The 72,089-nt window shown below is 42.6% G+C and overlaps 1 protein-coding gene across 2 annotated transcripts; it reads right to left on the bottom strand.

Annotated features, from left to right (window-relative positions):
- Positions 1-25,083: 25,083 nt before the first annotated feature.
- LOC147456766 (uncharacterized) lies at positions 25,084-41,864 on the bottom strand. Of its 2 annotated transcripts, XM_086511905.1 has the most exons (8): positions 41,601-41,864; positions 41,246-41,356; positions 38,912-39,935; positions 38,669-38,761; positions 37,624-37,724; positions 37,417-37,463; positions 26,051-26,127; positions 25,084-25,973 (listed from the first exon to the last, which is right to left on the bottom strand). In XM_086511905.1, the coding sequence occupies exons 3-8, from the start codon at positions 39,932-39,934 to the stop codon at positions 25,656-25,658; spliced, it is 1,659 nt and encodes a 552-aa protein (XP_086368031.1). In that variant the 5' UTR covers position 39,935; positions 41,246-41,356; positions 41,601-41,864; the 3' UTR covers positions 25,084-25,655. The 2 variants fall into 2 exon arrangements, with proteins under 2 accessions (XP_086368031.1, XP_086368032.1); XM_086511906.1 differs by lacking the exons at positions 41,246-41,356; positions 41,601-41,864 and having other exon boundaries at positions 38,912-40,430.
- Between the last annotated feature and the right edge of the window lie 30,225 nt (positions 41,865-72,089).

The following is a 72,089-nucleotide window of genomic DNA, read 5'->3' as shown; positions in this document are numbered from 1 at the left end:
ACTGCAACATGCTCTGCCTCAATGGTGGAAGACAAAGCGCAATTCTGGAGACATGATCTAAAAGAAACTGCCACTCCAACGAACAAGAAAACGTAACCGGATGTGGATCGCCTACTGTCCTCACAACCCGCATAATCCGAATCAGTGTATCCAACTATGATGCACTATTCGCAAAGCATAAGCACTTGCTAGTTGAGCCCTTGATGTATCTCAAGATGTGCTTCACTGCTTCCCAATGCTTTTTGCCTGGATTTTCCATATACCTACTGACCACTCCCACTGCATATGCAAAGTCTGGCCGTGTGCTAACCATAGCGAACATGAGATTGCCAACTGCCAAAGAATACGACACCTTTGTCATCTTTGTCTTTTCAGCATCCAATTTAGGACAATCATGCTTGCTAAGTTTTTTGTATGCAACCATTGGGGTACTCAATGCTCTCCCCCCTTGCATATTAAAACGTTGCAAGACCTTATGAACATACTCTTTCCACAAAAGTTCAAGTATACCACATTTGCAATCTCTCTTGATATGCATACCAAGAAAGTGATGTGCATCGCCCAAATCTTTCTCAGAAAACTGCTTGCTTAAGGCATCCTTGAGAAGCGCAATCTCATCTTTTGACTTCTCGGCTATGAGCATATCATCCACGTACAAAAATAGAATGATGAGGGAACCATCGTTCAACCTACTTGTGTACAAGCAGTGATCCTCTTGGCTCTGTACGTAACCCAAGGACTGAATCTACTTATCGAACTTGATATACCATTGCCTTAAGCCTTGCTTTAACCCATACAAAGCTTTCTTGAGTCTACACACCAGTTCTGCCCGTGTTGGATTCTCAGGTTTTATCGCAAAACTTTCTTGCTGTTTTGTGTAGACATCCTCATCAAGATCCCCATGAGAAAATGTTGTCTTCACATCTAGACCAATTCCATGTCCTCGATGGCTACTAGACCAAGCACAAGATGCAATGTAGTCATCTTGACCATGGGAGAAAATATTTCATCAAAATCCATGCCTTTTGTTTTCTTGAACCCTTTAACAACCAATCTAGCCTTATACTTAGGCTCAAGATCATATGCCATGTACTTCTTCTTGTACACCCATTTGCATGGCAATGCCTGCTTATCCGCCGGTAACTATGTCGATTCCCAAATTTCATTTGTTGGGATCGAGTTATACTCAGATTGCATAGCCTCTTCCCACTTCACGCTATCGTCCATTTGAATGGCCTCTTTGTAGCAAGTGGGTTCATTGCACTCAGTGACTAGCAAGTAGTCCAATCCTAGCTCAAAACGCTCAAGTGCATGAGATGTACGAGTAGATCTCCAAAGTGCCTGACCACTGGATTCCGCTCTCTCTGGAGCAACATGTGTGTGTGTATACTAGTGGGAGGTGCATCGTTAGCACTTCCAACATTCTGTGTAACTGATGGTGAGACAACATCCTCAAACCTTCTTAGATTCTGGGTGCCAGAGACAATATCCCATCTCTATGTCCGCACCATATCCAATGAAGATGTACTTGTGTGATTTGGGTCCAGCTTTTTTCTAAACTCTTTTGGCACATGTGAGAATGCCTCACATCCAAACACACATAGTCTGTCATAATTGGGCTCTTTGCCCATCCACATTTCCTGCGGAACCTTGTATTTTAGTAGTGTACTAGGTGACCGATTGATCAAATACGCAGCCGTTATAACAGCTTCTTCCCAAAATTCTTGAGGTAAGTTGGCCATAGACAACATAGAAGTGACTTGTTATTGAATGGTTCTATTCATCCTTTCAGCCACACCGTTATGTGCGGGTGTGTGAGGCGTGGTAAAGTGTCTTCTAATGTCTTGTTTTCTACAAAAGTCCTTGAACTTACTCGCCTCCATTGTCACTTTGCAAAGCTTTAGGCTTTCTACCCGATTGGTTCTCGACCAAGGCTAAGAACTTCTGAAAGACACTAAAGACATCGCTCTTTTGCTCCAAAAGTTAAACCTACACCTTTCTAGTAGAGTCTATGAATGTCAGGAAGTATAACGCTCCCCCTAGAGACTTGACTGGCATGGGTCCACACAAGTCGCTATGAACGAGATCTAGAGGACTCCCTAACTCCTTGTCCAAAGGTGTTGATCTCAATGTAGTCTGTTTGCCATAGATACAATGCTCACATAAAGAGAAGTTAGAGTAATCTAACATAGGGATATAACCAAAACATTGCAAAGAATTCCATTCCCTTCTGACTCATGTGACCTAGCCGATGCCACAACTCTGTGGATAGCATGTCGCCTACACAAATAGAATTCTGTTTCACAGAAGAGACATAAAGTGAGTACAATGAACCAGACTTCTAGCCTTTAGGCATGATCTGATTTTCCTTCTTGATAATCCAAGAACCATAAGCAAATATGGTAGTGTAACCCAAATCATCAAGCTGTCCACAAACTCTTTGTCAATTTGGGTACATGTCTGACATTGTGCAACATAAACTCAGTGCCATTATGCATAGAAAACTTGATGCTGCCCACACCACATATATCAAACTCATAAGAATTGCCTAGCTTCATTGTGCCATGTGTGGGAGTGTATGTAGAAAACCACTCCTTGTGAGGAGTCACATGAAAGCTAGCACCTGAGTCCACAATCCAATTCTGCGTATGACACTCATCAAGAGCTAACAATGCATCAGGACTCAAATCCGATGTGAAAATCAACACATCATTTTGCATGTAAAAAACTGTCTTAATGGTTAAAGACTCAACCACATTAATATCTTCAATTTTCACCCTGCTTTTAGGTTTGTCAGACTTCAGTTTCTCTTTGCCCTTGTCACGTTGCAATGTGCGACAAACTTTCTTTACATGTCCCTTTTTATGGCAGTAGTAACGCTCAACATTTCGCATGTCTTTGCTGCGACTCTTGCTACAACCTTGCCTGCGATCCTGAGAACAACCGCAACTACGACCACGCTGTCTTTGCTTGTCATGATTGCCACTAGCCACATACGCATCACCATGCCCACTCACATGAAGAGATTGACTAGCAATATCGCTGAAAACTAGCTTGCCATTAGGTGCAGAATTGCTTATGGCTGTGTTGAAGGTATCCCATGACAATGGTAGCGAACATAGCAAGAAAATGGCCTTTATTTCATCAACGAAATTGAGACCTTTTGAAGTAATTTGGGAAAATATGTTGTTGAACTCGTTCAAGTGAGAACTAACATTAGTGCCCTCTTTTATGTTCATGCACATGAGCTTCTTCACCAAGAAAACCTTGTTTGAGACATTGTTACCATCCCATGCTGCACATAGAGCATCCCATAAATATTTGGCATTGGTCTTATCCATTATGATAAAGTAAATGGATTCACCAAGGTGCAGGCAAATGGTCACCATGGCATGCTCATTTAAGTATAACACTCCCTTAATTGGTCCACTATCTTCAAGTACCTTTGTTAAAGAGGAGGGAAAAATTGTGGCAACTTTGTATCTTTCATTGGTAAAGCATACAATAGAGTAGGTGAATCAAACACAAAGTCAATATAATTCATAGCAATCTGGTTCTCCTGTAGCAGTATTTTAAGGAAAATTTAAATCAGATGAAAAAGACTCTTAAAAGCCATTTCCTATTCTCCCAGGTTCACTTGGTTTTGGAACCTCTGCTACTAGTAGCATTGTTTTCCAGGAGTAATTTGACCTTCTGATCCAAAACATTTCTAGCAATCTAGAACTTAACTAGCATAGCCTTCATCTCAATTTGAATGTCTTTCATACAGCTATATGATGGTTGATTTTCCAATAGGAATCCAAGTTGTAGTGCTAAAATTTGTAAATTCATTGCAAAAACTTGTTCCAATTGTGGATTGACCACCATATCATCAGCAAAAATCATGCATTCTAGAACTCTCTCTAGGGAGCTCTCTCTAGCAACTAAATAGTACTTCGATGAGGAGGCAATCTGCAAGTATTTTTTTTGGGATAATTGATCACCTGGCATTGCTCAACCATCCTCCTGGGTCCAACATGTAGCATCTTAAAATGTTATAATGCAAAGTAGCAGTTTTATCATGCAAATAATCCTAGGTTTCAGTCGCCTTCTACTTCCTCATATGCTTGTTCGATCTTAGCAATCATGGATTTCATTCATGTCTTACGTGAAGTGCGAAGTGGTAATAAATCATGTTATTAACACTCCATGAGAGTGTTAATAACATCAAATTTATAAGCACCTGCTAGAACCGGCCCTTCCTGTTAGCCCAGTGGGCATTTTGTCTAGCCCGACGGGCCCGATGGGCAAGCTGTCATGCCCGGCGAGCTCGGCTATATCCTCCTCTTGCTCCCTATTTCTGGAGGTGGCTATATAAACGATGTCCCATCCTTGCATCCGTCAATTTTGGCACACTTGTTGGCTTAATTGAGGTGTTGGTTTTCATTCAGGTAGCTTTGATTCCTATATTTTTTAACATCACGACCAATTACAACTTACTTCCCCTTGGGTGTCTATCTGGATGGAAATAGGTTTGGGTAGAGAGCATCCTTGCGGAGGGTTTAGGTGGTGTAAGTGCTTGGGGCTCATTTCTATGGCTGGAATGGAGCGCTCCTTATCACCACTGCACCTACGTATTGTTTTGTTACGTATAGTTACCTCCCTTGGATATCTATCCGTCTAGAAATAGGTTAGGATAGGAAGCATCCTCGTGAAGGGGTTAGGTGGTGCTAGTGCTTGGAGCTCATTTCTATAGCTGGAATGGAGTGCTCCTTATCACTACACCAACGTACTTGTCTGTCACGTTCAGTTACCTCCCTTGGGTGTCTGTCCGCTTGAAAATAGGTTTGGGTAGTGAGCATCCTCGTGAAGGGTTTAGATGGTGCAAGTGCTTGGAGCTCATTTCTATGTTTGGAATGGAGCGCTTCTTATCACTGCATTGACGTAGTTTTTTGTTACGTTTAGTTACCTTCCCCGGGTGTCTATCCGTCTGGACCAGGTTTGGATAGGGAGCATCCTTGTGAAGGGTTAGATGGTGCAAGTGCCCGGGGCTCATTCCTATGGTTGGAATGGAGTGCTCCTGATCACTACACCGCCATACTTGTCTACCCATTTCTATTGTTGAAATCAAATTTTCACTTCTTTTTGCTTTAGGTTTATATGTATATTATTTTACTTTATTATACAATTGTTCAATTAAATACTATTTTTCAAAAACCTAATATTTTTACGATTGTATGAATGTATAGGTGGCTTGTGAACTTGTCATGGATGCCAATGCTTGCTCTCAAAACATCAATGCAACTAGTCACCCATCGACTGGTGGTGAAGTAGATCAAACAATGGAGCTTCCAATAAAGGGAAGTGCAAGGCCATTGGTGATAAGGTGCCATGGCATGAGTGGCAATTTGTTGAGAACGTAAGATCATTTATAGATTGGCATTGCAAATTATGTGGCAAAGAAAAATCAACAGGTGCACCTCGTATTAGGGAACACTTCCTTGGATGAGGGAATGGAACAACTAATAGGTCTAATAGAGACATATGTAATGGTGGTAATGAGAGTGCTACAAAATGCTTGAGAGAGTTGTTAGGAGGTGTAGCTAATGCAAGGCGACCTAGAATACCAACTCCAAGCCGTTATGCTTCGGAGCACCAAGACAATGTTGCCTCAACACAAGGTGGACAAAAAAGTGGTGCACCCTCTATGCCGGCACACACACACACACACACATACATAAAGAGCTAGCACTCAAGATGGATCGCCCGAGTTTGAAATGCATAGAATAAGTTTAGAGCAAAGCTTTCAATCAATTGCTCTTGAAGAGGCACAATCTGCTCTTGCACAAGCTATCCATTTTACAGGTGATTCTATGTTGATGGTCACAAGAGAGTCATGGAAGAATGTATGGAAGAAGATCGGTGAGTATGGGGCTGATTTTTCCCCTCCATCATATCATCAAATGCGCACAACATTCTTGGATAAATACTTTGTATATACCCAAAAAGAAGTTGATAGATTGATCTTGAAATCAATTGATCAAATAGGATGCACTATAGTCATTGGTGATATATGGTCAAATGTCCAACGTAGGCCGCTGATTAATGTGATGCTATACAGTCCTCGAGGGGAGTGCTTTATTAAATTGGTTGACAGCTCGGGTGAGATAAAGTTAGGGAGCTATATAGCCGATATAATCACAGAAACAATTCATCAAGTTGGTGTCCAAAATGTAGTACAAGTGATAATAGACAGTGTCAAAAATTGCAGATCGAGCAACGGGTTGTCTCTTGGAGGAGCGCTTTCCTAGCTTGCACATGTTTGGTTGCAATGCACATAGCTTGAATCTTGTGTTGCAGGATTGGTATACGAAAGATGACATTGATTGGTTCAAAATCATTATAGATAAAGCAAGGAAGGTGGTGAAGTTTATTTTGAAGAGACAACGTGTGCTAGACATGTATCGACAACATATGTCCACAATATTGAAGCTTCCATGTGAAATCGGATTTTGCACTAACTTCTACACTGTGGAGAATCTTTTGCAAAATAAAAATGTTGTTTTGGAGACATTTGTTTGTGCTGGCTTCTATGACTGGGAAGCACAGCAACCAGAAGGAGTAAAAACAAAGGTTCCATCCATGAAAGTGCTTATTGATGATAGACACTTTTGGTCTGATGTTGGGGACACATCTTGGTGATGAGGCCTGTAATGATATCTTTGCGTCAGCTTGATCTTAAGTTACCCAATATAGGGAAGGTGTACATGGGATGGTATAATGTTTAGGAGAGCTTGAACTCTCCTTCAGAGCCAAAACATTGTTTGATCAAGCCATGGAGAGCACCTTTTAATAACGCTAAAAGAGATATCTTAAGAAAGTATGTACATGCTCGATGGGTTAGTGCGCATAGCCCACTACACAATGTTGATTTTCTGCTTGATCCAAAGTACTGGAACATAGATTATGATGAATTAGATGAGCAGGCGATTGAAGACTCTTATGATGTGGTAAGTAATTTCTACAGTAATCCAGATGATCAAGCCCAAGCAGTCACCAACCTGACAAGGTACAGGTTAAAGGATGGCCTTTTCAATTCGGAGTTTGTGCAAAACCTTGCATCGAAACAACCAACATGGAGATGGTGGCTCATGAACGGTGCTTTGGCGCCTACATTGCACCGATTGGCCGTTAGGGTTCTTGAATAATGTGCTGTCAATTCAAGTTTCGAGAGAAAATGGAGTACGTACAACTATATCCCTTGGTCATCCGAAGATGATTCGAAGTGGTTCGTATATCTCGTTCGTACTCTTGAGTCAACAAGAAGAAATAAAGAGTGAAAAACACTTTGATCCCTTACCCTACCCCACGCATAACAAATTGAACCCTATGGGACAAGAAACATTGGTAACTTGAAGAGAGTCCTTGGCACTCTTTGTGAGACATGCACAATAATGTGCTGCCAATTCAAGTTCCGAGAGAAACTGGAGTACGTACAACTATATCCCTTGGTCATCCGAAGATGATTCGAAGTGGTTCGTATATCTCGTTCGTACTCTTGAGTCAACAAGAAGAAATAAAGAGTGAAAAACACTTTGATCCCTTACCCTACCCCACGCATAACAAATTGAACCCTATGGGACATGAAACATTGGTAGCTTGAAGAGAGTCCTTGGCACTCTTTGTGAGACATGCACAATAAATGTGTCCTTGGTCTCCACACTTATAACACCGATTCTCTTTCTTATTTTCCACGTTCTCCGAGTTTGAGCTTGTTTTTCTCCTTATATATAACCTTCTCTTTCTTCTTTTTGTTGCCCTTACAATCTTGAATTTTGTGCTCATTGTAGGAATCCTTCTCACTCTTCTCATATGCCTTATATGTATAAAATATCTTGTTGTTGGGAGAGAATATCATGGTAGCAACTATGGAGTGATGAATGATTTATGAGATTGTCTTAAGGTTTCACACATTAATATATGTGTGCATATCCTCAACACACCCTACACAATATTATTGTTTTTGCTTTGGGAAGTTGATTCTTTTAAAGACAATGGCTTTGAAATGGAGATCCCAAACCTTGTCCATACTTTTGAATTGAACTCCCCCTTCTCGAGCTTAAGATTGTGTCAAACCGTAAGCACACAATTTTTGGCTTCATCCGTCAAGAACTTCTTCATAATACCAATTCTCCTTAAATTAACAAGCAGACTTTTGAAGATACATAACTACATGGTGCAGCTTGGATTGCTCAATGAAGCTCTCCATATGTGTCATCAAAGGAAAGGAAGGTGATACTCTTGTCCTCTTCCTTATTTATGTGCCATCAACACAAAAATAGGTGATTCCCTTGTTGCCTTTCTTAAACTTTGGAAGTTTCTTCACTCGCTTTCACACATGATATAATCCTCTTATATCATCATGAAGAACGTTTCATTGCACTTGACATAGCTTCATGAGAGTTAGAGGAGTAGGAAGGAAGAGGGCTTATTGATGACGAATCTTTCTCCTCCTCTAATGGAAGTGACCTTTCACTTCCTTCACTCTTGAAAAAAGAATCATCGCTTTAGAGAGATATTTGCCTCTTTGTGGTGCAATTAGGAGAGGGTTTAAAATTTTGTTTTTAAAAAGGTGGTTTCTCTCGTTTGACAAGCCTCTCAACTCAGTCCCTCATATAGAATCTTGTTCTCGAGGAGAAATCCTTGTGGTAAAAACCATGTCATGTGTAAACATCAACTCTTGCACCATAGGTCATTAAAAGAGGTTATTTTGTGCTTCATGCAACTTTTGTGTCAAAGCTTCATCTCCTCAAAAGTGATTTCATGACAATTAATCTTGTTAAGTGGATTATTCTCCAGGGTTATCTTTAAGTACCTTATGTTTTCCCTTTAATCAACTTTTATAAAAGATTAAAAAAAGGCTACTCTCTCTAGGAGTTTCAATCCAACTTTGTTTGAGCGAGTTATGACTAATGTAGTGAAGATCACTCTCCTCCCCTTCAAAAGTAATAAATTCGAATTTTAAAAAAAGGTGGAAACGTTAAGATTTTGAGTGTATGAACGTAAATTATTGAAGAGACGCAAACTTTCTAGGCTCTCATGCCCATCCATGCCTTTCTACCCACCCTTCGTAAGCCATATGTGATTGTTTTGAACTTCATGAAAGTCTTTTGTGAGATCTCACAAAAAAATTTAATGCACTTATTAAGTGGCATTCATCTTTTGAGACTTTCTTAACCATAAGTGGACTTCCTTGCATACATCATTGTCCTTCACCGTGTGCTTTCTTATGCTTGCTCTCTATAGTATAGTCATTTTCATGGAGAAAAAGACCATGATATAAGCCCAAAATACTACATCAAGATTCTATCTTGATAACACATTAGCCCTTCAACAAGTTCATAATGGTGAGCACAATGTGTAGGTGCAATCAAAGTCGCAACCAAAGCTTATATAGAGGCTAAGTAGCCAAGCATTGTAAAGCAATCTCATGGAATCATCACCCTCACAAGAAGTCCAATCAAGTGAATAACCAATCCCACTATGAAGAGAAACATGTGCAAACATTGTACTAATGGGAAAACACTGGCCCAACAAGTTTCCAACACCCTTTAGAATAACTTTAAGACTCTACAAGGTAAGGAAATGATAACACATGCCAATGAACTCATTTATGAGCTCAATGCCACAAGTGACGAGGCCATGGCACTTGAGTGTAAGGACATGGGTCCTGCGGGCAAGTCCATGGGTACGGTCGGATAGTGTGTACGTTAGGGGGAGGCTATAAGATAGCACGGTTGGGTGGAGACTAGCACAAACATTACCACCGGCCTTTCACTGGAATGTAAGGACATGGGTCCTACGAGCAAGGCCATCGGCATGGCCGGATAGTGTGTACGCTAGAGGGAGGCTATAAGATAGCACGGTTGGGTGGAGACTATCACACACATTACCACCGCCCTTTCATTGAGAGAGAAATGAAATGAAATGAAGTGAAATGTTATATTAACATCTTAACAAGGTCAAAGTGACCTATGAGACCAGAGAGTTACAATGTGGTGGATCTGATACAAAGTTTGAGTAATAAAATAGAAGTACTATAGAATCCTAAGCTTCTAGATGTGAGCTAACCCGCTAGTTGGGCTTGTGCAGGATATGAGTAGGGGGTAGGGGGTGAAGTGAATGGGGAGATAAGACAACACATTATGGGTGTATCCTTCAAAAGAGCGAAATCTTTGGAGATCAAGCATCGATCGCTCTCAGATCTCATCAATATCCTCCAAGGTCAGTAGTCTAATTGAGTGTCGTGCATGTCAGGCCAAAGTTATTTGAATCCTCTGATGCAACCTCTATCAATGCTATGTAGTCCTCTACAATTGTGGATGTCTGGATCTCCCTAGCTCGGTTGATTAGCGTGTCTCTGGTGTGAGGAGAATGTGGGCTCTGATGTGGTAGTAGATCCTCTGGATGTCCATTGTCTGCTCTAAAGAAGTCTGTGATCCGTCTCTAAGACTGGCTAGCCTCTCCTCTCATCAGGCTCTCTCTGTGTCTACATAGCTCGAGCAAAAACAATCCCAGGTAACTATGGTCCTCATACCCCATGACTCTAGAGAGTGGTCCAAAGCCCTCTTTGAACAGGTAGTGAAAGCGGCCTCGTATCTCATAATAGATTGGGCAATGGCATGTGTAGTGCAAATCTATCTCAGGCTCCATGTGACACAAGGGGCATGTCCTAGCCTCTATTGGTACTCCGTTGTATCTCCCAGTCTCAACCCAAAGATGGTGTGAAGATGTGCATATCTAGCCAATAGCACATCGTATCCCATGAGACAAGTGGGTGCCCATGTATATGGGCCTCATCACAAAGTCGTCCTCCATAAGCTAGAGAAGATGCTCTCTATAGAAATCCATCTTCATGCCCAGCTCCTGTGCTGACTATATCCATGTCCTCCTAGTGCCTAGCTGAGTCAGGTCCTGGTGGATGAGCATGGTGATCTCAAACTATGTAATAGTCAAAGAGGGTGCATCCTACTATAAGGGGGGAAATCTATCCATGTTGAACCCACATGCCTAAAACCATGACGTCATCCCCCCATACTAGCATGTTGTATCTCCCTGCTCGGATAACATCACGTGATACTGAAGCCTTGGCTCTAATTAGCTCCGAGATCATAGAGACCAGAGGCTTCTCCATGTCCTCCCATCCATCAGTGCAACCCGGCCTCCCATGATGGTCCAATGAAGGTCCCCATATCTTAGCTCCATAGAGCAATGTGAAAGCCACCAAAGTGAGCCATGCTTTGTCCAAGGCTCGTGAAACTGAACTTGTGAACACATCCTCTCCAATCTACCCAATGTTGCATAGGCTCTAGTCATTCTAGTCTCTGTTGCTCTCCTCAATGAAAATGTTGGTCCACTAAAGACCACCCCAAGGTAAGTGTAAGCATCTATATACTCCACTGTCTCTTGGCCGTATGTGAATGTGGGTGCTAACCTCTTCATCCATTGTGGGGTGGTATTAAAAACCATAATCGTTTTATCAAAGTTGACAGACAAACTACTTTCATGGGTAACCCTATGCAAAGCATTCAAGTGATGTTGCATCCCCTTCAGAGAGTCAAAGATCAACACAATATCATCAACATATAACAATAGTGGAATCCATGTCCCTAACAGTTGTGCACCTCTATCACCATCTCTCTCAATATAGTCAAAAACCTCATCCACATACATACCAAATAGAGTAGAAGAGAGCAGGCAACCTTGCTTCACTCCGATAGTGGAGTAAAATAATGTAGATAGCCCCTCTAAATTGTGTACATGCCCCACTCCTAACTTGTATAATGCCATGATCCCCCAAATTGGCTATGTGGGTACTCCCATTTCCTGTAATCTGCACATCAATCTAGATTTGGGTATCGTGTCAAATGCTTTGTGGAAGTCGACAAAGCTACCATAGATCATACTCCCATGTGGTATGCCCTCCTTAATAATGGATCTGAGTGTCAAGATGTGGTCAAGATTAGAAAAACCTCTCATGAACCCTACCTGCCCGGCTGTGCGAATACCCTCCCACTCTGCCCCATCTACTCAACTGCTGCTCAAGAATGGATGCATACAATCGTGCAAATGTGTGTCCAATCATGATAGTGAAATAATTCCCAAGCTCCATAGGGTCTCCTAACTTGAAGATAGGTAAAATAGTAGATAAGATCCAAGTATCAGGCAAGCCCTCACACATGGCATAGATGAACATAACTGCTAGCAATGGGTAGAGAGTTCTCATGAAAGAGTTGCCATGCATCACGTGAGTCTTGACTCAAGAATAGTTGGTATGGATCCCGCTCTAGTCGAGCCAAAAATTCCCTCTTCTTCCATCGCACTAGTCCTCATAAGTCAATTTGTAACTGTGTGTGACTGATGTCCCCAAAAGCACCTCCCTCTGAAGTCTGGCTCATTTACCAACTATTCTGGGACATGCTCCCAGAACGTTGTCTCTACTCAGATTGGTTGTGTGGGTATGCCTCTATTGTTGCATCATGCAATGTCTTTTCTAGTATAGTAGTAAGCTCCTCCAAAGGTCACCCTAGCTCCTCAGTGCACATGCGTCGGTAGATCCCATCTATGTATACAGAGTCCATGTCTCACTGAAGGTGTAGCGAGTAGGGGCTACTACCCGTGGCCTTTGTGTTGCACTTGTTAAGTATGGAGCCTGATTTATCCCTTGTAATTTTCTGTGGTAAAAATGCACATTTATAAGGCCCCCATTATGAGGAGAAGCCATCGTGTGTGAAGAAAAATCACTCGCCAGAAACCAAAATCACTCGCCGAAATATTATGGCCGGACGGAGAAGAAAGGTGGTCGAAAAACGACCTGTCAATTGGCCGGTGGCCGGTAGTCAATGGCCGGTGGCCGAATTCAAAAGCGGACTTGTCTTCTCAAGGGCGGCCACACATGGGCGGATTGAAGAGTCCGATTTGGACTTATCTACACAAGGACGGCTACACATGGCTGCCTCTCATGAGAGAGGGTAGCCCTTTTGGCCTATAAAAGGAGGCCTCTTCTACACACAAAATGGATTTGTGAAGCATTGTGGTGCATTGTGATGTTGATGTGAGGTGGTGAGAGTGAAGCATGGCGAGAGCTCCAAAAGGATATAATCCCTGTGTAACTTATTTCTTGTTTGAAGTACCAAAGCCATTGAGTGGTTGTTTTCCCGTGGACGTAGCCCACATTGGGTGAACCACATATATCATGTGCACTCTCTCTCTCTCTCTCTCTCTCTCTCTCTCTCTCTCTCTCTCTCTATAATCTCTTGTGTATGTAAATTATCTCTCTCCATTAAGTAATCTACTCAATTATCTACTTAGCTATGTCATATTTTCTAACAAATGGTATTAGAGCAAGGTTTGCTCGTAGCTAAATTATCTCAAGAAAATGATTCCTTGAATTGAGTGGGAGTAATGGCGGAGGAAGGGAAGCTCAAGATCGAGAAGTTCAATGGTAAAAACTACCAACATTGGAAGATGCAAATTGAAAACTATCTCTACACCAGAAGGACCTTTATTTGCCACTAGGCGGTCTTGCAAAGAAACGATGGCAGATGAAGCATGGATTGTCCTTGACTGAAAGGCACTGGGAACAATCCGGTTAAGCTTGGCGTCAATGGTGGCCTTCAACGTTTTGGAGATGAAGACCACGGAGGATTTGATGAAGTCACTTGTTGATGACTTCTACGAGAAACCATCGGCATCCAATAAGGTATTTCTCATGAAGCGCTTATTCAATCTAAAGATGGTAGAGAATGGTTCAGTTGCAAAACACCTAAATGACTTTAACACAAACATAAGTCAGCTTTGATCGGTGAAAATCAATTTTGATGACGAAGTGCGAGCTCTCCTTATACTATCATCTCTACCGGATAGTTGGGACAGCCTTGTGATGGCTGTAAGTAATTCTAATTCTGGCACAAATACTCTTAAGTTTGGTGATGTTGTGGGTGTTCTCTTGAGAGAGGAAATGTGAAGGAGAAGCACAGGAGAATCATCAAGTGTTGCACTATCAGTGGAAACAAGAGGAAGGCCTAAGGAGAGGTTCAAAAACCAAAAAGGTCGTGATCTCTCAAGGCGGAGCAAGTCACACACAAAGTCAGTTCTTGAATGTTGGAACTGTGGCAAGAAGGGCCACATCAAGAAGGATTGCTCGTCCAAGAAGAAGAAGGAGTCAGAGTCTCAAGACAACAAGCCAACATCGGAGGCCAATGTGGCAGGTAAAGTAGAGCAAGATGCTCTAATTCTCTCATTAGACAATGTGTCTAATTCCTGGATAGTAGATTTCGGGGCTTCATTCCATGCGACACCACACAAGCAACATTTCTAAGATTACATCAAAGGTAATTTTGGGTATGTATACTTGGGAGATGATGAAGCTTGTGAAATTATCGGCAAAGGTACAATTTGTGTCAAAACTGCTAACAAAAATGAATGGAAGCTTAAAGATGTTAGGCATGTTCCTTCTCTTCACAAAAATTTGATCTCTATAGGACAATTGGACGATGAAGGTCACAACATTGCATTCGGAATCAAATGGTGGAAGATCTCAAAGGGATCTTTGGTGGTTGCCAAGGGAGAAAAGGTCGGTACACTTTATTTATGTATTGTTAGCACGCAATCTTCAGCTTGTGCAATAGCTACGGAAATTGACAGTGCATTGTGGCACTATCGGCTTGGGCATATGAGTGCCAAAGGAATGCAAATCCTTCAAACAAAGAAGCTTCTACCAGGTTTGAAACAAGTGGACTTAGAATTTTGTGAAGATTGTGTTTATGGTAAACAAAAGAGGGTAAAATTCAAAAATTAGAAAATGAAAGAAAAAATAAAAAACTTGAGTTGGTTCATTCTAATGTTTGGGGTCCTGCAAGTACACCATCACTTGGTTTCTCATTGTACTATGTAACATTCATAGACGATACGACAAGGAAAACATGGGTTTATGTAATGAAGAATAAATTCGATCTGTTTTCTATATTTCAAAGGTGGAAAGCCTTTGTGGAGAATGAAACAGGTACTAAGGTTAAATACCTCAGATCCGACAATGGAGGCGAATATTACAGCCAAGCTTTTGAAATCTTTTGTGCTAGCAATGGCATTCGGAGGCAAACAACAACCCCATGGACACCTCAACAAAATGGCATTTCCGAAAGGATGAACAGAACAATCATGGAGCGAGCACGAAGCATGCGGCTACATGCAAGCCTACCGCTTGAGCTTTGGGTGAAAGCAGTAAGTACATCTATGTACTTAATCAATCGGTCACCCTCAACGGCATTGGATAGGGGAGTTCCAGAGGAGGCATGGACAGGTAAACCGGTGAACTATTCATCTCTCAAAGTGTTTGGGTGTGAGGCTTTAATGCACATAGATAGAAGCTTAAGGTCAAAGCTAGATGCGAAGTCCAAAAAGTGTTTCTTCACTGGCTATGGAGAAGGCGACTTTGGGTATCGCCTATGGAATGCTGAAGATGGTAAAATATTTAGGAGTAGGAATGTAATTTTTAACGAACAAAATATGTACAAAGATTATACTTGGAAAGAAAACAAACGAAAGAAACAGGTGAAGAGTACATGGAGCTTGAGGACGGTGAACACTCAAGGAGTGCAAACGGTGACAACGTGCAACAACGTCAACCAAATGAGGAGCCTCAACCTATTCCCCGAAGATCCACAAGAGCAAGTGGACCTCCAGAAAGGTTTGTTCCTTCCTTCAACCATCTCTTGATCTCAGATTTTGGAGAGCCAGAATCATAAGAAGAAGTTATGCATCACGAATCCAAAGAAGAATGGATGAAAAGCATGCAAGTGGAGATGGACTCACTACATCGCAACCAAACATGGGAGTTGGTTGAGTTGCCTAAAGGTAAGCAAGCACTTCAAAACAAATGGGTGTACAAGCTAAAGGAAGAAGAAGGTGGAAAGAAAAGGTACACGTCTAGGCTTGTGGTAAAAGGGTTTTCTCAAAAGAAAAGTATTGACTTCAATGAAATATTTTCTCCTATTGTAAAAATGAACTCAATTAAGCTTGTCTTAAGCCTTGTGGCTGCTCATGATTTAAATCTTGAGCAAATGGATGTAATACGGCATTCCCTCATGGTTATATGCTTCAACCAAAGGGGTATGAAGTAAAAGGTAAGGAGAAAATGGTTTGCAGATTAAAGAAGAGCTTGTATGGTTTAAAGCAAGCATCAAGACAATGGTACTTGAAGTTTAATCGATGAATACTATATCATGGATTTAGAAGATGCAACTCGTATCATTGCGACTACACAAAAAACTTGGGAGATGGAAAGTTCATCATCCTAATGTTGTAAGTTAATGGCATGATGATTGCAAGTGCTAACATGCAGGACATCAAAGACCTAAAATAAGAACCGTTTAAATCTTTTTCAATGAAAGATTTAGGTGTTGCAAAGAGGATACTTGGTATGAAGATATCAAGGGAAAGGACGAAGAAGACAATAAAGCTATCTCAAGAGGATTACATCAAGAAGGTACTAGAAAGGTTTGCAATGCAAAATGCAAAAACAGTTTCTACACCTTTGGCTTGTCACTTTAAACTTAACCAAGGATATGTGTCCAAAGACTCAAGAGGAGATAGCCTATATGTCTAAAGTTCCATATGCTGCAACAGTAGGTTCTCTTATGTATGCTATGGTCTGGCCAAGGCCAAACATTGCACATGTAGTGGGAGTTGTAAGTAGGTTCATGGACAACCCAAGTAAAGAGCACTGGCAAGCTGTGAAGTGGATACTTAGGTATCTAAAAGGGACAAAAACAAATGCTTTGTATTTTGGAGGAACTGATATTTTTCTTCAAGGATATGCTGATGCAGATATGGCAGGTGACAAAGATACCCGAAGGAGCACTACTGGCTATGCCTTCACAATTGGAGGCATAGTAGTACGTTGGGCTTCAAAGCTATAGAAAGTGGTCTCACTTTCTACCATGGAAGAAGAGTATGTATCAATGACGGAGGCAGGTAAAGAAATTTTGTGGCTTCACAGATTCTTAGAAGAGCTTGATTCAAACAAGACAATTGTGCATTATACAGTGATAGCTAAAGTGCTATCCATCTTGCGAAGAACTCAGCCTTTCATTCAAGGACAAAGCACATTGAGGTGAGATATCACTTCACGCACTCTTTTGGAAGAGGGACATCTAAAGCTAGGAAAGGTGCATACAAGTGAAAATCCTGCAGACATGTTTACAGAGGTGGTCAACAAGGAGAAGTTGAGCTTTTTCTCATCTTCAATTGGCATTCAAGGATAAGAAGCCAGGATAGAAAGCAGCCACATGTTTTGTTTGGAGATCAGTCTCCAAGTGGGAGATTGCTACTTGATTTACCCCTTGTAATTTTTTGTGATAAAAACGCACATTTGTAAGACCCCCATTATGAGGAGAAGTCAGCATGAGTGAAGAAAAATCACTCGCCGGAATATTATAGTCGGATGGCGGCCGAAAAGTGGTCGGAAAATGACCGATCGGTTAGCCGATGGCCGATAAGCAATGGCCGGTGACCGGTGATTGAAAGTCAATGGCCGGTGGCCAAACTCAAAAGCGGACTTGTCTTCTCAAAGAGGGCCACACATGGGCAGATTGGAGGGTCCAATTTGCACTTATCTACACAAGGGCGGCTACACATGGCTGCCTCTCATGAGAGAGGGCAACCCTTTTGGCCTATAATAAAGAAGGCCTCTTCTACACACCAAAATGGATTTGTGAAGCATTGTGGTTCATTGTGAAGTTGATGTGAGGTGGTGAGAGTGAAGCAAGGCGGGAGCTCCAAAAGGGTGTAATCCCTTTGTAACTTACGTCTTGTTTTAAGTACTAAAGCCATTGAGTGGCTTTTTTTCCATGGACGTAACCCACATTGGGTGAACCACGTATATTGTGTACTCTCTCTCTCTCTCTCTCTCTCTCTCTCTCTCTCTCTCTCTACTCTACTCTATAATCTCTTGTGTATGTAAATTATCTCTCTCCATTAAGTAATCTACTCAATTATCTACTTAGCTATGTCATATTTCCTAACAACACTAAACTGGAAAGAGATGGTCATCGACGTAAGGGCATGATCTACTACCACACCAACAGGTCTGGGTCCAATCATGAGATCCTGGTTACTGGAGATGAAGCTCGCATGTGCCATGACATAATCCATTGTGTTGGCTCCGTGTGTGTGTGGAAAGCATGTAAAACCTCTCGTAGTGGGAAAACTCTGTAGGCCATTCAAGATGGTCAATCCATGTGTAGTCGCCTTGTCTATCAAGTGTCGTCCATTCTCAGTATGCTCCACGTCCTCTGTGATAATCTAGAAAGGACCATCTCTGCAACATCCAACTCCCTCAGAATCTCCTCCGAAGTATCATAGAATATTGTCTGGTGGTGGGCAGTCCTAGCATGAAAGTCCCCTAAAATGATAATGTCACCATCTCTAGTTCTCAGAATAGAAAATGGTTCTCCCAGTAAAACTATATCAATGTGCATAAATCCATAAAATTCAACGTAGCAACTTTGAGTGTGGTCTTTTAGGTCTCGCACCATCATGTGGGGCGTAGCTACAATATCACTACTCTTCCATCTCGATAAAACGAAATCTTACCTTTTTCCTTTGCGCTTTAATCTCTGACATTACCTCCTGGATATGAGCAATCTGCAAGAGGGTAAGGTCATCCCCAAGAAAGATGCCCGTCTTCTTAGAGTTTGTCTCTTCTTCAAAAAGTCTTTCGCTTCCATGGAGGGAAAACAAAGGATGAGTGCCCTTTCTTTCGAGGTTTCCCCATTGCTTCCATTTTTCCTATTGCCCACTCTCCAAGCTCTCGTGTGCATTGGGTCATATCATTGCCATGAATTCTTTTACCTCTTCGTCCACATTATCTTTGTCTTTAAGGCCACAAAAATACTAACATGTAAAGCACGCACATGTCTTCTTTGCTCCTCTTCTAGTGTCGGGTTATTAATGGTGGGTGTGGACGTTGTTTCCTTGCATTTTCCTTTCTTGGTTACCTGGATCCATTTCTTGGCCTCATCCGCTTTCTATTGAGTCTTTGTAATAACATCCACCCAAGAAGTCGTCATTTCTTTGTGCTGCTCTTCCCCCTCTTTGATGGCCCGCACCTGCTCTGTAATCGTGTTGAGTTCTTATGTTACTGAGGGTTGCAATTCTCTCTCTTCAAGTGTGTTTTGAGATCACAACTCGGCAAGCTCCTTGAGTAGCGCAATCTCTTCATATTGAGCCGTCACATGATCGTCCAGTGTGGTTATCTTGCCTTCTTGGACCAAAAACGTTCTTCGAGCCTCTGTATTGTGACCTACACAACCTGGGGCATGATAGGGGGAAGCAACACACCCTGTACAATAGTGACCAAGGGGGGGTGCTACGTAGTAAAGGACTGGGGCGGAGGGAGCCTGTACAAGGGTGAAGGGCTATAGGCATCACGAGCACGAGGGTGCAAGGAGAGTCAACAACGAGCACGATGGTGGACAATTGTAGAGAGAGAGAGAGAGAGAGGGGGGGGGGGGGGGGGGGGGGGAAGAAATGAAATGAAATGTTATATTAACGTCTTCAAAAGGCCAAAATGACCTATGAGACCAAAAAGTTACAATTGGTCAATTTGATATCATGTCTGAGAACAGAAATTACAAAGAACTAACACTAAAAAACACTAAGGAAAAGGAAATGAATTTGAAGCTGATTCGGAATTGAGACAAGATATGGGGGGGGGGGGGGGGTGGTGGTGGTGGGGGGAGGTTGGTGGGTTCAAATGAAATCTCTCATCGGTCGCTGTCGAATCTCATCAACCTCCTCCATGGTCAGTACTCTGCTTGGCCGTCTTGCATGTTGAGCTAAAGTGATCTGTATCTTCTGTTGCTGTATTTGTCGATGGTGGGAGATCCCACGAGGTTGCGAGCATCTGGATTTTCCTAGATTAGTGGCTCGATCAAGCAATGTACCTCTAGTGTGGGTGGGCTTTGAGATCTACTATGATGACTGCTCCTCTAGCTCTCCCCTGGCTGGTGTAAAGAAATCTGTGATTTGTCTCTAAGACTGTCTTTCCCCTAATTTCCTCAGCAAGCTCTCCCTAAGTCTGCGCAGCTCTAGCAAGAACAATCCAAGACATCTCTGACCCTGTACATGACTCTAGAAAATGGTCCGAAACCTTCTCTGAACAGGCAATGGAAGCGGCCCCGTATCTGATAGTACGCCAGGCAATGACATGTGTAGTGCAACTTTGTCGCTGGCTCTAAGTTACATATGTGATATATCCTGGCCCTTGCTGGCACCCCTCAAAATCGGCCGATCTCGATCTGGAGCTAATGTGAGGACGTGCGTATCTGCCCAATAGCGCATTGTATCCCATCAGATAAGTGTGCATCCATGTATGCATGCCTGGTCACAAAACCGTCCTCCGTGAGTTGGAGAAGATGCTCTGTGTAGAAGGCCATCTTCGTGCCCAGCTTTTGTGTCGACTGTATCGATGTGCTCCTAGTATCTAGATGAATCAAATCTTGGTGTATGAGTCTGGTGATCTGTGTCCGCGTGAGAGACAAGGAGGGTGCATCCATGGAGTATTGAAAAGGAGGCAATCCATCCATGTTGAAACCATGTGACTGAAACCACACTGCCATCTGTCCATACCAACATGTTGTATCGCCTTGTAGCACTAGTTGTCGAGATGACTCCAAGGCAACAGGCCGAGCGTATCTGTCCCTGGGGATCTCGCATAAACCATGTATAAAGGATATTGATCTAGTCAATGCCTCCACCACGCGCAAGGGGGGGGGGGGGGGGGGGTAGCTGGGCTCGGATAATCTCATGCGGTACTGATGCCTTAGCTAGAATCATCCGAGCAATCATAGAGACCAGAGGCCTCTCCATACATCTCCATCCATCTGTATTGCCAGATCTCCCATGGTGGTCTACTGAGGGTCCCCATACCTGAACTCCATAGAGCATAGCTGAAGTCACTAGAGTGTCAAAAAGCTAGAGCTTTGTTCGCGGTTCCTGAAACTGAACTTGCAAACACATCCTCTCCAGTCCTCCCAAGGCTGCATATGCTCACGTCAGTCTAGTCTCTGATCCGCTCCTCGGTGAAAACACCGGTCCACCGAAGACTACCCCAAGCTAAGTATATGCATGTGTGTACTCCACAGTCTTCTGGCCATATGTAAATGTGGGTGCTGACCTCTTGACCCACTGTGATGTGGTGTTGAACACCATAACCTTGGTTTTTCCCAGGTTGACAGACAATCCACTGTCACGAGCAAATGTATGCAAAGCATCCAAATGACGTTGCATCCCCTCTGGAGAGTCAAAAATCAACACAATATCATCAACATATAGTAACAATGAAATCCATGTCCCTGCTAGTTGAGCCCCTCTGTCTCCCTGGCGCTCTACATAGTCCAAAAACTCATCCACATACATCCCAAAAAGAGTCGGAGATAGAGGGCATCCCTGCTTTACATTCCCTCATTAGTGCGTACCCTCCCCATCACTGTCCTGTATAAAGCCAAAATACCCCAGATCAGCTTTGTAGGCACACCCATGTCCTGTAGTTTGCGTATAAGTCTGGTTCTCGGCACTATGTCGAAAGCTTTGCGGAAATCCACAAATCTACAATAGAACCTCTTGCCATGGTGCTACCCTCCTCAATAATAGATCTGAGTGTCATAATCTGGTCAAGAGTGGAGAAACCTATCCTGAATCCTGCTTGCCCCGGTGCTCGTATGCCCTCCCGCTTTGCCCATCTACTCAACTCCTGCTCAAGAACGGATGCATATAGCCTAGCTAATGTGTGACCAACCATGATGGTGCGATAATTCTCGGGAATCATGGGATCTCCTGACTTGAAAATAGCCACAATTGTAGACATACTCCAAGTCTTAGGGAAGCCTTCATACATGGCTCAATTAAACATCATAACAAGGAGCTATGCAAGCATATATTTGGCATGGATGAAGTGCTCTGCTACCAGACCATGACGATCATGTGCTCTCCTTGTCTTCATCCTGTCAATGGATTTCCTTACCCTCTGGGCAGTAAAGAAAGAACATGTCTTCGGGCATGTCTCTAGTGGGTCCGACAAAGATGGTTTCCCTGATGCTGTATAGAGAGATGTGGCATATTCCCCCCATGGATGTGGCAGTTGGTGGTGGTGAATGCTCGTGGAATAGCCTCCATGCTTCGCCTAAGTCTTAACTCATAAATAGTTGATACAAATCCCGCTCTAGCTGAGATAGATAAGCCCTTTTCTTTCGTCGCACTAGGCGACGAAAGATAATCCGTGACTATCTATGTGTGGTAATACCCATGAGCATTTCCCTCTGTAATTTGATCCTCGTCTCTCTACACTCCTCATCATACCAATTGTTCTAGGGCATGCTCCCATATCATCTCCGTGTAGGCTGGCTATGGGGGGTATGCCTCTGATGCTGAAGCATGGAGCGTCTTTGTTACTATCTAAGTGAGTTCAGCTAGTGGTTGTCCCGGCTCTTGAGTGCATAACTGCCTGTATATCTCAGCCATATACATAGGATCCGTCTCCCTCGTGAAGGTATACCGAGTGTGTGTGGGGACCTCTCCTAATGGAGCTATGTTGAACTGAAACGTCAGGGTGACAGACAAGACAACATGATCAACTGACCTAGTGTCCACCATGAAATCCTGAAAGAATAGAATGAGACCTGGCTGGTCCATAACATAATCCACTGTGCTGGCACCATGTCGGTGTGGAAAGCAAGTAAAATCTCTAGCTGTCGAAAATCTTTGTAGGCCATTCAAAATGGCAAATCTATATGCAGTTCCCATATTAATCAAGTATGTGCCATACTCAGTGTATTCCTCATCTTGTGATAGTCTAGATAGGCCCAACTCTGTCACGTCCAGCTCCCTAAGCATCTCCTTGGAAGTATCATAAAATATTGTATGGTGATGGGCAACCCTAGCATGGTATGATAATGTCACCATCCTTGGAAAACTCCCATATGTCATTATCAAAATAGTAAAGGGGGATTGTCCTCTAGGTGATGCATATACTGACTTACTAGGAGGGAAGTAACAGATAGCAATGTAGAGGTATCTACCCGTCTCATAAACAATTTGCAAGAGGATGAGATCATCTCCAAGAAAGACGTCAGTCTTCTTTAGAGTTGGTCTCTTCTTCAAGAAGTCCTTCGCTTCCATGGAGGGGAAACGGAGGATGAGTGCCCTTTCTTTCAAGGTTTCTCCGTTGCTCCCACTTTTCTTATTGCCGACTCTCCAAGCCCTCGTATGCGTCTTCTCATTAACCCCCAAAGTCATGAGTTCTTTCACCTCTTCATCCACATTAAGGCTTGGTCTCTGATGCCACATATCCTTACATATAAGGCTCGCACACGTCTCCTTTGTTCCTCTTCTAGTGTCAAGTTAATGATGGTTGGTGTGGGGGTGGAGGTTATTTCCTTGCCCTTTCCTTTCTTAACAATCTCAATCCATTTTTCGCTTTTTTCTGCTTTGTGATGACCTCTACCCACAAGGTCGTTATTTCTTTTTGTTGCTCCTCACCTTCTTTGATGGTCTTTAATCGTGTTAAGCTCTTCAATGACCGAGGGTTGAAGCTATCCATCTTTGCAAAAATTTTACGATCACACCTCTGCAAGCTCTTTCTTGAGTAGTGCGATTTCCTCATCTTGGGCCTTTACACGATCCTCGAGTGTATGTATCGTGCTTTCCTATGCCGCCACGCGCTCATCGAGTGTATTAATAGTACCTAAGAGGTGGCGATTGATCTTGTTGATGGACTCGCTCATTTCTTCTTTGCATTTTTGAATTGCATCCTCCATAGGGTCATCTTTGCCATTTTGTTTCCTCATGACTAAAGGTCGCAAGAGAGAGAGAGAGAGAGAGAGAGAGAGAGAGAGATTTCATTATCATCCTCTAAAGATTATATGGAGCTACAAGCATGGCATGTGACACACAACTGTGTGAGTGAGAGAGAGAGAGAGAGAGAGAGAGAGAGAGAGATTTCATTATTGTCCTCAAAGGTTATATGGAGCTAAAAGAAGCATGGTGTGTGACATAGAGATAATTGCCTCGATGCTCAAGAATTGTGAAAATAAGCATCACAAGTGAGACCACATATCATGGTTGGAGAGAGAGAGAGAGAGAGAGAGAGAGAGTTTGTGATTATATGATAAGTACATAAGAGCTTCTACTATATTGAGTGAGAGAAAGAGAGTTTGTATTAAGCTCTTCAATGACCGAGGGTTGAAGCTCTTCATCTTCGAGGACATTTTGCGATCGAACCTTTGCAAGCTCTTTCTTGAATAGTTCAATTTCCTCATCTTGGGCCTTCCTATGCCGCCACGCGCTCGTCGAGTGCGTTAATAGTACCTAAGAGTGGCGAGAGGCCTTCAAAGAAGCATTCAAAGGTTATATGGAGCTAAAAGGAGCATGGTGTGACTCAGAGACAATCGACTCAATGCTCAAGAATTGTGAAAATGAGCATCACAAGTGAGTCCACATCATGGTTGGAGAGAGAGAGAGAGAGAGAGAGAGAGAGAGAGAGAGAGAGACTATGATTATATGATAAGAGTACATGAGACCTAGAGAGAGAGAGAGAGAGAGAGAGAGAGAGAGAGAGAGAGAATACCGAGGATATATGTAGAAGAGGCTAGCTAAATAGAAAATCCCTAGCATAGAGGCCCTTCATAGAAGAATCATTCAAGGGACATACTAAATGAAAGTCCACATGCAACACCCCCCAAAAACAAAACCAAAACAAAGGGCAACTACCTATAAATTTCAGTCCCAATGAAACTACATTTGGAACATTTAGACCTGTTCTATCAAGAACGCTAGCCTCTTCGTTATGTCCTTGGAATTGTTCCTACCATGACATCTCTCTCTTTCAATCTAGAACAAGCTCTCATGTACTTATCACAAACTCTCTCTCTCTCTCTCTCTCTCTCTCTCTCTCTCTCTCTCTCGTTGTCGATTGTCAATGCTCATGTTTCATTCATAATATGACCATTTGCATCATGGGGGTTAAACTTGGAATTGCAAAACATGGAGGTATAAAATCAACTTTCTAATTATATGAAACCAACTTTCTAGAGTATGATTGGAACTACTTTTGTAACTTGTTGTAAAGTGGTCCTCCTCCTCTGCGTCCTGAGGACTTTAATGAGACCAAATGGAGGCCACCAGTCTCTATCTCTATCTCTAAACTATACACGACAACAGCAAGGGCATGTGAAAAGAGAAGTTGATTACTCTTGTTGCCTCTGCTGGTTACTAGACGGAACAGGAACGGAACGGAACGGAACAATATATACGGCATGCTTTCTTTCCTTGTAGCCACAAAAAAGAACTGGATGGCACGCGAGCGGCATCAGCTTCTTCGTCGGACGCAGAGGAACGGGCCCTTCTTCACCTTGCAGATGTGATGCTCAAAGGTAAGGGCTCTCCCATTTTCCTTCTGCCTGTCTTGCATTGTATGCTTGGGTGGGTCCAGAAGTGCGGCACATACACAGAGAGAAAGAGAGAGAGAGTGCGAGGGAGAGAGAGAAAACCGAGAGCTGCAGCGTCAGCGTCAGCTGCTTCCTTGCCAGAGCCATGTGGGACAAATCAACTAACAACGTTTACTCTTTGAAGTCAAATATATCATCTAAAGACCTTTCATCAGCCCCAATGTCAGTAAATCCCTTGATAAGCTCACCCGGATCCTCCATATCCCATATGTCGATGTCAGATGCCAGTAGATCTGTGTCGCCGTTGTTACTACTGTTTCTCTCATCCTCCGTCCCTATCAGCTGCCTCATGTCATCAGACACGGACTCCTTTTCAGCTGGCCCAAGGCTTGCCTTATCACTTTCAACAGTTTCACTGCAAGGAGGGAGGCTCCTCCTCTCACTCATACTCAAGCACTTTGGCCACGCAGCTTTTTTCCCATTTATCATCTGTTTTAGCATCATCAGCTTTAGAAAAATACACACCAGAACATGTTTGTTTTGTACTTTAGGGATGAAACACTTACATATATTCCCGTTGCTGGATTTCTGTACAGCACGACAAAGTCCCCTTCTCGGAGGTGATGCGATTTTACAAAATTCCCTGTAATCAAAGTTACCTTGATTAGCCGTACATCATCATCCAACAACAGAGTTATTTTAAACAGAGAATAATCAATTCCACAGACTGACCTTAAGGAAAGGGAGGGATAATATCTAGCCCACACTGAAATAAGGTTTCCTACTAATACAAAACCTCTCCTAGACATGTTTCTCTAGTAGTTGGTTTGGGACATCTGTTGTTTCACAATCAGAGCTCATAGCATATCAACTGCTGCAGACAAATTATCACTCATGTGTTTGGTGCCATCTCCAAACTCCAGCCATGGACTTTGTAAGCAATAATAACCAAGCATCACAGTCCAACTTTTACTTTGCAAGGACGAGTGCCTTCCACAAAATGGGCATTCTGTGAGTGGAAGGTAGTAGTAGTTCGGAAACTCCTCTGCTGACAGGAAGAGGCAGCCATGTTAAAACAGTAGTGACTACAAGAGGGGGCTTGTATTAGTCTTTAGATAATATAGAATTATATACTCACCCTGCATCTCTGGAGCCATGACAGGAACTGGTTGTGTTTCTTGTCTGCATGCGTGTGTGAGTGCCTGAGTGAGTGTTTTTTTTTTTTGCACACTAAAGAGTGTGTTTCTATTACTAGAAAATACCCTCAGGATGCCCAAATGGTGTGAGCTTGTGTGTGCATGCATGCATGCATTCATGCCACGTATGCACATGAGTGTGTGTGTGTGTGTGGCATAGCATATATCAAGGTGTCACAGTATTTGGGCTCACTTCAGTACTTCAATTTTGGATAATTACCATTGGCATCTTCCTTTATACAGCTCAATCTCTTCTTATTGCCCACTTCTTCTGCAAGAAGCAGCATTTCTGAAGCAATAGATGGATTACTTGCAACATTGGGTTATAAAGATTTGATTGGCGTGACACCTAATAATATGCCAGCATCTCAGATAGTTACACAGTTAGTAAAGGATTAAGTGCTCGGAACAGACTATGAAGGCGTAGTCGGCCTCTCGAGAGGCTTGTATGGCACCATGGAAGCCTGTTGGACACTCCAAGCGAGGAATAAACAAAAACTACAAAATCATTGAACTTAGAGAGAGAGAGAGAGAGAGAGAGAGAGAGAGAGAGAGAGAGAGAGTCGACACGGCACGACAATGTTTTGCACCCTGAAGCACTGGCCCAAACACTAGCGTCCCTTCCGATATTTCTTTATTATTATGTCACTACAAGTACAACTCTCGAGGGTCCTCTTGCTCTTAGACTCTGCGTCTAGATGATCTGGAGAGTGAGGCCCCAAGGGTCCTTATAAATAGTACAAGGGATGCCCAAAAGGAGAGCCCCAAAAGCACTAAACCCCAAACACACCTGCTCCCAAAAGCTAGCGCTGAAATCTGCCCAAAACAGCCAACGCTTTCTGCGAAAATCCGTACCATGGCACTAGTAGCACAAAACCCAGAAAATCTGTCCTGTCCTGCCACGTCGTTGTTCGTACGGACTGCAATATCAACATGTCAACGCATTTTACGAAAATCAGCTGTAGAGTTTCAACTACTAGTTTTTAGGGTTTTAGGCCCCTCGGCGGTACTCCATAAGTTCTTTCAATTGGTTGGCTTAGTTTCTCTTGTCCACTTAGCCATTTCTCTTCCAGTTGGACGTGCCACATCATCACTTTGTGACATTCCCCCCTCTTGAAGGAATTGTAATCGCCCTCGATTACACTTGCAAAAACAGCCAAAGGACAAAAACTTTCTTCAATAGACATTGATGACTCTTATGTACTCATGCACCAAACTCCACCAATCCAACAATCCAACACAACTCTACAAAGACATCGATCACTGATCAATCACATTTCTGTCGAGGGTCTCAGATACAAATCTTGATCATTGTAACTATTTAGCAATCACATCTCTACGCCACGTTGATCTTTTCACGGATGTTGATCTACTAAATCTTGTTACAATCAGATTCATATCCTTTCATTTCACTTGTCAATCAAGCAAACCATGCCCATGACTATCCTCACAAGAAAGTACATACACATAGCATGCAATTCACACTAGCCCTGCTGGCCTCCCCTGTCCTTGGCACCTTAATTTGGATCTGTGGAATTCTCTAAATTTCCTTTCATTTCTCTCCTTGTACCCTAGGACCTGTGGAGATCCCCTTTCTTCTTGTGAATCCTCTGATGAACTTGCATCTGGTTTCCTTAGTTTGTCGGAACCCCCCCATGCGCTACCATTTGATTTTTGTACTGCTTCGGAATCGTGCGATGAGCTGTCATCTGGTTCCCCTGATTCATTCTTTACTGAAAGATTCTTACCCTGGTGAGGTGGTTACTATCTTGTCCGTAGGATAAGTCAATGAGCCGACCCGTCTTCCAAATCCTCACTTAGCATGTCCCATAAGTCTTTGAATAGAGTCAGACTTCTATTCTAGACAATACTTTCGAATCTCTTTTCGCAAACCACAGCAAAACTGCTCAATCTGGTCCCTTAAAGTAATCTTCTGAAACGAAGACACTCGCAAATAAGTATCCCAAAACCTCTGGTAGTAGTCATCCAATGTATCTGTCTTAGTCATTCTCAAATGATGCCAAGCCGTGATGACATCTCTTTCATATTCGTTTGATATCCAAGTTGACGTGAGAATTTTCTTGAATTTTACCCACATCGCACGCGCTCCTCTGCGTAGCAATAGAGTCGACCACCATGTCTGTGCAGTTCCTCTCAAGTAAGATGCCCCCTTTCGCACCTTGGAGTGTTCTATGAACCGAGCTCTAGAGAAGGCGACATCAAACTGTTGTGTAAACTCAAGGGCTCGATGGGTGTCCTGGTAGCTTGAAAACATCTCAAAACCTGACGGCTTGACCCCTTCCTTGAACTCCTTGATCTTCTTGCTCTCTACTCACTGTCAAAAGAGGACGAGCTCTTCTCTGAACTGCTAGATGGCTTGCATGCTTTCTAGGCTTTTTCAAAATTTTGCTTTGCTTGCTTTTCTTGCTTTTTCTCCAGTTGTTATGGCATTGGTTACTATCATGTGGGCTCAACAAAAGGAGATCTTTAAGCACGATGGACGAGAGTACAAAACTTTGCCGAGCTTGGGGCAAAGTGAAAGACAAGAAGCCTTGATCTTCTTCGATGGAGGAGCCAAGGCCAACTCCATTTCACCAGAATTGGCGGCGCAGCTCGAGATTACCCGCGATCGAATGGGACCACTTGCAGAGGCAATTCTAACGGCACTCGACAGGGATGTAGCCATTACACCTATCATTGGCAAACTTCGGTTGCATTATCAGGGGTATTTGGGACATGAGGATTTTTACATAATGCCTTTGGAAGGTTGTGATGTCCTCTTAGGAATTCCCTGGTACCACAAGAACGTCGTGGTCAACTATCGGGCGAGGGCGACATTGACCACAGAGCAGGGTAGAACCATTGTACTCGATATAAAACTTAAGGACGAGTCTGTCCCTATTCTATGGGCTTCGGCCATTTCTAGAAATCCAGTCTGTTTGTTTGCTCTATCTTTTTGAAAGAGAAGGATAGGACAAATATGTTTGAACTTGATAAAGAACGCGAAGATTTTCTCCATGCTCATACCAATTGCTTCTCAGAGGGCCTGCCAAGCGAGTTACCACCTGCTCGTCCTAAAGATCATACCATTGATCTAAAGACCTCTTGAAAAGGGGTCTTGTCCAGCTCAGTACTTCACCGTATTGCTCTCCAGTGTTGTTGGTTTTGAAGAAAGACGGATCTTGGAGAATGTGCATCGATTATAGAGCTCTCAACAAAATCACCATCAAGAACAGATTTCCGATTCCTAGGATCAATGATATACTCGACAGATTACAGAGATCCTCAGGTTTTAGCAGGATCGATTTGAAGAGTGGACATAATCAGATCCGAATCGCGCCGAGAGACGTCTACGATACAGCCTTTCGGGCAACTCTTGGGTTATTTGAGTTTTTGGTGATGCCTTTTGACCTAACCAATGCTCCTGCGACATTTAACCGGATGATGGACATGATTTTTAGAGAGTACAAACTATTCGTTGGCACTTTCTTTGACGATATCATTGTTTTCTCCAAGGATGAGACAGAACATAGAGAATATTTGCTTCAAGTCTTTCAGGCATTACGAGATCACAAGTTAGTGATCAATGCGAAGAAAAGTGAATTTTTACTACCAGAGATACACTTTTTGGGACACATTGTCTCAGCAGAGCAGGAGTGCAGATGGATCCGACCAAGATAGAGACTATCCGTGGTTGGCCCAATTTGAAGAATGTCCATGAAGTTAGAAGCTTCTTGGGATTGTGCTCGTACTACAAGCGGTTCATTCGAAAGTTTGCAGAGGTTGCTTCCCCTTTGCATATCTTGACACAGAAAGGAGTCCCTTTCTCGTGGGGACCCACAAAGATGACTGCCTTTCAGACTTTGAAAGAGAAATTGACTACAAGACCAGTTTTAACTTTTGACTTTGCCGGACTTGCAAAAGTCATTTGAAGTATATTGTGATGCTTGTGGTCGTAGTCTGGGTGCGGTCTTAATGCAAGAAGGCCATGTCATTGCTTACGAGAGCCGATTGTTCTCAAGGCCGGAATTGAAAGCACAAATTTATGAGAGCTTTTGGCGGTTATCCATGCTCTTACTCAGTGAGGGCACTACCTGCTCGGAGCGGATTTTACTGTCTTTACAGACCATCAAAGTTTACGCTACTTCTTGTCACAGAAGCAACCATCGAAAAAGCAAATGCGGTGGGCGAACATCTTGTCACAGTTTCACTCCCACATTGTCCATGTGCAAGGACAGAAAAATTTGGTGGCAGATGCTTTGTCTCGGAAGCCGTTGGTTCTGGCTATTTCTGAGATACATCATAGGAGCTTCGAGGATATGGTCGACCAGTATGCCACGAATACAGATTTTGCAAACATTTTCACACGGATATGGGATGGGGAGACAGTAGCGGGATATTCCATTCGGGATGGCTACTTGATGAGAAAAACCATGTCGTGCGTTACACACCCGTTGAGGGAAAAGGTTATGATTGAATGCCACTGTCCACCGTTTACGGGTCACCACGGCATTGCTACCACCATGAAAGGGATACTTTTTTTGGCCGAGACTCAAGAAGGATATGGACGAGTTTGTGCGCAGTTGCTTGGTATGCTAGAAGGTCAAGTTTGACAAGCATAAAGCACAAGGATTGTTACAGCTTTTGCCCATACTCACCCGCCCCCTAGGAAAGTATTGCTATGGATTTCATTTTTGATCTCCCAAGAACACAGAGTGGTCACGATGGTATCTAGACTGTTATTGACAGATTGAGCAAGCAGGCTCATTTCATTCCAATGCAGAAAATTGTCAAGCCGGATCACTTAGCGAGACTGTTTGTGGCCCAGATTTTAAGATTACATGGCTTGCCTGAGACGATTGTCGGAGTGTTTGTGGCCCAGATTTTCAGATTACATGGCATGCCTGAGACGATTGTCTTCGATAGGGACCCCATATTTACGAGTTTGTTTTGGAAGGCAATTTGGGAGAACATTGACACGCGGTTTGCAGTTCTCGTCATCTTTCTATCCGCAAACTCACAGGCAACCTGAGATTGCTAATTTAGTGGTTTTAGATTTATTTAAGTCTTATATCTCGGATCAAAAGACTCAATGGAAAAAGTATCTACCTTTGGTGGAATTTGCTTACAACAGCACGATACACTCTTCGACGGGAAAGGCGCCATTTGAGATTGTTGAAGGTGCTGTGAAGGTTCCATCCTTCCTAAGCACGAAAGATAAGATTTTTGAAGCTGATGATGATATGTGCGACTTAGACACGGCTTTTGCCAAGATCCACGAGGCTTTGCAGAAATCTAAGGAAAGAGAGAAAAAGGCAACAGATCGCCATCGTCGCGATTTAAAATTGGAGGAGGATGATTGGGTGCTCTCACGTTTTGAGAAGGCACGCGTGAGAAAGGAGGGAGGAAAGGAGAGGCTTTTTCCAAAGCTGAGTATGCAATACTACGGACCTTTCCAGATCTTCGAGAAGATCAAAGATCAACGATGTCTTCTTTTAATTGAAACTGCCAGACACTTGGAGGATTCACAATGCATTTCATGTGAGTCCTTTGAAACCTTTTAAAGGTGATGTGCCCGAAGATGGGAAGCTTGATGAGCAACCCGAAGTGGAGGAAAACGAGGAGATCCTTGTTCCTGAACAGATTTTGGCACATAAAGACAGAAAGAATAATGGTAAGTGAGAAGGCGGTTCTTGGTTAAATTCAAGAACTATCCTGCATTGGATGCGAAGTGAATGGAGGAGGACCTAGCAGATACTCCTCAGATTGTGAAACTTTACCTTGAAGCTTTTGGTTTAACATAGACTACTCCAAATGGAATCCAAAATCCAACTTGGCCAGAGATCTGGTGCAATGGGTTGCACAAGAGGGGAGTTACTCCGCTCCTTGTCAACAGATGCCTCGATTTTTGAATACTAGAGTCACTAATGTCTCTTTGAGCTTCAGGGATACTGAGAGCTGACAATATTCTGCTGTATGACTTTATGAAATGGAATTCCTGAATATGAAACTGATTTGTTCTTGACTTGTTTTTAAGTGCAAGAACTGATAGATGAAAATGATTGTAGCATTTTGGTCTGAATGATCTCGAATAGATATAGAGAGTCCTAAAATATTGGACACGCTATCTATCCCCAAGGCGGTGTCTAAGGTCTCTAATTGAGATTGAAATTAGTGACAAAAGCTTCACCTTGCGAGAGTAGGCTGAGCACCATGCCCGGCCCCCCGGCTCGCTAAAGTAAAAAAAAAAATCTCGAATAGACATGGTTGCAATAGGGGTTAGTCAATCGGACATCTTTGAGGTCCTAAGTGGATCTAGATACGATTGCTAACTGCATTGCTGATAAATCATGGTCTAAGATCCAAATAAATGTTGAATGTGATTTGTCATGTGATGTCCTATGATGTCTAGTGATGTCCTGTGATGTCGTGTGATGTGACTGTCGATTGGTACATGTGCTAGATGTGTGTTCCTAGTGCGTCGGTACTAACAGTCATTGTCTGCTAAGGCAATTTATGGCTTCTGTTTGTTTTGCAGACGTAATCGAGGACAATTACAATGCTTTCAAGAGGGAGATATGTCACAAAATGGTGACGTGACATAACGTTTCTCTTGCAGTGGCAGAGCCTCTCCCGGAAATGTTGACGCTGCTGACAGCATGACAACTCCGCAAATTGTGGAACATATGACACGTGGCAACCTGTATGGAATTCCGTGAATTTCGACGCTTTTTGCGGCAAATTTGGCGTTGTTTTTGGGCATTGCTTTTCTACGCAATTGTAAGAGAGAGAGAGAGCCAGCTTTTGCTTTATTTAGGGACTCAAGAGAGCTTGAGAGAAAACTCTTTTTGCTTTATTTTTTTAAAGCCTTTGAGTTTACCAGCTTTTGGGGCTCTGCTTTTGGCATCTCTTTAAATACGTAGGCAGGACAACATCTGGACGCAGAGGCTAAGAGTGAGCGCCTGTCCGCACTCTTGTACTTTGAACACAGATTAATACAAAAAGAAATGCCGAAAGGGACGCCAATCTTTGGGGCCAATATCTCTAGGCACAGAACTCCGCTAGGCCAGTGTCGAATCAATTGTGAACTCTGAACTGTTTTGAAGTGATCTTTTGTGTTGTCGCGGTAAATTCTCGACGAGTGTCCAAGTCTATTACAAGCACAACAGATTTGGTTTCGGGTCCTTTGGCTGATGCTAGCTATTTTCACAACACGACAGTACACTTGGAGGAGAGCTACTTGGTTCACCCTCACGGGCCCTGCACTACAGTTTGAGATATCCTCCACCAGCAAGATGATAGTGATACAGGGCAGTCGACCTACACTCCAACGTACTACAGAGCTTACTCCACTGGAGTGGTGCAGTGAGAGAGAGGTGTGTTGGGAGCTCGTCTGTGGCCTGACAATCTGGTTCATCTGGCGGGCCCACTGTTTCCGCATCTTCAAGGCTCGCCTTATGCCACCAACGGAGGCTGTTCGAGATTTTTGGTTAGATCTGATCTATACTCTCAGGGGACAGTTTTGGCAACTCTGACCACATGCGGAAGCGTAGAGAGGAGTTCCTTCGACTCTGGCGCCTTGGTCCCGGGTGAGGTCAACTGACACTATCGTCCATCTGTGTGTCTTTTCCCTCCCCTCCTCCCATCTCTTGATTTAGCCCTCATTGTACATATGTTGGTTTTTATTGGGAGACTCTCCCCTTATGGTTGATTTAGCCCTCTCTAGTAGAGGTGGTTGTGGCCCTTTGGACAGTTTTATTAACTAATAGAAGGATCTCTTTCTTGGAAAAAAAAAGCACCAATGCAAATTGCAAAAATCCGTACAGATTGCCACATCACCAGTCAACGCAAAAAGCGAGATTCTGTACAAGCTATCACGTCAACAGCCCGCGTTTCACAGGCGTTGGTACAACTGCCACATCAACACGTCGTACAACTTGCCACATCATTTGTCTGTACTATTGTTCGTACTGTCTAGCCAGGCAATACTGCGACGTCATCATTTGTCACGTGACACATCCAACCCTATGTGTCCATGGACAAGCTACAGCATGATCAGGGTTCAGTCAATCCAGTCAAGTCTAGATTAGAAGTGATCTGGCACTTCTGTGAGTCTATTCGTAGACCGTGCATGCCCAGTCACTTAGCATAGATGCATATCCTCTGGTTGCACACAACATGATCATCAGTATTCCCTTCAGAATCCATCAGATTCAGTTAGGAAAATTTTCCAGTGCATTTAGCCTATTTTTCCTATTTTTGACATTTTTCACTTATTATTTTTAAGTGACTTTCCAACAAAAGTAGGTAGGACAATTTTACTAAGTTTGTATATAAGCAAACCCAAGTTAGCACTCAATGGCAGAAGAGGCAACAGGAGCTCCCGCTCAACAGGCACCTTGTCAGCAAGAACCCATCAACCCTAGCGTTTGTAGATTCCCTCTCCAAGCCCTGGCGTTTTTGGACATTCTCAGCAGTACCTCCCATTTCCTTGCGTTTTTCCAGTCTTGCATCATCGCTATCAACACTTAGCCCCTAGCGTTTTCCAGATCATCGCCAACAGTACCAGAATTTCAGCGTTTTCCAAATCATCACCAACAGTACCAAAATTTCAGCGTTTTCACTAACGCCAGCAAGCAGCCCCAGCGTTTTTGGTTTTCAGCCATAAATACATCAGATGGTCAGCGTTTTCAGCCCTATTGGACAGCAACAGATTCAGCCCTAGTTGGTTGCAGAAGAAGCTCATTTTCAGCCAATAAAAACGCAGCCAAAACAGTCATTTTCAGCCACCGAAACAGCCCCGAAATTCAGCAGTTAGAAGACCACAGATTTCAGCCCTAAAGTCGTCGTCATCAGCATAGTCCCAGATGCACATCAGTCCATTGCATCGTCATTGTACCACTTTGTGCAATCAATAAGTAGACCACTCTCGAGGGCCTTCGAAGGAGGGATTTACGTCTCTGGTGTCATATCTCTCTTCTCTCTCTATCTCTCAGTCTCATACACTTGCACGCATAGTGTCCATTCACTTTGTTTGTGTCCATTGCACTCTCATTAAGAACGGAAGGTTCTCCCTTCCATAAGAACAAAAGAAACCTTGAGCACTGTTCGGAGCACTCATCTTGAGCAAAGCGCAAACATTCATTCCGCTGCACCTAACATCATTTTGTGACAAACCCAAGTTCTTAATCCCTCGCTCAAGATACTCCACAATCTCCAACTAGTACAACTGCCAACACTTTCACTCGACAACTACCTCCTTCAAGACATGGCCCAATACCGATCCGAAGAAAGGTGTTATAAATGTGGCCTCCACAGCCATATTGCATGGGGCTACTCGGAAATCTTCAATAACAAAAAATCATCCTCGTATGAAAGCATAGAAAACCAAAAATATCGGCCCTCAATTGGATTGATTTTTTATTTGATAGGTATTCCTACCGTCGATGCATCCAATGAACCATGGGAAAAGTTAAAGGTGAAGATGCCCTTATCCTCTTCGATTCAAGCTCTATGAAAAATTCTATCTCCCCATAATTAGGTAATGAGGAATATGCCAAGGGAAAACAAATTGAGACACAAATGGCTAATGGAATATACACGTCATCAACACCATTGATCAAATCACTTCGACTACAAGTTCAGACATTTACAGTTCCAGTTGCCTTCTACATTAAGGATTTGGAAGGATGTGATGTTCTACCAGACATGCCTTGTTTCTACAAGTATCATGTCCGTTTTAACACAAGAGAAGAACCATCCAATTGAAGCATAAGAACAAAGAGTTGGTGTTGAACTTATATAATCAAGCTACTCGAGGAGCGACAAAAGATGAAGAATCACGAATCAAAGGAAAGAAACTATGATTAAAGATTGTTGATGAGCTGACAATTCTATTGTACAAATTTATGATTGATAAAGATTATGATTATGACTAAGAACTATGATCTTGGGGTGTGTGCACACCATAAACAAGATCCAATGACCTTTACAGGCATTGGGCTAAGAATATGATCTTGGGTGTATGATCGACACCACAAGCATGATCCAATTACCTTTTATAAGCATTGGCTATGAGATTGGCTATAAGATCGATTTTCAAATGCAACCGAGGTGTCTGCAACTAGCTTTTATGTCCGCCAGAGATACAGAGGCACGGAGGTACGCTTCTATAGCCACATACAAAGACACGGGTGGGATTCACAACTTACAATTTTTTTCCAAAGGACCACACCCTCTCCACTCCCAAATCCATCTAGAGGACTAACTCTCCAACAAGCCGAGACGAGCCAAGCCAACGACGCCCACGTGTTACCAGATGCCAAGCCACATGACTCCACCCGCAAGTAGATCGAGGAGATCCAGACCCCAAGTGTCGAGCTGATGAGGAGAGACAAGCCCAGATGATGGTTGATCCAACTGCATTTATTCAAGAAGCCCTTGCTCTCGATCCTCCCATGTACCACATTTTACACCCCCTTATTAGCACAAGATGGTGCTAGCTAGCTTGATGTATCTACATGGTTGTACTACCCTAAGCATATAGAAATGCACATATCCTGCTTTCATAAAAGCATTTCTAAAGTACAACACTCAATCAACCTTAGATCAACTGTCCTACAGTTTGTTGAAAAGAGAGTAGTGGATAGTCACCAAATAATCTAATTGTTCTCTGGATACAACTCACTTCAAAAGAATACTTTATGTACATACATATTGAATGTCGATGATCTAACCTGTGGATTCCAGTAAATACATTCGGGTCTTGTTATTTGGCCAGAATCTGTAACAGTCCATATGATGGGTCAAGAATCAGAATGCTATGAAACCTTCCATATTTATGTTAAAGAGTTCATAAGAGGATATGTATGAATAATGTTACAAAGTCTTTTTTGTGTTTTTTCAAGTACAAGGATACAAAAAAGTGTGCTGCTGGAGCATACCTGAATCGCAGCTCCCAAATCTGGGATGTCTGCAAATCTTGAAATGGTATTTTTAGACCCTCTTTGGTGTCCAGACGGGGAAGTTTCTCCTCGGCCTGCCTCTGCACATTAGCCTCGTATAAGAGCATTCCAGATGAAGGAGACATTAGTGCCAACTGTAATCTTTTAAGTAAAGCACAAGGCTATTACAAAGACCAGAACGAAAGAAGCATGCCTATTTTTCAGCTAAGGGTAGATCAGATTTATTTCACCATGTACGAGCAGCAAACTTCAAGGCCCATCAACAGTGTACAAGCACGCTACACATAATGTGCCATATCTGTCAAATGTCATGCTTAAACAACATGATTTCTCTGAGTACCATTTGGATTCATAACTTTCAGAGCCTCTGCATACCCCCACCTGTGTCAACCTAACCAAGCTAAGCTTCAAAACTAACTAGGATAGTAGCCATCATTCATAGGGTCATTCAGGGGTATACTTTGTTCATGAGTATTGTGCCAAATGTAATTGACAACATGTAGGTATGCATATAAGTTACCTACGAAAATTTATTCTACGTGGTGCTTTATGAGCCTTTTATGAAGATGCTTTGTCTGGAGCACATATTACAAAGATTCTACGGTAAATCCCAGTGCAGAAAACAGAGGTTTTCCTTCCCACACAGAATTCTGCTTAGTCAGATGTCATGATAGGCGAATGGTTCACGAAAGAAAGTTCTACTTATAGAATTAAGTGCGTAGCATGTTTGAATAGACTCTTGGTGGGGTCATTTAACTGCTTCCTCACAATCAGTAAAAATATTCTCTTTATCTTTCCTAATTAGATGGTTTATATATAAGACCTATTTCTACTGTTTACATTTAGAGGGTGGCAGCTCTGTTGTTCACAGTTGGACATTCCTGAAAAAAAAAAACATGTTACTTACATGCCAGACAATGCTGAAGCAAGTTTCTACTTTGGGATATCATCAACTGAAAACAAATGCTCGTGCTATGGGGACAAACCCTGGGTCTGAAAAATTTTCAGGGTTTGCATTGCCTACCTTTGGAAGAATAATCCGACCAAGGCTACCCACATCACTTGGTTTCAATTCCTTTTCCAGAAGGAATTGTAGGTCTGAAGCTCCAACAATGTTCTGCAAGACAAACATAGAAAGGATCAAGATCACGGGATCAAACTAGAGGGCCACTGAACAGTGATCTTTATTGCATCATCTCATGTCCTGCAAGATTCTTGCTTGCATTGTGGGTTGCATCTTAAGTATTACTGTTTTGAAGAATCATACCGTGTTCCATGCCAAAGAGCTTGTTGAAGCACCAAAGTTTGTGGAAAGATGATTGTAGTTCATGGCACGCTTTCTTTGTCTTTGAATTCGTCTTCTGCATGCCTCTGGTACTGTCGCTAGTAGCAGTGGTTGAGGAGTTAATAACACAGATTGGCACTGGCTGCTCTGTTTTTCTAAAGGGGCTATGTTATTCATAGAAACAACACTTGTACTGCTATTCTGTAGCGTTGTTGCTTTAGATATGGACAAGGCAGAGTATGGGGAACCTGGGGTGCAGAGGCTCCCCTGTTCAGGATGCTTGACGATTGCCGGAAAAGTCACTTGCCTCTGAAGTTTGTGTAAGGGCAACTGTTCAAAAGATGCAGAATTTGGAGTTGTATAAGGGATATCCCGGGCAGTGCCAAGTGGATATGGTTGAAACACATCCCCTGAAGACATGTTGGAGTAGCCTGCTAACGAGCAACCAACAAACTCGCACAATGGTAAGTCATTACCCGGATCAACAAGTCTTGGTATGCCACTGTCTGAAGCGAATGTGACATCTTTGAACCCAGGAGAGCAGCAGAGTTTCTCGAACTCACAAAAATCAATCCCACATTTTTTGGCCATGTCCTGTATGGAAGCCCAGAAGCTACATTCGGAGCTTTGTGTCTTGAAGTCATCCACAGCCAGTTTGTGCTCAAGCTGAACCATCACGTAATTCAGTAACTCAGGCAACCTGGCATTATTTGAGTTCTCCTGTCCAGAGGGTAAATTTTTGGCAATCTGTCTTAGTCCTTCTAGCCAACCTCCGTACATGCTACATCTTGGTGATAAGGGATTCTCAGTTTTTACTTTTTTTGTCTGTGGAAGCACTTCAAAATTAACATGGTCAGAGGCTATATCTGGCAAAAATTTTGTAGGTACGGGCAGTGACTTTGCTTCCAGCAAGGAATCCTGAGCAGCTTCTACAGGCTTTGTAGGGTTGATTGTTTGTGCAAAATGCAAATCTGATTCAGTTGGATGAGTATGCCAAAATTCCATCCTGCAGAGAACCCAAAATTGTTTGGTGTAAAATCAAACATTGAAATGCAGTGGCAAGGAAAATGAGCATGCTTGTATGGAAAGCAATCAGTTCTTTGACAGATTTTTAAACATAATTTGTCAGCTGTAAAAGCAGATTAAAGTTATTCATTGTCTCAGTCTCGAAGCACAAGGCTTGATAGAAATGTTTTCAAGCCTTCTACTTTGTGCACTCAATAGCAATAGGAGGGTTGGTATGTAATAGAAATGTTTCCAAGCCTTGTAACTTTGTCCACCCAATGGCAATAGCAGGGTTAGTATGCACATGATTCGTTTAGTTATAACAGCCGACCAAATTCTGGCAATCCAAGCAACCCACAATTTGCAGCAAAAGTTGTGATACACTTTTGTATTGGTAGTTTCGAAATTTAAGAGAAAGAGGTGTAAGACACCCAACACTGCCAAATCTTCGGGTGGCCTAACAAAGGCTAAAAGACAATTGAAACAGGTGGCTATATAAGTCTTGCTACGCATCCCACATTGGAACTTACGGTCCTCAATGCATAACATGTTTTTTGCAAGTTGCATGGCTTAATCAGTTTTCAACTTAAAGATTAGTGTCTGGTTAAACAACTTAAAGTTAGTGTCTGGTTAAAGCTACAAGTTACATTGGCTTTTGCCATTCCCACCGAAATAAAATTGTAGAAGATACTCGTCGGTTCCTTCCAACATTTCAGGCATCACTAAAAGGAATTTTGCTTTAAATGGTTCCTCCAAATTTGTCAGAATAAAAACAAGCATCCTACATAACAGGTTGTACGTTTTAACAAGGCTGAAATAGTATGAGCATTGGATACTTCAACACAAATAGACTGCAACCGTTGAATATTGTTGTCATCAAGGGTTAATACCATGGATGTACCTAAGAGTACACTAGCACTATTCATGTATAACGGTGCAAAAGGCACAACCACGTCAACCAGAATGGAGTTTTGGACAGCCAAGCCGGTAAACCTAATTTGTAAGTTTTATAGATTGTATGCCAGATAAAGGACACTCTACTTAAAAAAGGCCTAGTTCTAAAACACTCAGAATTGACTATAGTTACTTACTGCTCAAACAACAATCAGCTGTACATTGCAGGGGTGAGAGAATGATGCTTGCTAGGAACCTTGGGCAAACTATCGGCAAATTGAAACTATCGAACAGTTCTTGCTCTTGTCAGCTTACAATGGTAGCGATGCTTGTGTTCAAACGCTTGAAAACGTTCTTAATATTTCATAGAACGAATGACAGGAGGAAAGCAGTTTTGCCAGTTTTCCGGTGACTTACTTGAAGGCAACCTGCAAGGCAAAATCGGAGGTGGCAAGGAAAAATTGAGGTCTGCTGAGGTCTGCTAGGCTTCAAATCCGTCCTTCCAAAATCTGCAGATGGAAGCGCTTTCTGTGAAAGTAGCACAAGGAGCAGTTAGCAATTGCTTCAATATGAGCAACGAGATGCTCTTCCGCTACATGATCACCATAGCCGCAATCTTCTGAATGGAAGATAATGAATAGAAAGCGCAGTTTCTAGAGCTGTGCTCGTCCAGAGAAGCGCGGATGCGCAGGAAATGGAAAAGTATTTGAGGGAGTAATTGGCGGAGAAATGTCTGAACGTTAGGGTTTACGGAGAAAGGGGAAGGGAGCACCTTATTTTACAAATGTCGCAAGAGTGCTGCTCTCGTCCAGGTGGCCGCAAACTGCTGCAGCAGGGGCGGAGGGGCCCTCAGCGGGGAAGACGGAGAAGGCGGGAATGGAGAAGAAAGGAGAGGAGAGGAAACGAGGGAGGCTCCATTTTTCGGGTGAGGGTGCAGGGGGAGAGCACTGCCGTTCTACGCAGAGTGACGAGAGGTGGTGGTGGTCTAAAAACAGGCAGATTATCTCGCCAAACTAGGCTTTGGCCTCATCTTTAGCGCCCCTTTAAGAGTGAGTTAACTGGGAGTCTGGAGATTATTGGTGGATGGACGGCAAAAGCTTCCTACTTTCTCTCTCCTCTCTCTTCTAGGCTACTCTCGCTCTCTCATTTACTCCCTTGGGTCGCTGTCCTCATCATCCCCCTTATTGCACATACGGAGCATCCCCGATTTTAAATTGATTCGATGGACCCCTTTTATGTTATAAAATTTGCATTACTCATACAGCCTTAGCCTTTGCCTAGAAAAGGAAAATGTTTTAAAAAAATGATTTTGCCATAGTACCCCAAGTACACAAACTCTTAAGCCGATATATCTTCTTCTCATTCCTTCCAAATGACGTCGTTTTTGCATATATATAGCCCAGCCCCCACTCAAACCAAACAACGTTGGATTGTATACCTATTGGGCTTCTCACTTGGGAAGTTGGTGATGGAGTGAGTACTCATGGCACCACCTCGTTGGACACTTTCCTAATCTCCATTGTCACACCAGAATGCAAAGAGCTCCTATAAACACTTAAGCAATGCTTGCTAGAAGGCAATTGCTAAGAGCCCTCCAAAGGTTGTTCTTGCATGTTCAGGTTACGCGGACTTTTCGCTAGCTGAGACCCCATTCCATTTCTTTATTCACACCCTTTATGAGCTTCCATCTTAGACATATGTTGACCACGGGGGGGGGGGGGGGGGGTTTCGACTCTTGTTATCAGGTGGTTTGTTAGTCTATCAGATATCTGTGTCTATTATAATTGGATTTATGGAAGGGAATGCTAGGGTATCGAGGAGGGGATAACTGTTTTGAGTTTATCTTTCCTCTCAAATAACTTTACATCAAAGAGGGGCAATTGGATGTACACATATTACCTCCCCCCTCCCTTATGTGTGGGTGTCAAGGAAGAGGTCTTGTCGACCAAATCATTCTATTTCCTACGATTTACCCCCTGCGTGTGGGGGGCGCCTCAACATAAACCCACCATGTGATGGGTCTCCTAAACCATGCAAGATAGGCACCACTAGTTTGAGTACTTGGAAGTTTGGATAATTAAGCCCCATTCAGACATGAGCCTACGAGGCTTAAAACATTGTATGACTGAGTTTTTAATAGAGAGATATTGTTCTACACTATGTCTCTCTCCCTGAGCTCTCTTCTTGCAAATGTAATATGTCATATACATGTCTATGTCTATTATAATCGGCTTTATAGAGGGGAATGTTAGGGTACCCCAACATGAGGAGGGGGTAACTCTTTTGAATTTATCCTCTCCCCCAAATAACTTTACCTCAAAGAGGTGCACCCTTTGTTGTCCCAACAGGAGCCAATCATAGTACCATGATGGTTAATTGGGGAGCCTTCTCATACGAGTTTTCTTAATTTGGAGTGTGTGGTTGTGTCACCGAACGAACTCGATACCACTAAAACTTTTTTTAAACTCGCCTTCACTATTTTAGCCTATCCTCTTGGAAAAACAAGGGGATGAAGGCATGCAAAGGAGGTTAATGTATTTGGAGGAAGGGGGGGAGAAGGAAAGGAGAAAGACATCTTCTTCTTCGTGGACTTCTCCTTCTTGGTCAACTAAGAGTTTTTTGGCATCGGCTTGCTCGTCGGAAGGGGAAGAGCATGCTCTTCTTCTTTATTGATCTGTTCTTGAGCTAGCTTGCAACTTGTAGAAGGCATTAGAGGAAGATGTAGATATGTGTGTGTGGCTAATGAGAGAGTCTCCAAGTGGGATAAGGTCATTAGCTCATTCAGCGTAGTTCATGAATCTTCTATGGCTCACGCATAGCATGTGATGGTATGGCATGCACATCTCATAACAAATAATAAGAGGGAAAACCCATGGCTTGGGATACCCTACAAATTCCCCCTTAAACCTGCTACAGCCGGAAGACATAGCATCCCTGCAAAATACCTCGAATAGCATGATAGAAACAACAAAATGTTACCATATACATGTGGTAGTGATGTGTGTGAACACACTAGGACCGCCGGGGCATTTTTTCCCTCTTTAGGAGGTTTTTTCCCCCGTGCATCATATATACGCCCATCACTCTAGGGCTATCTATCTTTCCATTGCACACTAAGGAATACACTCTCTATTGTGTGCCTTGAGCTTCCTTCGTCTTCTCCAAGCTGTGTGTGTTTCTCTGCAACCCTAATTCCAACAATTGGTATCAGAGCAGGTCACGTCCTCCCGGGCTTAGTCGCCAGCTGCTCCAGCACACGCCTGCTCACTTTCTCCGATTTCAATGAGCTCAGAATTTTGATTTGGGCTCATTTCGGCCTCCGTTTCCACTACGGGCAGTACTGCACATGCTATTTCGTCATTTTGTGCAGATTTTCTGTCAGTGCCGTTTTCTGCATAACAGGTGCCTTATAGTCTTCTACGGTTTGTGCTATATAGCACAAGTTGTTCCCGCTCCATTTCTCCTATTTTCGGGCAGTTTTCACATCAGGTGCAGCATTTACCATGGCTGACAACAACAACACAGATGTGTTCAAGATGTTTGCTGCTGAGGACAGGTTGGATGGGGACAACTACCCTATGTGGGCTTATATGATGCAACACGTTCTTGTGTCAAAAGGTGTCTGGAACATTGTGCAGGGCATTGATGTACGTCCTGGTTCTGAAGATGTAGGCGATATTGAGGATGTTGCAGGTCTTGCTGCAAGGATTGCAGCTGTTAGAGTTGTTTTGCCTACAGCAGAACAAGCTCGTTGGGATGTTAAGGATGCGCAGGCTCATGCATTGATTGCGTTGTCTGTGAAGCGCACCATTATTCCTCACATCCGTTCAGCAAAATCTGCAAAACAGGCTTGGGATATTCTAGCAGGTCTTTATGCAAGCCGCAATGAGGCTAAAATTGCTTTGCTGCGTAAAGAGCTAGAGTCGAAGATTATGCATGAGGAGGATGATATGGACACTTTCCTTGCTAGTGTCAAGGATATCAATGAGCAACTCATTTCTGCAGATGAAGTCATTTCTGACAGTTCCCTTGTACAGACTGTTCTTGATGCCTTACCAGATTCCTACCAGACTTTTGCTAGTACTTGGAGACTGATGACCCAAGGAAATCCTGAAGTTGTCAAGTTTGATGCATTATGCACATTGCTGTTGCAAGAGTCACTTTCTAGAAAAAACAGGACTAGGCAGCGTGCAGTTGAACAGGCTTTTATTGCTTCTCAAAGAAAGGGTGGTAACAGTAATGCAGCCACTTCTTATGGTTCTACTGCGAGTGGCAAAAATTCTGTTCCTAATGCTTCTGCTGGCAGCACTTCGTCTGGAAATTCTGGTGATAAGGGCAAAAAGAAGATGCGTTGCCATTATTGTAAAGCCAATGATCACTTGATCAAGTCGTGTCCTAAGTTGAAGGCCAAAGAGGCTAAGAAGAAAGAGGGTGGTTCCACTGCAAATGCTGGTTCCACTACAAATGCAGCCATTGTTGAGTCTTCTGTGAAAGGAGATTTTGATGCTGATGTTGATGCAGAATGGGCTTTTAGCGCAGAGTGCACTTACAATCCTGCTGTCCATGATGCATGCTTGTCAGTTGCTGCAGATTCACATGTGTGGTATTTCGACAGTGGTGCTACAAAGCACATTACCTCACATCATGAATTGTTTACCTCTCTCGAGTCTGTCCCTCATGGGAATTCAGTCACTTGTGCCAACAACGCCTCTTATCCAGTTCAGGGAGTTGGAAAGATTGTGCTCACTGCTGCTAATGGCAGTTCCTTCACACTTGTTGATGCACTTTATGTACCTGGGATCAAGAAGAATCTATTGTCTGTATCCGCACTTGCTAGACTTGGACTTGTAGTCAAATTTGTGGATGACAGATGTACAGTTCATGATCTCAGTTTTGGTGATGAAATTGTTGCATCTGGGCTTTTGTGCCGTGGGCTGTATAAGCTCACTTTGTATGACAAGTGTGGGCAAAATTTTGCAAATGCTGTTGCAGATTCAAGGGCTATTTCAGATGCAAAACTTTGGCATGCACGTTTTGGTCATCTGAATTTTGCCAGTTTGCTGCGTTTGCAGAAATCTGATATGGTTGCTTCTTTGCCGCCTCTTGAAGCACCTATCAAACATGTTTGTGAAGGCTGTATTCTGGGTAAAATGCAGCGTTCTAAGTTTCCAAAGGATGGTTCAGTTAGGGCCACATGCAGGTTGCAGCTTGTGCATAGTGATGTTTGTGGGCCCATGCAAACTCCGTCCTTGGGCAATTACCTGTACTTCGTGACTTTCATTGATGATTACTCCAGGCATGCATGGGTATTTCCGCTTAAAGCAAAGTCCGAAGTTTTTATGTGCTTCAAACAATTTTTGGCTATGGCTGAAAATGTCTCAAAATGTACTATGGGCACCCTCCGTTCCGATCGAGGGGGGGAGTATATGTCTCATGAATTTAATGCATTTCTGGCTAGTCGTGGGATAAAACACCAATGTACAGTGCCTTATACACCTCAGCAAAATGGTGTTGCTGAGAGGAAAAACGGGTCACTAACGGAAATGGCACGATGTATGGTCAAAAGTCAAGCTTTACCGCATTCTTTTTGGCTTGAGGCCATCATGTGTGCCACTTATGTACTTAACAGGTGTCCTACGAAAGCTTTGCAGTCTATTACTCCATATGAAGCATGGCATGATAGAAAACCTTCTATTGAGCACATGCGTGTTTTTGGCTGTTTGGCATATGCTTTGGTGCCACAAGTGCAGCGCAGAAAATTGGATGATAAGGCTGTCAAATGTATTTTTGTTGGTTATAGTGCTGAAAGCAAAGGTTACAGGTTGTATCACCCGCAAACAAAACGTATTTTGGTTTCACGGGATGTAGTGTTTGTGGAAGATTCTGTTCAACCCTTGCTGTCATGTACTAGAGACAGTAATGTAAGCTCACAGGACATTTATGACACTTTGTTGCCTCTTTTCAGTGGTGGAAATACGAATGTAAGTTCCAATGAGGCAAATGTACAGCCTATGGGGGTTTCTGAAAATATTTTAGAACAGCCTATTACTGATGCAGATGTACATGATGTACTTGATGAGGAAAGGGCTGAAAATGAGCAGGCTAGAGGTATGCCAAAATGGCTGGTGCACACTTTGCGTGACAGTAAATTGGATGCACCTTTATCTAGTCGTACTCGTTTAGGCTCTCGCCATGCATCTTATGCATCAGATTGTTATGCTTTGGCTGTGTCTAGTTTACATGATGTTGAGGAGCCTCTGTCTTTTGATGAAGCACAGAATTCAGAAAATTGGATTGCTGCCATGAAATCAGAATATGATGCACTTATAGAGAATGACACATGGACTTTATGTGAATTGCCTCCTGGCAAAAAGGCCATTGGTACGAAGTGGGTTTACAAGTTGAAACGCAAGCCGGATGGTGAGATCGATCGCCATAAGGCTCGACTTGTTGCAAAGGGTTATGCACAACAAAAAGGCATAGATTATGAAGAGACTTTTGCTCCCACTTGTCGTATGACTACTGTGCGTTTTCTATGTGCATTGGCAGCTCATTTTGGTTGGGATGTACATCAATCAGACATTGTTACTGCTTTCTTGAATGGTGACATATTTGAGGAAGTTTATGTAACGCAGCCTCGCGGTTTTGTCATAAAAGGACAAGAGGACAAAGTGTGCAAATGTAAGAAGGCTTTGTATGGGTTGAAGCAATCTCCTCGTGCTTGGTATGAGAAAGCTGACACTCATTTGGTTAAACGAGGCTTTCGTAACAGTCCAACAGAAAGCACATTGTATGTAAAGCGTGAGGATGATGTATTTCTCATTGTGGTTCTTTATGTTGATGATTTGCTGATCACTGGACCAAATGAGAGACATATTGCTGAATTTAAGGCTGATTTGAATGCTACTTTCAAGATGAAAGATTTGGGGCTGTTGCATCATTACTTGGGTATACAGTTTAAGCAGTGTGATGGTGGTATTGCCTTGTGTCAGAAAAGTTACATAGAGACATTGCTATGTAAGTTTGGACTTGAGGATTGCAAACCTATTGCCACTCCCATGGAAACAGGTTTGAAGTTGAGTCTACATGATGCTGGCGATCCTGCTGATGTCACTCTTTACCAAACTGCTGTTGGCTGCCTCATTTATGTATGCAACACGAGGCCAGATATTCAGTTTGCAGTCTCGCAGGTCAGCAGATTTATGCATAGCCCAGGGTCTAAGCATTGGCAGGCTGTCAAGAGGATTTTCCGCTACCTTAGTGGCACTTTACATCTTGGCTTGTTTTATCCCAAGGGGGGATCATTGCCGCCAGACTTACATGCTTTTTCGGACTCAGATTGGGCTGGTTGTTTTGACACGCGAGTGTCCACAAGTGGTTTTTGTTTCATGCTTGGCAGTTCATGTATATCATGGTTGAGCAAGAAGCAACCTACTGTGGCCACTTCGAGTTGTGAGGCTGAGTACAGGGCAGTCTTCACAGCTACGGTTGAGTGTGTATGGCTCAGACGCCTTATGGCTGACTTGGGTGTTGGACAGGACACTGCCAACACTATCTACACTGACAGTCAGAGCGCATTGGCAGTTGCGAGGAACCCAGTTTTTCATGCTCGCACAAAGCACATTGAGGTGCATTACCACTATGTCAGGGAGAGGCTCTCAGCAGGAGAGATCAGCTTGGCTTATGTGCCAACACAGGACAACCTTGCAGATCTTTTCACAAAGGCATTGTCTCGTGAGAAGCTTGAAGCTTTCCGCAAAGCTTTGGGCTTACTCCCCTTTGTGGACTGATCCTGTCCTCAGGGCATGGCACTTCCCTTTACTCATGTGCCAGCTCTCGTTCACCGCATCACTCCAGGGGGGATTTGTTACCATATACATGTGGTAGTGATGTGTGTGAACACACTAGGACCGCCGGGGCATTTTTTCCCTCTTTAGGAGGTTTTTTCCCCCGTGCATCATATATACGCCCATCACTCTAGGGCTATCTATCTTTCCATTGCACACTAAGGAATACACTCTCTATTGTGTGCCTTGAGCTTCCTTCGTCTTCTCCAAGCTGTGTGTGTTTCTCTGCAACCCTAATTCCAACACAAAACACCGCAAATACGCATACCTGACAAAGCCTGTGAGCATATAATCAAATCGTACACGAACAGAGAGGAAAAGAGAGCGTGATAGAACGAGAGAGCACGTGCAGGCGCACCTCTTAGAGCAGAGTGCTACGTTGGCACGGCGAAAGAGAAGAGAAGAGAGGAGAGAAAAAGTACACGAGCACTGGGTGCAATCTCCCCCCGTGCAAGAGTGACCATTTCCCTCTTGCACGTATCTGTTTTATAGATTTCTTGAATGGTCAAATTGGTTACAAACTGGCCGGCCGGTCATAAATGGCCAAAGCTCATAAAGAGCACTTGAATAATAAAATGTACAATATATACATTTCCATCCGCATAGACCTAGCTCGGTCTAGTCTTTTCCACCTGTCAGCTGCAATAAAGAATAAAATATCAATTCTATAACATACCTCTCCGTTGGAAAGCAACTGTCCTCAGTTGCAAAGATAAAAATCTGCAAACAATACTTGTCAAAAACAATGATTAGAAATCTGTATGAAATAGTAGAAGAAAATTCCTTAAAATTAGACACATTGGTTATGCCTATTGTCATCCACATACTACCTATTCTAGTGTCCCGTACCACTAGAATAAGTAGTATATGTCATACCCTGATGAATCAAGATATCATTGGTCACACTCATCATTGTATAAATCAATTATCATCAATCTCAAGTTCACTTTCATAAATACTGTCGCGACAGAAAATCATCATATACCAATTCAAATCCAATTCCAAATCCAAATCCAAAATATCTTTCATTTTCTATACCCGGGTAACAAAATCATACCAGTTACAGTGGTGGCCAGCCACTGCAGCATGATTTTGTGATTGGTGTTTCCTAAATCGACGAATCTGCACTAATGCTGCCTAAATTGGCGAATCAGCATTTATCCTTGTGAATCTGTAATTTTTTGGTGCACTACCTAAATCGGTGGATCTGCACATATATTATATAAACTTATGAATCTGTCATGTATTGTGTACTGCCTACATCGGCGGATCTGCACGGACAACTGGTGCTGCCTAAATCGGCGAATCTACATCCGGATGAGCATTGACACACTACCTAAATCGGCGAATCTGTGTGCATGTGACCAATGGACTAGGCAAGACATAAAATGTAATATTTATCATAGGTGTAAGACCAATGTGGAGCATGTTGGAGTAGGAGGGTACTTACAAACTGTTCTTTACTATCCCAGAGTACCTTAGCTCACATGAGTAGCTGCATAACTTAATAACAAATCCTCTTCAATATTCAGTGCAAGCATAGACCATAACTTTAGAGATGGTTAATGGCACCCGCTATAAGAGAATGTATATATATATATATATATATATAGAAGATCTTTTTCTTCTTCTCTTTTTTTTTTCTTTTTTTTGGGTGAAATTGTCCAATGTTTTTATCCTTATTGAAAACTGCTTGAGTTGGTCTCCCTAAATATATGTATCAAGAAAAAAATTGATAAAGAAATGGAGAGGGCAAGTATTATCATAGTAGTATATTAAGCGAGTGCATTATAGTGTATAATTAGATGGGAGATGGATCGTAATGACGAGATCTTAAGATAAATGATAGCAATAGATGCGTTTTGGAAGTGACTTGCTAAAGGGAATTAAAATGCAATAGAAAACATTGAGAATTACGTACCTAGGGGTGGTTCAAGGAAATGGCTAGGAGGCAAATTGTCACATGCTAAACAAGTGCTTATAAACAAGTGCTTTAAAAGTAAAGGTTAGTAGCAAAAGCGTCATTTGGTTAATGTCAGTCAAGATAAACAATTGGATTATATAACAAAATTTATAGACTAAACCAAAATACAAATGTTAAGACACTTTTAATGCAATGATGATCAATATAAATTTCACAACTTTGTAGTGCGCATAAAGTTTAGATCCTACAACATTGTATAACAGCAAAATGTGAGGAAGCATGCAAAAATTATTGACTGAAGATCAGTATCAATTCTACAAAGTTTGCAAAAAGAAGTAAAAGATTCTTTAGGAATGTGTTATATACTTGTTCAAAATAATCACAATTATTTTCCATTCTCAATATACGTTAATAGTGTTTTATTTGGAAGACTTGTTGAAGGCTTCTATGTCACTAATGAATACATGCAACTTACATATTGACATGTCTATATTGAGGTGCCAGTCTTGCAAATGGATCAGACATACAGCTCTTGTTTTGAAGGTAATGTGACTTTCATTTGGAATTGGAGGCGCTGGAAGGCATGTAATATGGCGCAAGCAGGTACATACACCCACTAAGTTGTTCCTTAACATAAAAAGAAAGAAAATGGAAGTTATTACTGTGTTGAAGACTAGGTGCTAGCATGTATAACGGAAGAGGAGGGAGAGGGAATACTACCAGAGACCAAGATTTGCCAGTTGTGTTAGAAAGAACCAAAGATAGAGTTGCATATATCAGTGTTCAATATACTATGAGGCCACTTTCATTGTCTATTTAGTCATGATCAAAGATTTCTCGGGTTGTTTTCGCTAGAGTTGGGCAGACACTAGGAGAGTCCCTTGAGGAGATGAGAAAATGGGAGAAAATTTACAGAGGGAGATCATTGACTTCTTTTGAGCAAAGACTCGACATTTAGATGAACAAGCTTCATAGCCGACTTCAGAGTCGAGAAATACCAAAGGTATATTGATCATCAATAGAGTCATTAAGCTTGGTAGAGCTAGAAGGCCATGTCTTATACGAGGGCCACCATGACATTGATGGAGGCGGTTATTGACAACGTTCTGCATGAACCGATGCAATACATCCTTGGATAGCAGCCAATGGCGGTCATCTTCATATACTGATGTTTAGTTTAGCCTTTATTTTACGTCAATTTATTTTGTATCCAAACATTGTATTAGATCCACCAAGATTGTATCGCATAGGTTATTTTGGCCATTTTGAAGACGATTAATATAACGTTTTGTGGTAGGAGGGAAAGTGGGAGCTGCTCCATAGCAAGTGATGCTACAAAGAAACTATTTGATCGCCGCTATGATCACCAAAGCAATAGCGAAGAAGACGAACAAGATATCCATGAGAGACTACCCCAGTTACAACCAATTAATTAATGATTTACATAAGGGGTGTAAGTTGGGCTTGAAGATCTTGTTGAAGGAAACTATGCAAAACTTTGGTGAAGTGTTGCATTTCCAGGTTATCCATTAGGGTCTGGCTTGATCGCCACTGCTGTGAAGCTAAGAACCTCTTTATAATATGGACAAGTGGGCTTGAAACTGTTGTGCACTTCCTGAGGAGCTTGGGTTGCTAGAAGGAACTCCTGTTGGAACGACACTTATTGATGCTCATGTTGGTGGCATAGGAGTAATGGAAGGGGTGCCTTAGAGCTTGAAGGCAGCAAATTCTAATGAACCTTTGCACAGTAGAATGGTGCTGGTTCTGGGAAATCTAAGAGTCAGAGAGGGATGAATGGGTGTATTGAGAGTAACACATGCACAACTGAGGGTAGTAGCTGGCCGAGAGAGAGAGAGAAAAAGAAATGGCTGCATTCATGGTGGGTGGCATGCAGATGAAACTGCAGGTCGGTCGCCCCTTTTTTTTTTTGAAAATCTGCATGGCGATTGGGTGGTGCGTAGCCAGTTGTTGGATTCCGTCAACTGACGAGAGGGAGAGAGAAAATGTTCGATGTCTGCATGATAATGAGAGGGAGAGAGATATTGTCGCACGGTAGTTGTGGGTGGAATGGCTAGGGGTGATCAATTGGCTGCATGGAGTTGGGTGGTTGAGCCGAACGAGAGAGAGAGAGAGAGAGAGAGAGAGAGAGAGAGAGAGAGAGAGAGAGAGAGAGAGAGAGAGAGAGAGAGAGAGAGAGAGAGAGAGAGAGAGAGAGAGAGAGAGAGAGAGAGCTGCAGTACTTAGAGGAGTTGCATGCCCGCCTCAGTAAGTAGTCGGCCAGGGGGGGGGGGTTACGTGTGTGTGTATGTGTGTGGATCAGGCTACCTGCATGCAGTGGTGGCTATAGACGGTATCACGGGTGGTTATGGTGGGCAACACCACTGGAAGAGAGAGAAAGAAACCCTTCATTGGTGGACGGCCAGGGAAAGCAAGAGAAGTTATTTTGTTTTTTGTTGATGGCGGTTGGCAGAGGGAGTCAAGAGAGACTCTACGTTTTTCCAGAAGCAAACGAGGGAGAGACATTGAGGATCGAGTGGCTACATGAATGAGTGAGAGAGAGAGAGAGAGAGAGAGAGAGAGAGAGAGAGAGAGAGAGAGAGAGAGAGAGAGAGAGAGAGAGAGAGAGAGAGAGAGAGAGAGAGAGAGAGAGAGAGAGAGAGAGAGATTGTGTTCGACACTCGCTCCTGTCTGCCGTTAAGGAGAGGGTGTCGTTTAGAGAGAGAGAGAGAGAGAGAGAGAGAGAGAGAGAGAGAGAGAGCGAGAGAGAGAGAGAGAGAGATAGATAGATAGATAGATTTTATTATCGTCCTCGGAGGTCAAATATGACCTATGGGACCAAAGTTACATGTGATGTAGTATGTGTATGGCTGATGAGTGACTCTCGATGAGAGAGAGAGAGAGAGAGAGAGAGAGAGAGAGAGAGAGAGAGAGAGAGAGAGAGAGAGAGAGAGAGAGAGAGAGAGTTTATGGGTGATGGCTCTGATCAGAGAGAGAAAGGGGAGAGATGAACATCTCATGGCCGTTGGGTGGTCGAGAGAGCATTTGCATGGTGGCTCTGAGCCCTGTGCGCCATAAGTGAAGGAGCTAGGTACATGCATATGTAACCCATGTTGAGTGTAACAGTAGTGGCGCCCTTTTTACGGCGTAGTGGCTACTGCATTGTTTGTCGTAGTTGACCAATCAACAAACGTCAAAGCTGCGCCTGGCTTACAAAATCTACCGCCATAGGATTTTCGTTACTCTTGATGGAGGGAGACGGGATCAATGGTCTACATACATTGAGGAATGTATATTGTGTAGATTCTCTGGCCGTCAAGTGGACTGTGAACCCTGCACGCGTCAAAATTTTGTGAACTCGTCGGCTGTGGCTGGGCTTGCGAGACTTGTCGCTCAGGTTGTCGGATCACACTGACCGTGGCTAGATTCCTCTTATTAGTTGGAGTTGTTCTCGCTGCGGCTGCCAAGCACATCGTCATGCTCATTATTGGCTGTATTCTCATTGGTATCTATCTACCGTTGAGTTTTCAAGACTCGTCAGAAAGAAATTGAAGCCAATTGATCATCATAATTCTCCTAATTCCTTCTTCTTCTTCTTACAATTTTAGTTATCTTCTCCCTAGAATCTAAAGAAATTGTTATAGTTTTTTTTTCCGTTCAGTATCCCTCTATAATTTAGTCTAATCCATATTATTATTATGTTTAATTATAAACATAATTACACTAACAATCACTATATCATGACAACAAATAAGGAATCTCTTTAATTCCAAAAATAAATCACTAATTAGATCATGCATCCAACATAGATTACTATAAAGTGAGGCAATTAGCGGAATCTACAAACATAAGAAAGTAAAATACTTAGCTGCGGCTTGTTAATGTTTGAGTCTTGGAGCGTAGCCTATGCTCTGATACCACTGCTACAGTCGGAAGACATAGCATCCTTGCAAAATACTTCGAATAGCATGATAGAAACAACAAAACACCGCAAATACACATACCTGACAAAGCCTGTGAGCATATAATCAAATCGTACACGAACAGAGAGGAAAAGAGAGCGTGATAGAACAAGAGATCACGTGCAGGCGCACCTCCTAGAGCGGAGTGCTACGCCGGCACGGCGAAAGAGAAGAGAAGAGAAGAGAGAAGAAGTGCACAAGCACTAGGTGCAATCTCCCCCCGTGCAAGAGTGACCATTTCCCTCTTGTACGTATTTGTTTTGAATGGTCAAATTGGTTACAAACTGGTCGGCCGGTCATAAATGGCCAAAGCTCATAAAGAGCACTTGAATAATAAAATGTACAATATATACATTTCCATCCGCATAGGCCTAGCTTGGTCTAGTCTTTTCCACCTGTCAGCTGCACCACTTAGGCTCCCGTGGATCAGACTTTACAAGAGGAGTTAACCTCTTGACCATTTCGTGGTGGATAAACTTTTCTTGATCGATAGGTGCCGTTGCTTTTGTAATGGACTCAGTCATCTATGAATCACTGTGCTGAGAAGAGGCATCATCCTCTTGACTCTTACAATCCTTTTCTTTATATTCCTCACAATTACCCACCAGATAAAGAGCTTCTTTGATCAATTTGTTTAGCATCAAGCTCCTTATCATATGCAGATCCCTTTGAAGACCCGCATGTCTCATTCCTTGGATAAAGATTAGCATCAGTCATGCTTGCATAGGTAGGTCCGCTCTTGGACATAATCGGACATATCTCTTGAGCCACAATGCCACCTTGCACATTGATTCACCCTCTTTCTACTTGAATCTGTGAATTTGTGAGACTGTATTGTGAGCTATGCCTTTTTGCGAGAATTCTTTGTTGAATTCCTCAAATAGCTCGTTTAGAGTCTCAAAATCTCGTCTTTCCACTGAGTCGAACCATGTAGCCACGTCATCTTCTAGAGTCAGTCTGAATCCCGCAAATTGTGCTGCAAATTCAATTTTAACCAACGTTTGAAGATTGCAATAAAAAACCGACAGACTAATATTAAAAGGGTTTAAAGTACACAACGTAAAACAACAACTACAATAAGATAGATATGGACCAAAACAAAATAGTACAATATGCTAACACGATGTCGAGGGCTTATTTCTCTAACATTAGCGAGGAAAGGTGAGATCTAGTTATTGTTGTTGTTGTTGTTGGCTCCGTTGTTGTTGTTGACTCCATTGGCTTAGCCTTTGTGCAACAATACATGCCATCCACACTTCTACCCAAGCCTCTATATGTCGATCGAAGGATGCACACTCCTGTGGGATGCGAAAACCCCGTTTGCCCCAAACCACGTTTGCATTGTTGGATAGTGTGGCAACGTGCTTGATATCCTCTTTGATTGGATGTGCATTGAAATCAAGGTCTTGCATGGTGCTGAATATGGAGCTTGTGACCTCGCTGATTGCACGGAGAGCATCCGTGTAGTTTTGTGCACTTTGTGATGTGCATACAACATTCATAGCATATACCACTACAAGAGGTTGTGTGCTCTTGTGACGCTTTTAGCAACGAAAATACTCTAGGTTTTTATAACCCCCGGTGTCGCTATGAGCGTCGATATGAGGACGTCGCTATACGCTGTGCTATGACAGTATTTATAAGCGTCGCTATATAGCGACGCTGCAGGGCCATGAATAGCGACGCTTATAGCGACATTGTAGAGCCTTATATAGCGACGGTCATAGCGACGCTCGAGAGGAAAAAAAACTTGGTGGCAGGGCATTCTGCCACCCATCAACCATATTGAATGTTTCATTTGTCTGTTTACCTTTGAAAAAAAGTGCAAAGGTAAATATAGACCCAAAATATTCACCCACAAGACAATATAATCATTAACTCCATCATCCATAGTACGTATTCTTTGCAAAATAAAGATACAAAAATGAAAAGCGTGAATTGATGAAAGTAAATCAATGACAATTGTACACATAGGAAAAATCACTTGATTGTTAATCTTTGCAAATGTAATAGTTACAAACCATTGTCATTATTTAAGAAATATACATGGTTTTCAAAAAGACGTATAAAAGTCATCTCATGATACATAATCTATGACAAAAAGAAACTAATGCTAGCTAGCTATGGCTAAACCGACGTCGTCTAATCAGACGTCTCATCGCGTCTAAGCGGCTTATCTGTCGGATTCTGAAAAAAAAAACAATAAGATAGCTTTTTGTAAGTATAAACATATAGCGATGTTTATAAAACAATACAATAAATAGGAAATAATAAATCCTAATACTAACCATGCCGTCGTGAGAACTCAGGATGTCTATAAGGGCGTTTATGCCCTTCCTGCCTGCGTACTCACGCTCGTACGGTGTGGGATCACGTCCTGTAAATGACCACTGTCAAAATATACAAAGAATCCATTATGTTAGAATTTCAAATCCCATAAACCCTAAACTATCAAACATAGATGCGAAAACACTTACAAAATCGGCCTCAAATGATGCCCACCCGCCGCTCCCCAAGTGGTGCGAGCTCCCTGCCTCTACTCGCGCTCTGGCTGCCTCCTTTTGTTGCTTCCACTTGTCGGGGTTCTCACACGCTTCTTTCTTCCCATGCTTCCAATCTTCTTTGGCCAGCCAATCTGGTCTGTTCCACCCATGCTTGATTGCTTTTTTCACTTCGGAACGCTTATGCTTGCAGTATTCGCGCATTTGAACTCATCACATCTTCCTTGAAGCGGTCATCCCGTGTTGGAACGGGAAACTCGTCATGAAGCATGCTGATGACTTTGTCTTTTAATTCATTCGGTACTTCACTCCAGGTGTTTAGTATGTAGTGTCTAAACACCTGGGAGCAAAGACCGCGCATGCGCGAAATCACCTTCTTGCCTTCATCATCCAAGATGATGCCGCCGCTGAAGTCGACGGAGTAAGGCAAGCCCTCTCGTCATTGACACGTGAACTTGGGTGTCTCGGCAAGGGTCTCTAGCGGCGTGTCAACGTGGGTACGGACGCCAGGTGTCTCCACTGGAGTCTGAGCCCTAAAGCGAGGAGTGTCCACTGGAGTGACTCTTGGAGGAGTAGCTAGTGGTGTGTAGCTACGGGGAACGGCAGTCAACTGTGCAAAACCTGGTGTCGATGGCAATGTTGTGGCTGGTGTCGGGACGGGCAAAGAAGGGGAGGGTAAAGAGCCTCGTCGAACACGAGGCGGTGCCAAAGCATCGGTGGCGGCACCCCCACAACAACCGCCACCGCCACCACTAGAGCGCCGGCGCCTAGACGAGTGTGAAGATCATCTCATCGACACCGAAGCTTCGGAGCGCGCTGAGGACTCCGAAATAGATGGAGATGCGGATGGAGTAGGAACGTGCGATGGTGCGCCAGAGCGATGACGCTCCACGTACCAGTGTCTCTGCTGGGGTGACAAAGAAGAAAGAAACTCCTCATCATCCATACCTACATTAAACAAACGAACATTTAAACTTAATTAATATTGAATGAATGGAGTAGAAAACATGGACAAGTAGAGAGAGAGAGAGAGAGAGAGAGAGAGAGAGAGAGAGAGAGGAGGTGCTCGTCGTCTCTGCTTATGAGAACATACCTAGAGCATACGTACCTGGAGTGGACACAAAGACCATTAAATACAATGATGCAATGATGCATATAAATAAAATGACGCAATGACGCAAGTACGCAGAGAGCCAAAGTTTTTACAAAATGGAGCAAAATTGTACAAAAATTAGAATCGTACAAGAACTTGAAGGTGCTTGTAGCTTTGGAATGTTCAAAGGCTAGTAGCAACAGAAAGCGTTCTTCTTCTATTCAACTTGAGTGATGGAAGAGGCAAGTGCATAACTCTGAATTTACAAAACGGAGCAAAATTGTTCAAATATAATTTTTATGGCTTTAAGAGATCTCTCTCTCATCCTCGCATAGCTTAGTATAACTTCCTATATCTATATAGAGCTCTCCGTTTAAACAGATGTCCTCTGTTTCATTTTGTAGATCCTCTGCATGCACCCCATAGAGAGTAGTAGCTTGATGTTCGTCTGGCACCACCTCCATGGCTTCTGACTGAGCATCTTCTCCGATGTCCTCCATTGATGCCGCTGTGATTGGCACATGGTAGCCTTCATACGTCCGTGCACTACGAGGGGCTACCTCTGTGACGTACCACCAGTTTGATGCAGACTTTGTAGGATAAAATATCACCTGCCAAAGCCACATAACTTACATGAGAGCTTCCAAGCACATAAATTCTAAAAATGGGATGTTAACTACTTACATACTTACTTGTTCACAATGCTCGGGTAGTACGAAAGTGTCTCTTAGTTCATTCCATTTCTTAATTGAATCCACCTCAAGAAAACCAGACTCTCCTCTACGCACAGTAGCATTGCGACTCTCCATGATTATCTTGAACCATTGCACGTCGAACAAGTCGACAAAAAATCCTCTATAATCTATCCTCAAAATCTCTTGTAGTGTGCCGAAGTAAGTGAGTTCCGCCACCACAGAATCTGCATCAGAGGACCGTCGTCAACTAAACTGTTCAAATTTTGCCACGATTCCACAATCTTGAGTAAAACGCTTTTTGTCGATCCGTTCCACCCTAAAATGTCGACCTTTACACCATGCTGCTGTGTATGACTTATACTACAACCAACAAAGATTATGAGTGGCCGTTCAAACATCGCAAGTTTGTAGATTGTGTTACGGACGTCAAGAGACAAACATCCCTCAATGGAAACCGGTAAAATAAACCGCAAAACATGTGCAACAATGATATTAAAGTCCACACACGAATTTGTTACACAATTCTCACTATGATATACTCCACTATGAACATACCTGACACATTTTATGCTAGATGTGTGACTTCAAACCGGTAAGCTTTCCTTCTTTAGTAACACACGTTTGGAGCGAGTGCATTACGTCAGTGGGGGTCCGCAAAGATTGAATGGTCTCTTTTACTTTGCGTTCTTGGGCTCCTATGAAAATCCATGGTGCTTTAGGGAGTTTTATCGATCCATCAGACGCTGTTTGCGGCCAATATCGCTCCATACGATCCACATTTCTAAGGTCAACTCTGGCTCCCAAAGTATATTTCTTGCCGGTCAGATGGTCCCATAGTAGATTACCCACATTCTTGAATATGTGCATTGGATCAAGCAAGTGATTGATCATGAGTCGAGGCCAGTATGGTAACACGTACCATAAAGATAGTCTCTTCATCCCTGGGGGAAATCCGTTATCACACATCTCCTTCTGCTCTAACCAATCTTGTGCAGACATCCTCGGTGGCTCTCTTCCCAAAAATCCGTCGTGTAACACATGATTCTCTGAAAGATATGCTTGATGACCTTCGTAGATTTGCTTCTTCAACGAGGGCGCCCTACGTGCATTCAGTTTAGGTCCACATGTGACACATGCTCTGTATCCGCTTGTTTTAAGCCCTGCATGTATACACATGATAATAGATCAGCTTGAGAAAAACCAAGATTTACAGTGTCTGAGTGAGGAGTGTAAATAGATCACCTGAGCATTCTGTTAGTCCGGGATAGTCATGCATGGTCCACATTAGAATGCCTCTGATCAAAGCATTCTGTCGATCTGTGTGTCGGCTCATATCCACCACTTCTATGCCAATCCACAATTGTTGTAGCTCTTCCAATAGTGGACGAAGATACACATCCATATTCTTCACTTTATATCGCCCCGGCACAATCAAGCTTAGCCATAGGTGCCCCTTCTTTGTAGTCAACCACGGGGGAATGTTGTAGTTGACGATGAGAACGGGCCATACACTGTAAGATGTTGATCTTTGACCAAATGGATTTACGCCATCATAGCCAGGTCTAAGTGCAAATTTCGAGCTTCCCTAGAAAAATCCGACCATGTTCCATCTATATGTTTCCAGGCTGCACAATCTGCAGGAATCCGTAGCACACCATCCGAAGATTTATTCTCCTCATGCCATGATGCTAGGGCGGCCATGGACTTACATTCGAAGAAATGCTTGATGCGAGGAAGCAGAGAAAAATGTCGCAAAACCTTTTGCGGAATTTTTGTTCCGTGGAGATCTACTCGATATCTTTTGGAATCACATTTCGGACACTAATCCATGTCTATGTATTCCCCTCTGAAAAGAATGCAGGTATTAGGACAAGCGTGGATCGAATTGTAATCCATCCCCAAGTTTCGCAAAATCTTTCTCGCTTTCTCTCGGGAATCCGACATCACATTATCAGCGGGTAGTATGTGCTCTTTGAGCAATCTACACAACATAAAAATACGATACAATTGTGTAAAAATCTATCAGATCATTATACATTTAGAGTTTTATTAAAGTAAACTAATTGTAATAGATCACCTGAAAAGCGTTGTGACGCTAGTGTCACCCCATCCAAACTTTGTCTGCATGTTGAGAAGAACCAGGAGCGCTTTCAATGTAGACACACGTGCTCCATTATACAATGGCGTATCGGCTTCACTTTTCATATCATCATAGACAAGCCTTTCTGAATCCATGATCGTCTCGATCATTTCATCAATCTCGGGCTCAAACATTGCCTCGTTGGGAATGTGGTCTGCATGATCATCCCCCGAGGTGTCAGAGGCTACATCTTGTGGCCTCACATATGTTGCTTGACCAAAGCGCCTGCGAACACGTCTATTGGGTTGCAAGATTGCTGCCTGTTGGCCAGCGTCAGAGTCCGACGAGTTATAATTGGAAAAAACTCGATCTATAATAGATGGATCGAACTCGCCAAATTCGTGAACATGCTGCAAAGAAACGCGTCTTGTCCGTCGCATAGCATGCTTGCAATGATTACAAGGACATAAGATCCTCGTTGAGAGATAGGTGTTTCGGTTGGACGGCCCCACATCCTCGTCACTACTCATAATGAGGATAAAAATCTTATAACCTGGACAACAAATTTAATCTTCTATTGGCATTATTTGTCTTTTATCTCTCTCTCTCTCTCTCTCTCTCTCTCTCTCTCTTGTTCACACTGTAAACTACCTCACATTCTCTAGTCATGTCCAATCCCCACACACCTCGGTCTAGAGGTGTACGGAGATCAGAACCACTAGGTTATAATCTCGTCTTTATTGGTCAATGCCTATATTTGTGGGTACAAGAAATCTACACACCCACGTCTACATGATACTGCATGTAGTGGACAAAACCCCTTTGCCTCTTCTCTAGCTATAGCATTTCAGAGAATCTTAACATCTTTTCATTGTAGATCTTTGTTTGTAGCATGCAGGTACGCCATTCTTGCAATGTAACTGATGTCTGCTCAAGGCACTTAATTCTTACTCTAGATTGGACGAGATGTGGTGTGTGTGTGTGACCCTTGGAATCGCCATCTTGCATCACTAATTTCTGTGTAGGCTCAATTTGCTCTTCCATTAGCTGAACATGATGGCTTATTGTATGGTAGCAGCAGTCGAACATGCAGGTGGAATTGCTGGTCCGCATGGACTGTCGAGGCTGTGAGCACATGAAATTTTTTCGCTATTTCTTCCAAGCGTCGGCGGCTTTGAGTTGCGCCTATACGAAAATCTAAATCTAACCTTATCTTAAACAATAAAAAGAAGAAAATGGTATAACCTTTCTATCACCCAAGTGTGGTAGATTGGTTATGCCATTCCCTCTTCAATAACAGGTAAATAACGTAAATAAACCTAAATTTAATCTAATATAACGTAAATAAATCGAAATTAATAAACCTAAATCTAATCTAATATAACGTAAATCTAAATCTAATGTAAATAAACCTAAATCTAATCAAACGTAAATCTAACTAAAAATAAACCTAAATCTAATCTAATTTAACTTAAATAACTTAAATCTAATTTAATGTAAGTCTACATCTAACCGAATCTTTAACGTCTTTTGGGATAGTTTCCTATGACGTTAAAACTCTCTTCTTCTTTTGTGTGTGTGTGTGTGCGCGCGCGCCAATAAAAAGAGAAAAATGGTATAACCTTTCTATCACCCAAGTGTGGTAGATTGGCTATGCCATTTTCCTCTTGAATAACAGGTCTTGAGTTCAACTCCTCGTCGGCTAGATCTTTAGGTCTCTTTAATTAGTTTCCTACGACATTAAATTAAACTCTCTTCTTCTCGGGTGTGTGTGTGGGTGTGTGTGCATGCCAATAAAAAAGGGAGAAAAATGGTATAACTTTTCTATCACCGAAGTGTGATAGATTGGTTATGCCATTTCCCTCATGAATAACAGGTCTTGAGTTCAACTCCTGTCGACTAGATCTTTAAGGTCTCTTGGGATAGTTTCCTACGATGTTAAGACTCTCTTCTTCTTCTTCTTTTATCTCTCTCTCTCTCTCTTTGTTTTATATATATATATATATATATATATATATATATATATATATATATATCCCTCTCTTTTCCTCTCTCAATGTGTGTGTGCATTCTTTGTTTATGCATGTGTGTGTGCTTTTTTGGTTTATGCATGCTCTCTCTCTCTCTCTCTTTTCCTCTCTCAATTTGTGTGTGCATTCTTTGTTTATGCATGTATGTGTACGTTTTTTGTTTATGCTTGTGCTCTCTCTCTCTCTCTCTCTCTCTCTCTCTCTCTCTCTCAAAAATACAATGTGTGTGTGTGTGTGTGAGAGAGAGAGAGAGAGAGAGAGAGAGAGAGAGAGAAAGAGGGGAAGGGAACATGAGAGTGAGAAGAGGGAAGGAGCATACCTGGCTCTCCTTCCTCTCCTCCTGTGTGTGTGTGTGTGTGTGTGGAGAAGAAAGAGAGAGAGAGAGAGAGAGAGAGGGAGATCGTTACCTTGCTTGCTTGAGCGCGCTAAAAACTCAGATCTGAGATCTGAGTTTTCGGATGCTCTCGGTTATATTTTTTAGCCCTGGCGGCATTGCTATAGGCGTCGCTATATTACAAGTAACATAGCGACGCTCATAGAGATACCGTGGTTTTTCATGTTTGAGCGTCGCACTACGAGCGTCGCTACTATTAAGTACCTCTTGTAGTGTACATTGTTGAGCATGTAATTGGTATGCACATTGTTGATGGGATCAACATGGGGGGGGGGGGGTTGAGCACGCTGATCGCGTTGTCCACAATTTCCCCTAGGCATGGTAAATTTGTGAATGAGAGAAAACTAAAGAAATAACTTTAGATAATAGATACTTAATTAGAGAAACTTGTGAATGAACGAATCAATGAAACTAGTGTTTTTTTAGCTATTTATTAAAAACCCCAAGCGTCTTTACTTCAAAGGTCATTCGCACCATGTCCTCGGCAATATTTTCACATAAAATATTATGAAAAAAAATCCACTAAAAGATTAACCACCATCGATTGACTTGCCTTCAAAAATTAAACATACTTACAAAAAAACAAAACATAGTGGCAAACACATAACACATGGTGCTCATTGAAAATTAAAACATAGTATGACCAATCAATAAGTTTTGGTGTGCCATTACATAGAGAATAAGCTCATATGGAGTAATCAATACAAGTTGAGATTTAGGTTCTCGATTGCCGCAAATCCTGTGGGGGTTGCGCTATTGGGGCGTGTGTAGGTGGGGTTGGGCAGTGTGGGACATAGTGGCCGATAGAGCGCTTGACCATGGCTTGGTCAACCTTGAACTATAGCTGGAGGTCTATTCGGAGGAGGAGCAGATGGCACAACCGACTCTTGGTGACATCGTAAAGGAGACGAGAGTGGCTATGACTGTACTCTACGTGATACCTCTCCCACATGAAGAGTTGATTCTAGACCACTAGGAAGCCACTCTTGCGGTTGAATACGTGCCAAAAACAATTTCTTATCCCGGGCAATGCTGATGCAATGTCATTGTAGACGCTGGCACTCCATTGCCAAGCCACCACAACCTGCAAGACAATACAAAACTGCATCCCTAACCTTTGTGAAGGTACACGACAACCACTTCTTTACAATAGCACAAACGTTAATGGACATTTCAATGGCACATTAACGTTTAATGGGAAAAATTGAGCATAAAAGTGTCCTCCTTGACTTATCAAAAAGCAAAGAACTCGCTCTTCTTCACTCCAGGACAAAATGGTGCTCTAAGGGCATCTAGCATCCATGGCAAGTCCCATAGTGGCTCTTGGATCATGTCACTATCAAACTCGAACCCATCGTTGTCAACCGCCACATCTCCTGCTTGACAATTTTATAGTGGAATCACTAGAAGTCCCTCAATTTTACGTGTGAACATGATTAACAATAAGGTATCGACCTGCAATATGGGTATTGTTTTAAGCAAAAAACACACCAACATCTACCAACCATGAAATTTGTGGAGAAATTGTTGAGAACTTACTGGATCCGTGAAGTTATCTATAAAAGCGTATGTGTGTGACACCATCTGGAGAAAAATGGTGCAAAGATTGTGAAAATTATGCAAGTGGGCCTCCTCGATGATGAGTGCGAAGTGGTCTACTCGGTACGCCAAGACTATTGGGCCATCCAATAGTAAAAACTCTACAGCCAAGGTGAACACACTGGCAACAAGCTCGACAGAGAATGGATTCCATCGGGGTATGCCACCAATTCTAGAATCAAGTTTGGAATGTGTGGGAAGGTCTTGTTGGAATTAGGGTTGCAGAGAGACACACAGCTTGGAGAAGACGAAGGAAGCACATGGCACACAATAGAGAGTGTGTTACTTAGTGTGCAATGGAAGATAGATAGCCCTAGAGTGATGGGCGTATATACAATGCTCAGGGGAAAAAACCTCCTAAAGAGGGAAAAAATGCCCCGGCGGTCCTAGTGTATTCACACACATCACTATCACATGTATATGGTAATAAATCTCCCCTGGAGTGATGCGGTGAACGAGAGCTGGCACATGAGTAAAGGGAAGTGCCATGCCCTGAGGACATGATCAATCCACAAAGGGAGGAAGCCCAAAGCTTTGCGGAAAGCTTTAAGCTTCTCACGAGACAATGCCTTTGTGAAAAGATCTGCAAGGTTGTCCTGTGTTGGCACATAAGCCAAGCTAATCTCTCCTGCTGAGAGCCTCTCCCTAACATAGTGGTAATGCACCTCAATGTGCTTTGTGCGAGCATGAAAAACTGGGTTCCTCGCAACTGCCAATGCGCTCTGACTATCAGTGTAGATAGTGTTGGCAGTGTCCTGTCCAACACCCAAATCAGCCATAAGGCGTCTGAGCCATACACACTCAACCGTAGCTGTGAAGACTGTCTTATACTCAGCCTCACAACTCGAAGTGGCCACAGTAGGTTGCTTGTTGCTCAACCATGATATACATGAACTGCCAAGCATGAAACAAAAACCACTTGTGGACACTTGCGTGTCAAAACAACCAGCCCAATCTGAGTCCGAGAAAGCATGTAAGTCTGGCGGCAATGATCCCCCCTTGGGATAAAACAAGCCAAGATGTAAAGTGCCACTAAGGTAGCAAAAAATCCTCTTGACAGCCTGCCAATGCTTAGACCCTGGGCTATGCGTAAATCTGCTGACTTGTGAGACATCAAACTGAATATCCGGCCTCGTGTTGCATACATAAATGAGGCAGCCAACAGCAGTTTGGTAAAGAGTGACATCAGCAGGATCGCCAGCATCATGTAGACTCAACTTCAAACCTGTTTCCATGGGAGTGGCAATAGGTTTGCAATCCTCAAGTCCAAACTTACATAGCAATGTCTCTATGTAACTTTTTTGACACAAGGAAATACCACCATCACACTGCTTAAATTGTATGCCCAAATAATGATGCAACAACCCCAAATCTTTCATCTTGAAAATAGCATTCAAATCAGCCTTAAATTCAGCAATATGTCTCTCATTTGGTCCAGTGATCAGCAAATCATCGACATAAAGAACCACAATGAGAAGTACATCACCCTCATGCTTTACATATACAATATGCTTTCTGTTGGACTATTACGAAACCTCGTTTGACCAAATGAGTGTCACTTTTCTCATACCAAGCACGAGGAGATTGCTTCAACCCATACAAAGCCTTCTTACATCTGCACACTTTGTCCTCTTGTCCTTTTATGACAAAACCACGAGGCTGCGTTACATAAACTTCCTCAAATATTTCACCTTTCAAGAAAGATTGATGTACATCCCAACCAAAATGAGCTGCCAATGCACATAGAAAATGCACAGTAGTCATACGATAAGTGGGAGCAAAGGTCTCCTCATAATCTATGCCTTTTTGCTATACATAACCCTTTGCAACAAGTCGAGCCTTATGGCGCTCAATCTCACCATCCAGCTTGCATTTCAACTTGTAAACCCACTTCATACCAACGGCCTTTTTGCTAGGAGGCAAATCACATAATGTCCATGTGTCATTTTCTAAAAGTGCATCATATTCTGATTGCATGGTAGCCATCCAATTTTATGATTCTATGCTTCATCAAAAGACAGAGGCTCCTCAACATCATGTAAGCTAGACACAGCCAAAGCATAACATCTGATGCATAAGATACATGGCGAGAGCCTGAACGAGTACGACTAGACAGAGCTGCATCCAATTTACTGTCACGCAAAGTGTGCACCAACCATTTTGGCATACCTCTATCCTGCTCTCATTTTCAGCCCTTTCGTCATCAAGTACATCATGTACATCTGCATCAGTAATAGGCTGATCTGTAACATTTTCAGAAACCCCCATAGGCTGTACATTTTCCTCATTGGAACTTACATTCGTATTTCCACCACTGAAAAGAGGCAACAAAGTGTCATAAATGTCCTGTGAGCTTACATTACTGTCTCTAGTACATGATAGGAAGGGCTGAACATAATTTTCCACAAACACTACATCCCCTGAAACCAGAATATGTTTTGTTTGCGGATGATACAATCTGTAACCTTTGCTTTCAGCACTATAACCAACAAAAATACATTTGACAACCTTATCATCCAATTTTTTGCACTGTGTTTGTGACACCAAAGCATATGCCAAACATCCAAAAACACGCATGTGCTCAATAGAAGGATTTGTATCATGCCATGCTTCATATGGAGTAATAGACTGCAAAGCTTTCGTAGGACACCTGTTTAGTACATAAGTGGCACACATGATGGCCTCAGGCCAAAAGGAATGCAGCAAAGCTTGACTTTTGACCATACATCGTGCCATTTCCATAAGTGACTTGTTTTTCCTCTCAGGAACACCATAATGCTGAGGTGTATAAGGCACTGTACATTGGTGTTTCATCCCATGATTAGCCAGAAATGCATTGAATTCATGAGACATATACTCCCCCCTCGATCGGAACGGAGGGTGCCCATAGTACATCTCGAGACATTTTCAGCCATAGCTAGAAATTGTTTGAAGCACATAAAAACTTCGGACTTCGTTTTAAGCGGAAATACCCATGCATGCCTGGAGTAATCATCAATGAAAGTCACGAAGTAAAGGTAATTGCCCAAGGACGGAGTTTGCATGGGCCCACAAACATCATTATGCACAAGCTGCAACCTGCATGTGGCCCAAACTGAACCATCCTTTGGAAACTTAGAACGTGCATCTTACCCAAAATACAGCCTTCACAAACATGTTTGACAGGTGCTTCAAGAGGTCGCAAAGAAGCAACCATATCAGATTTCTGCAAATGAACTGGCAAAATTCAGATGACCAAAACGTGCATGCCAAAGTTTTGCATCTGAAATAGCCCTTGAATCTGCAACAGCATTTGTAAAATTTTGTCCACACTTGTCATATAAAGTAAGCTTATACAACCCACGGCACAAAAGGCCAGATGCAACAATTTCATCACCAAAACTGAGATCATGAACTGTACATTTGTCATCCACAAATTTGACTACAAGTCCAAGTCTAGCAAGTGCGGATACAGACAAGAGATTCTTCTTGATCCCAGGTACATAAATGTTAGCAGAAGACTGGCGGCTACACTCAACTAAAGACTGGTGGACTACGAAAAGAAAGAAATCCTATGTAGTCATTCTCTGATTAAGAAAAAAATTGTAATTTCATTTGTAAACAGTTGGGGCTTGCAGAAGTTTCCAATTTTGTATATTATTTTTGCCATTAGACTGAGTAAGATTTTACTTTGGAACTTGAGATATTGTAATTGGAAGGTATTTATACCAAATTTTGACCTTAATGGAAAAACCCTTTTGTTGATTTTTTATAAAGTGTTTGTGAGAAGCGTATTCTGTGTACGAGAGAGAGTGAGAGTTTATCTTGACGCTATGCATACATTGATGGTCGGAATCAAGTGCGGAGAAGTGCAACGTGTTGCCCTCTGAGGGAGCTACGCTCCAACACCTACATTGCGCATGTACGGCCTAGCTTCGCGAGATTGACCCGCGAGCTATTTCTCGTGATTCGATGAGCATGGGGTGTCTGTTTTTGCATTTCAGCATATCCACGTGTTCGCAATGAGTAGAGCTACACATTAGGCGCCTTAGTTTTTGGAAACGTCGACCTATAAAAAAAAACATGTCATACATCCTACGAGATTTTGCATCGGGTGTTTTTGGGTAGGGTTTTGGGTCTCGGACCTTAGGGAGAGCAGCCTATTGTGTTAATAGGATTTCCCTCAAGTTTCGTCGCGTTTCGAGAAAGTCTGATGGGTATTTGGCTCTTGGAAGCGTTGTAGGAAATCTCCTCCTGTGTACTTTTGAAGGCTGTAACTTAGACATTGGGTAGAGACCTCTGTAGGAAGTAGTCAATAGTCGGTCGAGTGTAGATTGACACCCTATTCTTGCTTCCATGCGCCTGCGGGTCGAGCTTCGTCCTCAGCTCACAAATCTTGTTAGGTGAGTTCTCGCTGTGCTGACGTCCGTCGCGGCGTATCTGCCAACATTGGCGACGCTGTCGGGGACGAAAACCCTAGGTAGGTGATTGAGACTAGTCCTTGAGGATACGGATTCTTTGACTTGTTAGAGTTTTATTTTACATTTAGATAGGATCAGAGGGTGGGGGACTCTCTAGGTCTTAGGAGGAGTCTAGGGAGCGAGTGTCTGGCCTAGATGCTTCGACTTAGGTAGTATTAGTTAGGAGAGTAGGAGTTGGAGTGGTAGAGGCGGTGAAAGGATAGCTTGAGAGTCTAGGGAGACCAAGAAGCAACCGAGACACCAAAATCACCATCTCACATGATGAGTAGGAGTAGGGTAAGTAGGACATCATGATTTATGATCTGGAGCACTTCATGCATGCTATATTTGTTGTTAGGCTCATCAAAGAGCTGTAAAAGACGGTAATTTGTGTTTAGAAGCTAAATTGAAGTCCAAAAGTTTCTGTGAGTACTTCTGAGAGAGCTGCTGAGCATAGGGAAGCCCACTGACAGAGAAAAATTAAAATTTAAGGCAGTAGACATACTACGCGTAGTATGTCTAAAGGGTGATCTAGCAAGAATTTGGAGAATCTGAGTTGGCCAGAGTGTTAAGAAGGTAGGTTTTACCATAATTTCACCTGGAAAGTAGAAGATTGACCATATCTTGATAGGTGGTGGCCAAAAGAAAGAAATTGCCAGACATCCTACCCAATTTGTGCCAAGGCATAATTTTAAGACCAAAACCATAGGATGTCTTCATGAACATGATCTACATGATTTATTGAGTGCATGAGAAAGGTTTCATCTCAATTGGGTGAGAAAATTGAAGTTTAAGCAGACTTTAGCAATTTTTGACTGAAAAAGGCTAGAATAGCTAAATTTGGGGTCTTTTGACATTCAAACACAAATATAAACACACCAGTGAGCTCAGCAAACCAAGGAAAGGCTTTGGGCTAAGTTTGGTCAAATTCTATTGCAAAAGACATCCTATGCGTAGTATGTCTAATGCATGAAGAAAAGTCCACATTCCTATTTGACACATACCAAGCTATCATACAGCCTTAGACAAACCTCCTAGTCAAGTTTGGTCCAATTTGGAGCTGATTGGACTAGTGAAATCATCAGAACTGACATTAGGCTTCTGAAACAGAATTTTGATCAGCTAGCCAGCTTATAGGTGTCCAAACCAAAAATAAACACACCACTGAGCTCAGCACATCAAGGGAAAGCCACATTGAAAATTTTGGTTGAAACAGAGCAAAAAAGACATCTACGCGTAGGATATCTACAGGGTCATTTCTTGGACAAAATTAAATAGTGGACCTACCATGAGGTTCAAATTGACTTAAGGATTCCAAAACTTCTTCTAGAAGTGAAATTGGACTTTGTCTGACCTTTGATGGAGCAGAGACGGAATTAAGACTTTACCTCTATACTGATAAACACTTGGGTGGTGTACAGTTCCAGATTGGCAGACCTAATCAAGAACATTCGAAGTGTATAGAGTACAGTAGTGGTTGAGGTTAACCCTCCAGTTATACCAATCATTACTAAGACCACCTCTAGTGGTTAAATGCTTTGATTCGATTGTTGTCGAAATTAAATGCTTGTGTACAGGTATATTTAGCAGCAAGGCAAGAAGTTGAGCGGAAATTGATCCCTTTCCAGGTGAGTGGTTGGATTTGTGATAAATTACATTGCTAAGTTTGATGAATTTAAGATCAGGAAGACACATTCATAGAGACCAAAAAGTGGCAGGTGATCAGAGTAGCTTAGTATCCACTGAAGAAAGTGTAACCCAGGCAAGGCTAGATCCATTATCCCTAATCATTGAGGAAGACAGTGATACTGACACTTCATCAGATAAGTCCTTCTTCATGATGGGTAGTCAACAACCATGAGGTTTCTCCAGTGAAGGACTAATGCTAGGAGGAAGTACCTCCCAAAACCCTTTGAACGATGCCAAGTTCACTATAATCTTCTTAGAAGGAACAAACTCTAGGGGAGCCCTAGTTTTTTCTGACTATCGGGGACGCAAGTGTATTTGTATAGAGGAAAGACCTTCTTAGAGACTGGAGATAATTCGAGTCTATGATGATGGAGATAGATTCCGAGACAAAAAGGGGAACCACAATCTGATAGTTAGTAACCCTGAGGATTACAATAGATATGGAGATAATGTGGCAAAAGAGAAAATGGTCTTAGAGGCTCAAGATCCGCCTCCAAAAATTGATCGACCTGGAGCTCTTTTTAGGTATGATAAAAAAACAACCAGGGTCTCTACCTATATGAGAATGTAGGAATTTACAAGCTTGAGAGAGAGGGAGTAGTCTCTTATTTTCGATGCAAAGAACTCTACCCAAATGAATTAAGCAAAGACAAGGTTCTTTACTTGTTCTCTTATGAAATTGCTATGGGGAAAAATATCATTTTTGTTGACAGGTACGGGCGAGAATACAAACGAATTCTCCCAAAGAAGGTAGAAAAGGCAACAGTTCCAGAAGCATCAACATATGCCCCCGAAGAAGTACCAAGGTCCACCTATACCCCTAGCAAAGTGAACAAACCCATTTTCAGAGGAGTACGAGACAACATCACATTCTAACCGACAACAGACGTTCAACTACCAGAACCAACAAGCAACCCAACCATCATTGCCAGCATGGCTTCAACAAAGTGCGACATTAGAACAAGAACGAAATAGAGATGGTTATCCAGCCACACGAGGGCCAAGAGATTT

This window comes from Adiantum capillus-veneris, chromosome 5 (assembly GCF_014529385.1).
Source record: "Adiantum capillus-veneris isolate H3 chromosome 5, ASM1452938v2, whole genome shotgun sequence".
NCBI lineage: Eukaryota > Viridiplantae > Streptophyta > Polypodiopsida > Polypodiales > Pteridaceae > Adiantum > Adiantum capillus-veneris.
Note: the sequence above shows the minus strand (reverse complement) of the source record. Positions and strands in the feature narration are given on the sequence as shown.

Excerpts from the sequence above, each read along its gene's own strand:
- LOC147456766 (XM_086511905.1), bottom strand. The coding sequence starts at position 39,934 with ATGGAATTTTGGCATACTCATCCAACTGAATCAGATTTGCATTTTGCA. Across the intron at positions 38,762-38,911 it reads GCTCTTTGGCATGGAACACG|AACATTGTTGGAGCTTCAGA; the intron begins GTATGATTCTTC and ends TTTGTCTTGCAG. Across the intron at positions 26,128-37,416 it reads GTATTTACTGGAATCCACAG|GGAATTTTGTAAAATCGCAT; the intron begins GTTAGATCATCG and ends CTTTGATTACAG.